Genomic DNA, 72,089 nt, shown 5'->3' with positions numbered 1-72,089 from the left:
ATAGGAGACATCAACATATATATGCACTCAAGCATCCCCTCGATATTTGTATTATTAGCATGCTTAAATTGATGTATACGGGCTGAATATGGCTTCTTCCAGGATTTTTTTATCTCCGTTATGTCCAGACAGGAATTGCTCGTCTAGTCTACCAATAGCGACTCTCATTTTTTCGCGTCTCCAAGGCAGATCTAATCTAGCTGAGGGACAAACAAGAATGGAGATTCGCAAACAACCCCTTCGAGGACTGAGCGTGCATGCTCTTCGCCCCAAACACATAACACAAAGGTTGTGTGTATAATTATGTGTCAAATAATGAGGACATGGATCAACAGACTTCCTAAATGCTTTAGCACCGCCAGACTCCATAACAAAAGAATGAAAGTCGCTTACTGTACACGCTTCAAACAAATGGCTTCTGAAGACAAAGAAGAGGATGATGTATTCCTCAGGCATTCAGCTTGTTCAGTGCTTAGCACTGCCAATATTGCATGCTTCTCCTCAGCATGACGGAGTGGGTATCTTGTCAGACGCAGTGTGAGTTCCCATTCAAAAGGGAATGTCTGGGGTTACAATTGTAACCATGGTTCCCTGAGAAGGGGAACAAGACACCGCATCTCGGGCTACCTGTTACGCCCCTTTATACTCACAGTCGCACCAGTGATTACGTCAAAGGCTGTTGCCGGACAATATGATTGTCTTGATTGTATATTTGCTATAGGCACCGGTCATGGTAAGGCATTCCCCCTAGTGTCTAGTCAGATGCAGTGTGAGCTCCCATTCGAAAGGAAACATAATATTATAACATTTATTGCATTGCAAGTGCACCTTTTATTTATTTTTATTTTTATTTTTCAGCAGAACTGTCAGGAACATGACAAGAATTCTGGATGAATTATCTGATCTGAGAAAGACCAGGTATGGTTGGCCACCTCCCAGACATGGTCTGATCTTGCTGTGGTGGTTTGCTCATGAATGTGTTCAGATTGACTATGATCGTATGATTGCCCGCTGCAACCCTGCAAATGGAGCTTTTGGCTTCCACCGATTCTATAATAGGGAGAGACTTCTTCCTTACTCTAATCTACCATACTATGAGGTGGGCAACCTGAACATCACTTACTCACTGCCACTGTACGTCACTCAGTATTACACAGGACATATAGACAACAGCAACACTGATCGCATCATTGTTTTATTTAACTCAGTGTGGAACAGATTTGACAGCATTTATGTAACACAGCACTCAGATCTTGTGAAGTTTGACCAGAATCACACTTACTGCATTAGCATCAAACTCATGAAGGACATAAAAAATTTGAGCCGTGAGGATTTCCTCAGAGAACCCATCCTTCCAAAACGACCCAATCCTTCTGAACATTGTTCCATAGACATGACTAACAATGTAATGCCCAATGCCCAAGCTAGACCATCAGACACACCTGAGCCAGTGCAGAGTGAAACTAGATGTGTGAGTAAGAAATGCTGCTGTGTGCTGATTTGTGTCTTGATTTTACTGTTTCTCATTGTTGCTGTTAGTGTCGTTTTATGGTTTAAACTGAAATAGTTTTCATCCACTGCTGTTTGTTATTCTATGGTTTGAAGCTACATGTTGAATTTTGTTTCCTTTGGATCAGTTGCTTATTTGAATGAAAGATTTTAAATACATTTACATGTTTATTATTATGTAGAATAAAATAAATTGTTGCAATGATGTCAATAAATATTCAAGATTTAGAAGGACCAAATGTACAACTGTAAGAATCAATATTAACATTGATATTAATCTGAATATTGCGTGACGCGCTCCAATCAATGTCTTCATTGGTTATGTCCTAATTTATAATAATTTTGTTTCATATTTGTTGTACTTATTCTTTGACATAAATACACACAGAGAATGTTGAGAGAAAAATGACTTTGTGTAGTATTAAAATTCCAAAAACCATTGACTTGTGTTTGTGTGATTAATTTTTTTTTTAATTTAACAAAGCAAACTTGTCTATTACTTTGCCACAAGTGCCATCAATAGCATATTCCACCAGACCACCTTCAGTATTCTTCAAAAAGCTTACGCTGTATGCCCTATGCATTCCCTATTCAACATAGGCAATTGACACAACCCCAGTTCCATTTTTTCTGTAATTTGAATACGGAAGGTGGTCTGGTCTAAGTCAGATATTCTACTTCATAACTGGTTAAATATGGATTTTTTTTTTTTACACAAATGCAACGCTTCACTTCAGAAGGCCTTTATTACCCGAACTTTATTACAAGAACTTTATGAGAACGTTTTCACACAACATTATGAGAACATCAGACAAGTAAAAATAACATCATAAAGATCTTACAAGAACGTTTTCTCTCAACATTATGAGGACATCAATCAAGTACAATTAATCTGATTATCTGATTGGCTTGAGAACTTGGTGGGTGGAGTCAACCTATTTGTGGTTTTGCCTGCAGTCTTGATGCTAGAACTGTTTCAGAATCCAAAAATGCATGAGGTTATTCACAAATGTACAGGAAGAGATCCATAAACGCGCAGAAACAGATTCACAAATGTGCAGGTGGTGGTTCAAAAATAAACAGGCTAGACAGAATTGTGCTTGTGACATAAAAACATATTTGTGATCGTTTTTTATTAGCAAATCTCATTTTATTTATTTGTAAATTTAATTCATTTTTGTGAAATTCCTGACATATTTGTGGATCTCATTCTTTTTATTTGTGCCTATGATTATTTTTTGTGAATCTCTTTAAATTTATTTGTGGATCATAATCTATTTATCTGGAATATTGGAACGATTCTACCTCCATATGGCTGAAGCCTCACTTCTCCCATCAATTCCACTTAACTCACATTTGCCTGTTCTTCTGCTCATACAATTATGTGACATGAAGCATCAGTTTCAGTTTCATTTTCTATCTTTGCTCCACCCTCAAAAGCCATTATCAGAGTATGAACACTCCCATCACTTCTGCAGGGTAGGATGATTCATTTTATGTGTTCATATAGCTGATTATTATTGCTTGCATTACAAATCCAGATTAGGAGCGTCTATATAGCGTCTTTGACCTCACACGAGACACTGAAGCTGCTACATTCAGGAACTGCTGGATACAACAATCTTTTTGAAATGCAGAATTATCAGAGACACGGTGAGAGCATTCCCTGTTGAGAGACCTTATTTTTTCATTTATTTATTTAAAAAACGTCAGTGATGAATTAGAATCAACTTAGATCTAATAGCACAGCTGATCAGGACTTCTTTGTTTTTACTTAAAATTCTGTTCAAACTCACTGATTAACCGTTCATTTCACTCAACTCACAACAATATTCTTAAAGGTTCTTTTATATTTCTGTGTAAGTGATTAATTACTGCAGATGTGTTTGGATCATAGTTTAGGACACAAACTTTATTCTGCTGATTTTGAGAGAAAGTCTGCTGAATGGCTTTATATTTGTTAGTCGTGAGCTGAGAGTACTACACTCTTGTTGGTAGCTGAAAACTCCCATCAAAGTAGCCATATTGAATAATTATGCAGAGTTCATGAGGAAATGAGCTGATTTATTTAAAGTTCGGCTGGTTTTAGTTCTCACTATATGTTCCTTCTTGGTTTTGCATTTTTCAGTTTTTCTGTAATTGTGTGTTTGATATTAAAAATATCCTTCTTTGCATTAGCCTACAAGTGCACCATTGTTAGAGTAAAACCAGTCATGATCTTTACTTCTTTTTTTAGCAGAAAGAATGATGAGAACCCTGTATAATTTGTCTGATCTGAGAGAGTCCAGGTTTGGTCAGCCTCCTCCCAGACACGGTCTGATCTTGCTGTGGTGGTTTGATCATGAATGTGTTCAAATTGACTCCAATGTTCATATAATTGCTTGCTGCAGCCCTGCAAATGGAGCTTTTGGCAACCCTTCAAATGGAGCCTTCAGCTGAATCATCCATCCATTTTCCAAACCGCTGGTCCAATGTGGCTACAGCGTAATATCATATTCTACAAGTATAAATTGCTTTATAATTTATTATTAAATAGTTTAATAAGGTTTATACATGCAAGTTTCCATGACTGATTCAAGATAAATATTTTAATTACTACAGGAGCTGCCAATTTGCTAAGTTTCAAATGATATTAAACGACAAGCAAGAAAAAAAAAAGAAGCAAAACTATGCAAAAGCGACAGCCCTTCCAATGCACTCAGTGTCTGAATTCACTCACCCATTTTCATTCACTCACTATATTAAAGAAGTAATGCAGGGGATTGTGAATGAGGTATAAGGAGTGATTATTTTCACAGTTTGTTTTTAATTATGAAGCTGTGTATTGCAACTTGTCTCCAATTGGACAAATGGCTTATTTGGATGCTAAATTATTATAATCTATGATGTTTATATAATTATAAATATATGCTTGTTCTATAAATTTAAGATATGGTGTTGTTGAGCTTTGGATATTTATCACTTGATTCTTTTAATGATTTATTACAATGATGTAGATAAATATTTCAGACAGAAGGTGAAACTTTAATATGAAATCTGAATATGAGTGAGACATTATAGTTGAATCTAAACTAGCTTTAATGTAAATCCCATCATGAACAGTCCCTAATGTGTTTTTGCATAAGTTTTGCTTTCTGCATGATGAGTTTCTGTTCATCAAAACAGCAACACACATACAACCTGTGGGACAACTAATGTTTGTTACTTACTATAGAGTAGTTTATGCAGTGTTGTCATGTCATATAAATGAGGCAGTCAGTGCCAAAGATCTAATAAGGCTACAAGGTAAGGCACATTTTTTTATATTTATTTTTAATATTTTATATACAGTATATATATATATATATATATATATATATATATATATATATATATATATATATATATATATATTTGTGTGTGTGTGTGTGTGTGTGTGTGTGAGTTATTGATTTTGAACTGTGTTTATACTTTTACAGATATGGTGAATCAGTGCACTACAGATTAACCCTTCATCTCACTGCATTCATTTTGTAATTTTGGAGGATCAGTTTTTCTCAGCTCATTGTAAGTTAACAGTATCTGTAAATGTGTTTTAGCCAGTTCCTCTTGATCTGGCATGTGGTTTATGAGGACAAAAATGTGTATAATTACATGGATATTACAAGGTAAAGGTAAACTTCCTGTGTCCTCATAAACCAAATTGTTTGAAAACATACTAAACTGCATTTTTTTTAAATTCTGTTTTCAGAGATGGTTAGGGTTAGGGTTGTAATATACAGTTTGTACAGTATAAAAACCATTACGCCTCTGGATATGGTATGGAGATAAACGTTATGATTATAATTTTTTGGCAGTATTACACCACATCATGTGTGTATATTAGCACCGTTTGTTGTTTTCTTGTGGTATTTCTCCCGGAAGCGCTGCCATGTGACGTCAGACTTAACAACCGAATAGCTTCACATTTGTTAAACAGAGGTGTGAGTACTAAACTCTTATTGGTAGTTGAAAACACCATCACCATCAGCCCAAATATTTAATAAATTAATAGATTCAGAGAATGAACGTAGGCAAAAAAAACATGTATACGCCTCTTTTCCAAAAGTGAAATTTAAAAATCCAAAATGATCTTGAAATTGTGCGCAGCTGAATGGTTTCAGATCTTCGCCTTGTAAACACCCCCTAATGTCATTAACATATAAAAGAGCAAAGGTCAACATTCAAATCCTTTACTTGAGAATGGCGAGCAGCAAGAATTGCTTAGATTTGCTTAGATAGCCTACCTGCAGTACTCCGACACTACCGTGCCACAAGAAAAAGCGTGTACATCTGCTCAGACCCTGATGTGTCGCTTAACACTTTTACAAGATTGACGCATGGATTCTAGCGAATGCACACTCTAAATTCAAATCTGTGCATAGATATGTTTTATGAATGAGGTGCCAGGGGATTTACAGAACTTAATGTTGAATTGAACTGATTAAGATGAAGTCCTGATTGATGGCAAAATGATTTATGCTCCTTCTTGGTTTTACCTTTCGCAGTTTTTTGGCAATTGTGTATTAAATATTAAAAAAACATAATATTATAACATGTATTGCATTACAAGTGCACTATTTTATTTTATTTTTTTCAACAGAATTGTCAGGAACAGGATGAGGACCCTGTATGATTTGTCTGATCTGAAAGAGTCCAGGTTTGGTCAGCCGCCTCCCAGACACGGTCTGATCTTGCTGTGGTGGTTTGCTCATGAATGTGTTCAGATCGACTCCAATGATCGTATGATTGCTCAGTGCGACCCTGAAAATGGAGCTTTTGGCTTCCACCGATTCTATAATAGGGAAAGACTTCTTCCTTACACTGACCTCCCATACTATGAAGTGGGCAACCTGCACATCACTGACTCTCTGCCACTGTATGTCACTCAGTATTACACAGGATATATAGACAACAGCAACACTGATCGCATCATTGTTTTATTTAACTCTATGTGGAACAGATTTGACAGCGTTTATGTGACACAGCACTCAGATCTTGTGAAGTTTGACCAGAATCACACTTACTGCATTAGCATCAAACTCATGAAGGACATTAAAGATTTGAGCCGTGAGGATTTCCTCAGAGAACCCATCCTTCCACAACGACCCAATCCTCCTGAGTATTTGGCCATAGACATAATTAACGGAGGCCATTCGCAAACAAGACCGAACATCACAGTCACATGCACACCTCAGCCAGTGCAAAGCAAAACCTGTCTGAGTGAGAAATGCTACTGTGTGCTGATTTGTGTCTTGATTTTACTGTTGCTCATTATTGCTGCTATCGTCTTTTTATTGTATAAAATGAAATAGTTTTCATCCACTGCTGTTTGTTTGTTGAGCGTTGCATGTTTATCACTGCATTCTTTTTAATAGTTTATTGCAATGATGTAAATATTCAAGATTTAGAAGGACCAAATGTAAAACTGTAAGAATCAATCTTAATATTGATATTAATCTGAATATTGCGTGACACACTCCAATCAGTGTGTTCAGTGGTTACGCCTTGATTTATAGTAATTTCGTTTCATATTTATTGTGCTTACTCTTTGACATATACAAAAAGAGAATGTATTAAAACTCCAAAAACCATTGACTTTAGTTTTTTTATTCAACAATTGTAAACTTGTCTTTTTCTTTGCCATCAATATACATGTATGATTAAATATAAATCTTAAGAAATCATAATACATTTTAATGTGAATAATAGCCCATATATATATTGAATATTTATGAACTCTGAATATGAGTAAGACCAAAGTCCCTTTAAGACAAGTCATTTCACTCGGCGGCCATCTTTGAAACGCCTCTCGGGCATCCTGGGCATCATGCAATCTCTTTGAATGGGGAAACATCAAATTGTCCAAAACTGTTCACCAACCTTACGATTAAATTTCATATTTGAAATCAACAATGAAATCTAACAACAACCGGCTCATAAATTTAGTTTCTAAACGCTCGAATCATGACAAAAAAAATGTATTTTTCAGACTGGATCAAGCTAATGCGCATGCGTAGACCTAAATGCGCGTCTCTTCGGAGGCGCGCGTCTGACTGTTTCTATAGAAACCGGTGATTCTAACGGCCGCTGAAGTGACGCAAAGACTTTACCAGTCGGCGATTTGCTCTTATTTAGAAGGCGGGACTTATTCCGCCATATTGCGCGTTACACATTCTCCCATTCAAAACAATACGAGTGACACGTCTTGTGTTATTCTATAGTCTTTGGTAAGACACACAACTCATGAACTGTCCCACCTGCTCTAGTGTGTTCCTGCATCAGTTTCTCTTTCCACACTGATGAGCTTCTGTTCATCACTATAGCAACAGACAAACACAAACAACCTGTGGGACAACTAGTGTGTGTTACTATAGACCTTATTTACCAGAGAAACAAGCCCGCCGCCATCTTTATAAAATTGTCTTTGAACTTCCGTTTTGCGGTAGCTCTGTACATTTCTATGGCATCGTTGTCAAAGAATAATTAGTTGGTTAAGTGGATTTACTTGTTGTAGAGTTAATGAAAGTTATCATGAGCATTGTTATGTTTAAAGCAGATGTCTTAACAAATGTCAGTAGGTCGGGAAGATTTTAAAACGAGCAGTTCATTCATAAATGTAATATCGCTGTGGAAATACAAACCGGAAGTCAAAAGACAACGAGCGCAACGCTGAAAAGGGGCGGGGCTACATAAGGTCTATAGAGTAGTTCTTTCATTACTGGCTCCTTGTATGTTTTACTATTATTTTAAATTTTTAAATATTTCATAGTTTTTCTCTCTCACACAGTCGTCCATTAAGTTAATTTCAATTCACATTTATTTGTATAGCGTTTTTCACAATATCGATTCAAAGCAGCTTTACAGAAATTGCATGTCAACATAACAATTTAGAGTAATCTGTTATTAGAGGTGACTGTGTCCAAATTATGTAATTTGAATAATGTACACTGTAAATAAAATAGTTGAGCTAACTTAAAAAATAAGGCAACTCATCGCATTTAACTTTTTAAGTTAAAGGTGCTCTAAGTGATCCTGGGTGGAGTAACTTCCTGTTGACGTTCGAAGTGTTGTCAAACAAAACAGAGGCTAGTTAGACCCTCCCTCCTCCTCCTCCTCCCCCTCCTCCCCCCTCCCCTCCGTGCTTCCTGAAACAGTCATGAACGCGCATTTAAAATCATTCTTGTTGGTTATTGGCTGGAGCATGTTTATTATGTTTCGTGGTCCAGGCTGCACCAGTTTGTTTTTATTGCCGTTTTCGGAGCTTGTGGCGACTACAGAGACTGCGTTTTTTTACAGTGTGTTCAGGGGACAGGCAGCTAGGGGATGGTGAGGAGATGTTTGCTGTATGTGACAAAAAATGTTTTGGCCTAAAAACGCGTGACATCACTTAGAGCACCTTTAACTCAACTAATCCACCCCAGTTAGGATCAACTTAAATACTTTTGTTCATCTAATGAGGTAATCTTTTGAACTTAAAGGTCCCGTTTTTCGTGGTTTTTTGAAGCTTTGATTGTGTTTATAGTGTGCAATATAACATGTGTTCATGTTTCGCGTGTAAAAAAACACAGTATTTTTCACATAATTTACTTATCTGTATACCACTGTTTCCACTGTCATAAAAACGGGCTGATGACTTCCTTGTTCTATGAAGTCCCTCCTTCAGAAATACATAACGAGTTCTGATTGTGCCAGCGGTTCCTGTGTTGTGATTCGACAGCAGTTTAGCGCTCCTTGCCCGGAAAGGTTACGCCTCTTACCATAACGTGGAGATGCACGCGCTCAGTGTTATTGTCAGAGGTGGACATTCCAGGGGTCAGAAAGTAAAAGTCCTGCCATATTTTTATTCCACCCACTGAAGCATTAATGAGATAAATAAGTGATTAATTGAGTGATGATTGAGCATTATTGAAGACACCTGATGATAACAAGCAGAATCACCAAAGGAGAAAATCACAATTTTTAAGTTACCATCATCGAGGTCAGGGTTTGTTTTAGTTGAGCTCTTGATCCTTGACTGTTTAATATTAGATTTTGTTTGGGCAATTTTAACTGCATTAAAACCAAACAGACAAGCAAAGTTAAAAGATGGTCAGGTGGTGTTGGTTATGTTTTTACATAAACATTATTTGATCTAAATCACTGAACTCATCTAGAGCCCAATCTCTGAGTTAGATTTACATTATTGATTACAGCAGCACTGTGATTCTACAGCACAAGATCAGCTTTTATAATACAATTTTTTTTTAGAGTTCTGATTTTAAAAAAAAGCAGCGCTCATTTAAACACACAGACATCAAGAATCATCCTGTGAATCTCAACAGTGGTGGCCATCATAAAGCATGTTGCAGTGCATTCTGGGAGCCACCAATCAAAATTCATCCATGGCTCCCATCATGCATTGCTGTATGAATAAATTATGAGCTAAATTGTCTTAGTAATTTCATTTATTCTCACTATTAAAATTTTGCTGTTTTTCTGTGACTTTTTAGTAGCTTGTTTTCTAATGTTCAGAGTTGATCTGTTGATCAGAATATGTTGCTTGTCACCGTTGTTGAGATTCACAGGCTGATACTTGATGTCTGTGTGTGCCTAAAAGATTTTTTTTTTTTTTTTTTTTTTGTGATAAGGACAACTTTTAAAAAAAAAAAATTCTGTATTGTATAAGCTGATTTTCTGCAGAATCACAGTGCTGCTGTAATCAATAATGTAAATGTAACTCAGAGATTGGGCTCTAAATGAGTTCAGTGACTCACATCAAATAATGATTTTGAGAAAACATAACCAACAACACCTGATCATCTCTTAACTTTGCTTGTCTGGTTGGTTTTAATGCAGTTAAAACTGCCCAAACAAAATCTAACACTAAAAAGGCAAGGGTCAAGAGCTCAACTAAAACAAACCCTGACCTCGATGATGGTAACTTAAAAATTGTGATTTTCTCCTTTGGTGATTCTGCTTGTTATCATCAGGTGTCTTCAATAATGCTCAATCATCACTCAATTTATCACTTAATTATCTCATTAATGCTTCAGTGGATGAGATAAAAATATGGCAGGACTTTTACTTTCTGACCCCTGGAATGTCCACCTCTGGTTATTGTAAACATGTCTTTAATTTTACCCCATCAATTTGAGCCGGAATCAGACCCGGTGATTGGACTGCGGGATGAAAATAACAGCGTTTTGACGACATGGCGACAAACAAATTCTACAAACGCAACTCTTGTGTATTCCTGTGGGCGGAGGTTAGTCAAAAAACTGTTTTAGTGACGTCATTAAAGAAGGAAGTAGAGGGATGTAGTCCAAACTGGCCGTTCGATGTAGGCGACTTCTGTTAAATAAAATATCTCGCTTGGCATTTAACTTTGAGCTTTAAAATTGTACAGATTTTATTTATACTCTAACAACAACATTACACACTAACTAAAGTTTGAAACAAGGGATCACGAAGAACGGGACCTTTAATACTTCTAGTCAAGACAACTAAAAAAAACAAGTTGAGCCAACTTGAAAAAAATAAGACAAACTATTAGTTGAGTTAACTTCAAAAGTTGAGTTCACAATTTTTGAAGTTAACTCAACTAATTCACTCGAGTTAAAGTCAGCTTAAAAACTTTTATCAAATCTGTAGAATTGAATGAATAACAGATGTTCTAATTCTGCAGAGTTTACCAATGAGGAAATAAGAGGATTCAACTGGTGGCTGGTGTGTCAAGATGTGTCAAAATGACAATATTTTTCTATGTTTTTAACTGTTAGATACATTTGTGAAACTCAAGACCTCTGGTGTTGAGGTAAAATTACCATTGCTGTATTTTTACAGAGAATGCCCAATAAGCCTGGACATAAAAATAAAATAAGTAATGGCACAGAAAAGAGTAATGATGATTCAGTCTTTGTCCATGTGTGTGTGTCTATGCAGAGTGTGTTTGCTCATATTATCTTAGACACGCCCACTGCTAGCCATGTCTGCTTCAGTTTCTGTTTCCTAGATAGTCAGCTGACCTCTCCCTCGCTTCCTGTTGAACTATGGAAGAACTAATGTGTTTATTATTTATTCAACTCAGACTCATTTTACCCCGAATTACTGATTCTATGCACAAATAAAAATACTTTCAAAAATAAATGTTTGGAGTAGAATAGTGTGACACATATATACATGGTAATTTTAAACACCAATTTATATTTAATATTAGCCTAGTTAAATTGCGTGACACTATATCTTTATGAATATACTAATATCTACGTGTTTTTCTTATCTTACACAGACGCGATACTGTCAGTCTGCTTTAGTTTCACTTTCCCAGTTATTCATCTGTTCTTCCGCGGCTGTAGAAAGAAACCCTCTTTCAATAACAACAAGAACCATCTGTTAATAACACTTTTAACACTGTGAGAAAAGAAAAAAACAAATCCAAGAGTAAAAGCAGAACCGAATACATTAGCAAACGTTTTATTTTCTGTAAAAGTTATAGATTTTAATTTAATATTAATAGGCTAGATATTGTCAAAGACAGACGTTCTTATTTGACTTTATGTTGGCATTCATTAGTCTCTTGTGTAGTTTAGTTCCACAAAAACGTTCGTGTGTTTTCACCGCCCACTAACACAAAGGAAGAAGTGAGCGCGTGAACTGCACAGACGAGGGTCTCACAGCGCGTGAACGAGGTGCAGTATATATATATATATAATATACGATCATTGTAAACTTTATACCAGATGTTGCTGTTTACAAATCCGTTGTTTAAACTACACCAAATAGCTCTGACGTAGTAAACGAAGTTTTTATTTTGATATTCTCTCTATTTTGCAATCTTTATCCCAATGCTGGGCTGTTGAGTGGGTGTGTGTTTAAAGAGAAATGAAACCTACTGTGTCCACTTGTTAGTCCACAAAAATAGACCAGCCGACTGAGATAGATAGATAGATAGATAGATAGATAGATAGATAGATAGATAGATAGACAGATAAGTGCACTATTGTTAAAGTAAAACCTGCTCTGTTCTTTACATTTTATTGTCCAGCAGAATTGTCAGGAACAGGATGAGGACCCTGTATGATTTCTCTGATCTGAGAAAGACCAGGTTTGGTCAGCCGTCTCCTAGACACGGTCTGAACTTGCTGTGGTGGTTTGCTCATGAATGTGTTCAGATCGACTCCAATGGTCGTATGATTGCTCGCTGCAACCCTGAAAATGGAGATTTTGGCTTTTATCTATTCCATAATAGGGAGAGACTTCTTCCTTACTCTAATCTCCCATACTATGAGGTGGGAAACCTGAACACCACTGACTCACTGCCTGAATATGTCACTAAGGATTACACAGGATATTCAGATGAAAGCAACAAAGATCGCATCATTGTTTTATTTAACTCAAGGTGGAACAGATTTGACAGTGTTTATGTGACACAACACTCAGGTCAGACAAACTTTGACTCTAATCACACTTACTGCATTAACATCAAACTCATGAAGGACATTAGAAGGTCACGCCGGAAAGAATTCCTCAGGAAAACTTTGAACAATTCTTATCATATTACTATAGAAGAGCACAGACACTCTCAGTTTCCATCTGCAGCTCAGTCAGTGAAGAGTGAACTCAATCAGAGTCAAAGCTCACATTCATCCACTAAAGATGTCTGTGAGAAATGCTGCACTGTGCTGATGGTGTTATTGTTCATTTTTGGGGGTTTCATCTTGCTTAATACTAAGAAATTTTAAATATTTTTATCCACTGCTTTTTTTCTTTCTTTTTTTTTTTTTTTTTTTGAAGCGTTGTATTGGAGCTTGTCTTCTTTGGACAAATATATTTTAGATATTTTATTTGGATAAAAGTGTCTGCTAAATGAATTATTGTACACATAATCTATGATAAATATGTTTTATCATTCTATAAATCTACGATATGATGTGAAGCACTGAATGTTTTCACTTTATTCTTTTAATGATTTACTGCAGATGTACAAAAATATTTAGACATATAGATTCACCATTAACCTGAATATTAAGGGACATGTTCCCCTCACATTTATTGTAATTAAACTTTTCTATTGTTCTGTGTTTATATTTGTTGTGTTGGTTATTCTTTGACATTTTTCAAACAAAGAATTGTGCACCATAAAGCTCCAAAACAGTTGACTTGTATGAGTTGTGATTCACCTGAACGTGTAACTTAAACTTATATTAGTTTTCTCATTAATGCTAAGGCTATATTTAATGTATCATGAACTATAAATTTTATCCCATAAATTATGAATAATATATATAACATAAAATCTCAGTTTGAGTGAGACAGTGTTTCCACATGATGTAAACATTTTACCTTTACTCTTCACATATGATGAACTTGATTGAATTGAAAAAAGAACTTTAAATTACTTTAATCAATCTGTGTTGTTCGCAGTCGAAGAAGACCGTAGACCTTAATCGTATAATAATAATTTTTATTTTTATGAAATTGATGCACTATATTTCATTTCAATAAAAGTTTTTTATTAAATATTTGTTATTTTGAGGGGAATTTGTGTTACTAAACAATATTTATTTCTAAATTATGAACCTTTTATTTCTAAAATATAAAAAAAAATTATATTAAAAAAAAAACACATTTTAATATTTTTTCAATTAACAGATTATTTAAAAATGGAGCGTGCTTAAAATCCATTGAATGGAAGCAGATTAGTGCCACCTGGTGGGAAAAAAAATAAAATTATTTGCAATACATGGTATAGCCACTAGGTGCCTGTATAGGCGTATATGAATATAATAAAGGGCTATGTATTCCCTAGTAACTGAGAACAGTGTTTTCACTTTTATCAGGTTTTGCATTTGAATATATTTAGAGAAACTCCCACTAGTTTTTGCCAAAGTCTGCATCATGCTTACAGTCAAACCAGAAGAGAGAAACAGGTTTTTGTTACCCATAACCATAATTCGAGCATTAAAATAATATAATAATGTAACAAAAATGAACAGGAATGCTTGATTTTCAGAAATGCTTGACAGTCTCTAACTGTGTGTGTGTCTGTTTTGGATGTTTTAGAGTTTAACCCCTTCACTGCTGTGCTTTTTTCTGCATTATGGGTGAATTATTGCAAACCTTTGCTCTGTCATAGAGTTCATAGGTGTGTGTGTGTGTCTGTGTGCAAGAGTGGGTGTGACTTATTTGTAGATTGTACACAATTTTGTTTGTGTGAACACATAGCAGTTTTGTACCATTCCAATGAAGATACAATTTTTAAAAATGTAAAATACTTTTTTTTCGGTCTAAAATGACCGAACAAAACCAGAGGGTTCAGTAAACTGATCAAGGTGCATTTTTTTGTTTGTTTATGAGCTTCTGTTCATCGCTATATACACAAACCTGTATGAACCGAACTGTAGTGGGTGTTACTATATACAACAGATCCTTTCATTAATTCAGTGACATGCATTGTTGTCATTTAGTTTTATATCAAAGACAGACTCACTACAGATAAACCCTTCATTTCCCTGCAAGAGTCCTGGAGGATCTGTCTTTCCACTGGTGCTGAAATCTTTCTGCTTTTAGTTCTGTGTAAGTGAAATTCTGAAGTTCTTCTCTGGATGTTGTTTAGTTATGAAAATAAAACATAAAAATGGGACTTAACTCAAAATAACTCTGGACTGGACAAATGGGACTGTTCACTCAAAAATAAAAAATGAAAACTCTGTCATCATTTACTCGCCCTTACCAAAGTAAAAATTTCAATGTAATATAACTTTCAATATTACATAATAAGATTACATTGTCTGACACTGTGGATGTTGAATTTATAATTGTCTTTATAAACCCAATAACTGTAGGCCTACTCGTTTTGCAACAACAGACACACACACACAACTGTACCAGAGTAGTTCCTTTAATTAGTTCTGTATAACATCAGCAAATATCCATTTTTATCAATGATGCAGTCGCTAAACACATTTATGTTGCATTTGCAGTCTCTAGAACCTCTGTAATGCATATTTTCATTGCTAATTTAAAAGTCTAGCCTTATTTCTTATTCGATTTTAGGCTGACATTCATGTGTTTGTGTAGTTTAGTTCCACAAAAATGTTTTTCTGATCCTCCCATCCATGAAATTCCAGTGTTAGTTTCTGTACGTGTGTTTTCCCCCGCCCACTAAACACACATGAAGGTGAATAAAAGGAGCGCGTGAGCTGCACAGATGCAGATCTTCTCGCAGCGCGTGAACAAGGTGCAGTATTGTGTTCAATCTATTTGACTGATCTGTATTGCTTTTGTTAATAAGACCAACTTCATTTTAAACTTTACGCCGGATACTGCCGTTTCGCTATAATAAACAACGCCAAACAGCGCTTTTTATTGTGTCGATATCCTAACCGACTTGCGATCTGTATCCCAGATGGGCAGTACTGTACTGTGGGTGTGTTTAAAGAGAAATGAAACCTAGTGTGTGTCCACTTGTTGGTTCAATAAAACAGACTATATTTAAAATAATAGCCTATAATATAAAACAGACCTAGATTTGATTTCTGTCTCCTTTTATTTTATTTAGGCTATATTCCTATATCAGTACAGAGCAATTCACTATGAGCAGTTCAGCTCAGACTCTTGGATGATGTTTAATGCAGTTTAAACATGTTTTTGATTTTCATCTGTACCCTGCACACTTGTTTAAGTGATCAATATTTGTAAAAAAAAAAAAAAAAAAAAAACATTCTGAAGAAACTCACAGAACACATTTTAAATATTAGCTGAAAGCAAATGAAAGAAATAATACATCTAATTTCAGGACACTTTTTTGTCTTTTCTAGACACAGAATGGTTCGACTGAGAACACTGAATGAACTGGCCCATCTGAGAGAGACCGAGTTCGGTCAGCCATATCCCAGACATGGTCTCATTCTGCTGTGGTGGTTTGCTGATGAATGTGTTAAAATTGATTCCAACGGCAACATGATTGCACAACGATGCGACCCAGAACATAAAAGCTTTGGTTTCCATCCATTCCATAACAAGGAAGGCATTCTTCCTGATTCTAACCTACCGTACTATGAAATGGGAAACCTGCACTATCCAGGCCAAATGCCTCATAAAGTCACTAAGAACTACGACCGCGATGTGCGTGAGAGCAACGCAGATCGTATTGTTGTTTCAGTCAATTCAAAAAGGAATGGAAAATATTTTGACACGATTTACGTGACACATCACTTAGGGCAGGGCCTCTTCGATGAGAACAGCACCTTCCGCATCAGCCAAGGCCTCATTAAGCAAATTAAAAGCATGGAATGGTCAGATTTCATTGAGGAAGTTAAGATCTAGTAGCTCCGTAATCGTCACTGTTGTCGTTGAGCTCATGTTATTATGTGTGTATGATCATCTATGCAGTCTGGATCCTACAGACACTCAAAGCTGAAATCAAACATTCCTGTTCATCCTAAATAAATGCCTTAAACAGCAAGTGTCTTCTTGGAATTTTCACAACCAATAACAAATTCATTGATTTGAATTGTGTATATTGATTTGGGTCATATAAATGTGTCATTAGCCTACTTTGTGGTGGAGAAGCTTTATGATTTGTCATGTATAGCTATAATTAATAAGATGCATTGTGTTCTGTCTGTTTACTTACATGTTAATTTGTATAATTAATTGTGTCTAATTTCACTGCATTAAAAGAATTGTTTACCCAAAAAATGATAAATCTGTCATCATCTTTTAATGACTTTCAAACACAAGCCAGCTCTTAAAAATAGTGATTTTCACTGCAGTAAAAAAGTGATTTAAATTTACATAATATTGTTACATAATAAGATTGAATTGTATGACAATGTGGCTTTATAAATAGCTGGGTCACATGCACATGTTCATGTTGAACATCTCATGCTTATAGAGTGCTGCAGGGATGATGTATTTTTGTAGGCCCAAACTCAGAAACATGGTAGCATTATAAAAAAATATAATGCTACCCAGCTAACAGAATTTTGTTATAAGAACATTCTCTATAAATATTCTGGGTTCTGGGAACGTAAAAAATGTCCAGTTTTCTTGACATTTCAGGAACGTTTTTATAAGATATAATGTTCCTCAAACGTTCTTTCAACTTAATTTTGATCTAAAATTCAACATTGTAGGAACATTGATTTGTAACATTCCAAGAACATGAAAATGTTCAGTTTCCTTAATGTTAGTAGAATGTTATTTAAAGGTTAGTATGATGTTCCTGAAACATTCTTTCAATCATTCAAACACCTGCTGTGAACAAACACTGAAAGAAAGAGAAATAAGAACACAAACTACAACTTTCTTCAGCCACAGCCTTAGATGAACTGAAGATAAAAGACATTAAATCTCTGAAGATCTGATTAAATAACTCCACAAACAGCATTACCAGCTTCACTTATTACTAACCAGGGGTGAGTTTCCCGAAAGCATCGTTAGTGAACCATGGTCGTTAGTCCCATTGAACTCTATTGGTAACGACGGAACTTGCGACCATAGTTCGCTTTGGGAAACGCACCCCAGACTGAATTTATTTCTGTCACACGTCTACAGAAGCTCTTACTGAGAATTAACAGAGGTTGTTGATGTCTTATTGAAAATGTTTCGTTTGAGATCACCATAATGGAGATCAGTGTTTGTTTTAGTTGAGCTCTTGACCCTTGACTTTTGTTGAACTGCTTCTTTAGCAGCCCTTGCAAGCGTTTTCAGAATACATTTCTGCACTGATAAAGCAGATCAACATGTCTGTTTTAATAACAGACAAATGACTGCATTAAAGTGGGTAATGACTGACTGAATGGGAACCAGGGTGATGTGAACTTGCAGGTGGGTTTCCCTATAAAAACACATCATCACTGCTGTGCTTTAATCAGTGTGGATATTTCAAGCATACAGAATTCTGAATATGAGTGAGAATGTAACACAGGCCCATCACAAAGTTTAATCTAAAGTAGATTTAATGTAAATCCCTTCATGAACTGTCCCACCTGCTCTAAAGAGTTTCTGCATAAGATTCTTTTTCCACACTGATGAGCTTCTGTTCATCACTACAGTTACAGACACACATGTACAACCTGTAGGACAACTAGTGAGTGTTAACAATTACATAGGATGGTGAAGTGAAAGCAACGTTGTTTCCTTTGACTCAAGTTGTGAGAGGTTTGACAGCATTTATGTGACAAGACACTCCCTGTTTCCACCTGGTATTAAGTTACTGTTGCTACGTCCGACAAGTACGTAGTTTTTGTTTTTCACTTGTTTTTTGCTGTTTAGCAATTCTGAATGAATCAGTATAGTATCTAATTGCAGTCTTTTGGCATCTCCATGTGGTCCTGTTTGGTATCGCACCTTTACTTGTAGTTATTTATATAGGGTACAAAGTGGCTAAAGGCCCACCAGGGTAAAAGGCGCCTTTGATTTTATTTTCCTCTAAACCACTAGATAGCACAAAAACCTGCCATAGCACTTTCCAAAACATCCGCTTTTGAAGATGCATGTGGAAATTTGGCTGATCCTTGACTCGATCTCGGGCAGCAGCGCAAAGTTGATTCTGAGTTAATATTTGATGTTTTTTAAAATGTTGTGGATTTAAGTAGCAAATGAGAATGATTGAATATATTTTGAGACAAAGGTCTTCTTAAAGGTGCCCTAGATTCAAAAATTGAATTTACCTCGGCATAGTTGAATAACAAGAGTTCAGTACATGGAAAAGACATACAGTGAGTCTCAAACTCCATTGTTTCCTCCTTCTTATATAAATCTCATTTGTTTAAAAGACCTCCGAAGAACAGGCGAATCTCAACATAACACTGACTGTTACGTAACAGTCGGGGTGTACGCCCCCAATATTTGCATATGCCAGCCCATGTTCCCAACATTATGAAAGGCATTACACAAGGGCAGAACGTCTGGATGTGCACAGCCGAATCATCAGACTAGGTAAGCAAGCAAAGACAATAGCAAAAAATGGCAGATGGAGCAATAATAACTGACATGATCCATGATAACATGATATTTTTAGTGATATTTGTAAACTGTCTTTCTAAATGTTTCGTTAGCATGTTGCTAATGTACTGTTAAATGTGGTTAAAGTTACCATCGTTTCTTACTGTATTCACGGAGACAAGAGCCGTCGCTATTTTCATTTTTAAACACTTGCAGTCAGTATAATTCATAAACACAACTTCATTTTTTATAAATCTCTCCAACAGTGTAGCATTAGCCGTTAGCCACGGAGCACTATCAAACTCATTCAGAATCAATGTAAACATCAAAATGAACACTGTACTTACGCGATTAGACATGCTGCATGACGAACACTTTGTAAAGATCCATTTTGAGGGTTATATTAGCTGTATGAACGTTTTTTATGTTGTTTAAGGCAAGCGCGAGCTCTTGGGGCATGGAGCACGAGAATTAAAGGGCCACACACCCTGAATCGGCTCATTTCTAATTATGCCCCAAAATAGGCAGTTAAAAAAATGAATAAAAAAAAATCTATGGGGTATTTTGAGCTGAAACTTCACAGACACATTCAGGGGACACCTTAGACTTATATTACATCTTTTTAAAAAAAAGTTCTAGGGCACTTTTAATAATTTTCTGTTTTGTTCAAGGTAATTAAAGCAACATTCAGCAATTGCTTTATATGTAAATATGTAAAAGTATTGTATTTGGCCTTAAAGGCGCCCCTGCTGCTGGGGCGAAAGGCACAATAATTAACATGAATTAACACAATAAATAACATATACAGCTGGCTGACTTTTCCATTTGTTGACATGACCTGGTTAGATTCAGATGTAAAATGTCATATATTAAAGGTCCCGTTCTTCATGATCCCATGTTTCAAACTTTAGTTAGTGTGTAATGTTGTTGTTAGAGTATAAATAAAATTATGTGAAAAATACTGTGTTTTTTTACACGCGAAACATGAACACATGTTATATTGCACACTATAAACACAATCAAAGCTTCAAAAAAACACGAAAAACGCGACCTTTAAGTTGGGTGTCCACTGTTATGGCAAAATAAAAATGACTCTCACCATAAAAGAGACAAACTCAATTGTCTTTATTTCTTGCAAGAAACATCAAACAGTCATACAGAAACACAAGCCACTGCAGAGTGTGAGACAAAGAATGAAAGCTTCCTCTCACTTTTATATCTCTAACTTTCTGAAGGCTGAAACATTTGTCCAATTATCATTGCCTTTACCATATTAGGAATATGTTTACCACATTTTTATACCTCCAGTGTGTTCTACCCCTTGTCATATGACAGTCACACATCCCTTATGTTCTGGCATACAATGATCATACACATATAGGGTCAATGTTATTTGTTCAGACACAGGAAGAGAAACATAAAAAAATCAAAAGAAATCCCCCTGGAAGATTTACGATATCCTGACTCTATGGGCAACACACAGACTGCATACATAGGCACATCTAAATGGAAAAATCATGCAACCATGAGCATATAAGTAAAATCATATGGAAAATTAAATTTTTCTTCCACGCCACCTAAGAGAAAATCACCATATTTATAATGTAACCATCATATTTATTTATATTATTATATTTACATATTTATATTATTAATATCATATTTTTATATGTTAAAATTGCTAAAATTGCTAAAATTGTTGGATGTGGCACAGCCCTACCTACAAAATTTTTCACCAGCCGCTACTGTGTCAATTTTTAAAATCTAATATAACAAAGTTCATTTGCTTGACATTATGTCTATAAATATTCAAATAATATTAACAATGTTTAACTTTTTCTTTCATTGGACACACTTACACTATGTGTCGGGCAGCTTAAGTTTCACTTTCCCAGTTATTCCCCTCTTCTTCTGCAGTTATAGTGAAGGGATGGATTCTGGAATCCCCTGCCGCTTCAATTTAAGTCATTAATCAACATTTATCTTTCTGTTAAATTATTTGAATGACTTCTTCAACGTATGTTAAAGCATTTATTTTCCTTTTCAAACACTAGAAAATAATTTTGAATATTGTCTGTACATCTCACTGAGAGAAAAGAACATGTTATCAGTATGTTTTGGGAAAGTTTCCTGCTCAGAGCAGAGCTCAGATCAACTTCAGCCTTGACAAAGCTGTGAATCATGTGTATCAGTGTATGTGCGCTAAGTGTTTTGTGCAGGTTCTTTGTACTGGTGAACAACTGGCACTCTGCTTGAGACCAGCAGACACCATGTCATGACCCCAAAGGGCATCCAGTACCTAAATCCAGAGTCCCCTTGTCAGCATCGTGACGAATGGAGATATGCTTCTGACTGTCTGTCCATGTGTGCAAGATTATCAAATTTGTCTATTTTCCTTAGCCAATCAGAATCATTCATTTTGAAATAATGACGTAGTTAGTGGACTCTGTTAGAGTATAATTGTTGTGGAAATGTGAATGTACGCAGAGCGGTTTACGAACTCCTTGTGAGACTTGAAGCTGGCTTCTGCTGATGAAACTGCAAACTGTTCTTCAGTAAAATTTCTTCAATATATTATTTTTTTAAACCTTGACTCCGGGTCTTTATTCATCATATCTGGTCTTTTGGGTTTTTAACTGTATAATTCCCCTACAATAGAAAGTAAATATAAAGTAAATAGTATTACCAAAGACTAAGCTGAATCAAAAACCGTATCAACAACCAATGTTTTAATTTCTGATATTATTCTGTTATTTCTTACTCAACTTGAGGTTGACATTCATGAGTCTGTAGTTTAGCTCTCTGACCCTTCCTTAAGAACAATACATAAATGTCCAGTGTTAGTTTCAGGTTTGTGTGTTTTTTTGAAAATAATAAATTAAATTAAAAAGTTTGAAAGTTTTTCATTAATGCATTGTTTTATATATATTTTAAAGTACATACTGCACCGTATTCAGTACATTACGCAAGTGCTCCAAAATAAACAACCCCCACAAAACCGTTAGAGGAAGTCTCAAAAATACACGCCCAGCCTCATTCTCTTTCTTTTTACTCGAAGTGAGCTTCTCTTCATCCTCTCATTCACTAGTGCTGTGGCAGAAAACAGAAGCGCAGAGGAGATTTCTCCAACAAAAACTATGGGTCATAAAAAACAGGTACAGTAGCCTTTGAGCTTTATTCGTTATCTTTTTGTCTACACTTGTAACTAAACTTTTGTCTGAACTTTCTTGCAAGAATTAAAACCTTTGAGAAAGACAACTGGATGTGTTTGTCTTTTATGCAGTGATAGTATTTTATATGCCACCACAAAAGAAATAGCACATGGAAAAAAAACATGTTTTTGTGTGGTAATGCAATAGCTGTTTATTCATTGTACCTGTAACAGGCACAATGAGAGCACAAATAAGAAACTAAATGTGGCATCTGATCTTCATCTCTCCAACAGATGAAAACCATGCCGAAAAGAATCACAACTATAGAGGACCTAAAAGAGTATGGATTCGGTCAGCCTTGGCCCAGACATGGACTCAAGCTCTTGTACTGGTTTGCTAACGATTGTGTCTGGGTTACTGACGATGACGACATGCTCCTGGCATGTGACCCGGCGAAGGGAGTCTTTGGCTTTCACCTCTTTGAGAACAAAGAGAATCTTCTTCCAGATGTGGACTTTCCCTAGTACTTGCTGGGCAATCTGAATTCACCAGGAGCTGACATGCTGCCGGCCTACGTCAAAAAACACAACACCAGCTGGTATGATGAAAGCAACACGGATCGCATTATCATCACTGATCACGGACAAAAGAGCTTTGGGAAAATTTACCTGACCACACACAAAGATCGGTCAAGTTATGATCCGTACGCCACATTTCATATCACCAGAAGCCTCCTGAAGACCATCCAGTCATATCCAAATCTAGAGGACTTTCTGCTGACCCTTGGCTATGAGGATGGCACATCTAATCAGCCAGCTCCGATTATGTTTACTGGAGTGGATCTGCAGTTGATGTTAGAAGAAGTCCCTGTAGATACCGATACACCATCTCGAAACTGTGTCTGTAGTTGTACGATACTCTGAAATCATTTTGTGAGGAAAAGTTGGAAGAAAAGTGTACACCGACTGAACGCATGGGGGAAAACCAGCTAGAAGCAGTTTGCGTTTGATTTAGTAGTCCAGAATAGCTGCACTGAGGTGCCCTAGAATTAAAAATTGAATTTATATTGGCATAGTTAAATAACAAGAGTTCAGTACATGGAAAAGACATACAGTGAGTTTCAAACTCCATTGTTTCCTCCTTCTTATGTAAATCTCATTTGTTTAAAAGACCTCCGAAAAACAGGCGAATCTCAACATAACACTGACTGTTACGTAACCGTCGGGGTGTACGCCCCCAATATTTGCATATGCCAGCCCATGATCGAGGCATTACACAAGGGGAGTTAGTATTACACAAGGGCAGAACGTCTGGATGTGCACTGCTGAATAATCAGACTAGGTAAGCAAGCAAGGAAAACAGTGAAAAATGGCAGATGGAGCAATAATAACTGACATGATCCATGATAACATGATATTTTTAGTGATATTTGTGAATTGTCTTTCTAAATGTTTCGTTAGCATGTTGCTAATGTACTGTTAAATGTGGTTAAAGTTACCATCGTTTCTTACTGTAATCACGGAGACCAGAGCCATGTTGTTATTTTCATTATTAAACACTTGCAGTCTGTATAATTAATAAACACAACTTCATTCTTTATAAATCTCTCCAACAGTGTGTAATGTTTGCTTTAGCCACGCAGCATAGCCTCAAACTCATTCAGAATATGATGGGATAAAATAAATAAATACAATACTCACATAATCCGACGCATGCATTCAGTATGCATGACGAACACTTTGTAAAGATCCATTTTGAGGGTTATATTAGCTGTGTAAACTTTGTTTATGCTGTGATAGAGTTGAGAGCTCGGGAGGGGGCGGGGAGCGCAAGCATTTAAAGGGACCGCAACCTGAAATTGGCTCGTTTCTAATTATGCCCCAAAATAAATTTTAAAAAATCTATGGGGTATTTTGAGCTGAAACTTCACAGACACATTCAGGGGACACCTTAGAATTACATTTCTTTTTTTAAAAAGAAGTTCTAGGGCACCTTTAAAAGATTTACATGCTTAGATATGTGCTCATCTACGGACTGAACTAGTGGTAAGCGTGTACCCTTATTACTTTTACATAAATATGCATGCGATTTTTGGACGTTGAGTCACTTTGTTTCTCTTGGCTTTGAATAAGCAAAAGATAAAACTGTAGTCTTGTTTGGGTATTTGCTGTAAAAGAAGGACACTAGAGATGCTTGTTCAACCACTCTGCCACTAGAGACTGAGTAAATAAGTGAGAAAGATATTGGGTCTCATTCACTAAGCATGCATACGCGCATATTTGGGAAGTGTGCATAAGAAAGATTGTAAGAATAAATCACGATTAACCAAAAATTTCGTAGTACAATTCTAATTTTACAAAAAAATGTAGGAACAACTGAACTAAAAAAATCTTACTCTGTACAGCCTTATAATAGTGTTAAGAAGTTATATTTCATCTTAACATGACTATAATTATATAGTAATAGGTTGCATATTGTATTATATAATAAACTATATATAATGGATTATATTATATAATCCAATTATATAATAAAGGAATAATTCACCCAAATATTACAATTCTGTCATCATTTACTCAGCCTCAAGTTGTTCCAAACCTGTATGAATTTCTTTGTTCTGCTGAACACAAAGGAAGATATTTTGAAGAATGTAACCAACCAAAAAGTTGTGGGACACCATTAACTTCCATCGTGGAGATGAGTGTTTGCTTTAGTTGAGCTCTTGACCCTTGACTTTTTAATATTAGATTTTGTTTGGCAGTTGTAACTGAGTCAAAACAGCCAGATAAACAAAGAAAAAAGATGATCAGGTGGTGTAGGTTATATTTTCACATAATCATTAATTTTGAATCACTGAACTCATTTAGAGCCCAATCTCTGAGTTATATTTATGTTATTTATTACAGCAGAAGATCAGCTTTATCAATATAATCTGAAGGATTTCAGAAAAGTTGGTCTGAAAAAAAAAAAACTTTTTTAGGCACACACAGACATCAAGAATCAGCCTGTGAATCTCAACAGTGGTGACCATCAAAAAGCATGTTGCAGTGCATTCTGGGAGCCACCAATCAAAATTCATCCATGGCTCCCAACATGCATTGCTGCATGAATAAATTATGATCTTAATTGTCTTAGTTATTTCCTTTATTGTTACTATTTTTATTTATTTTTTATGTGACTTTTTAGTAGCTTGTTTTCTAATGTTCAGAGTTGATCTGTTGATCAGAATATGTTGCTTGTCACCGTCGTTGAGATTCACAGACTGATTCTTGATGTTTGTGTGTGCCTAGAAGAAATTTTTTTTTTTTAAATCCATTATCAGAATGGAAAATTCTCTTGTGAAATTCTTTGGATCATGTTGAAAAAGCTGACCTTCTGCTGTAGAAACACAGAATTTATTGTAAAGAAACAAAGGTGGCTGTGTGAGTTGGTTTTTATCACAAAGCAAATTCACTTACTAATTGGACTCCTGACCTAAAATGTGTATATGTTTCAGGTAGGCTATCTTCATCAACAATACTTTCTTTCTACAGATCAGAGACTCAGAATCATTACATTTAAAGTGCAAAAAACCTTTAGACACAGACATCAAGAATCAGCATATGAATCTCAACAATGGTGACATGCTTCATGCCGCAATGCATGCTGGGAGTCGTGAGTTATATAGAGGGTATGCATCGACGTCACTTTCCCGCTGAAAGCGCGCTCCCTCAGCTGGACTGAGTGGCAAAAGAACCTTCTGCATGACTGGATTTAATAGAGGAAACTGCGAAATCATGAGTAAAACTAACGAATTACACTAAAGGTTAGAATTGAAAGTGTTCCTTACAACTTGTCAAATAAAACTAATCCATGGATATTGACATGCAGCCAGGAGTCGTGTTTCCTGACATTTATATGTGCCTGATTTCGATGGCGGGGAAATACATAAAGCAAATCTGCCTATGAATATTTTATATAACTACAACATAGGTAGGTTTAAATCTGCGTAATCACTTATATCAATGTTATATCGTCATATTGTCCAGTCCTAAAACTTGTATATAATTTTAGTCAGTGTTTATTTAAAAATACCCAATTATGCAGAATATAAGATGGTAAATATTTAATTGATGAGTTGTCAAACTAATATATAACAATACAATATAAATGGTATGATTTTACCTCAAATTCCTACAATTTGACACAAAATGATAACTGCAAATCCATGTTTCTTTGCTGGAGTCCAGCTGTTTCTGTGAATTTCAGTGATCCATTTGCTTCTTTTTTCTGTAGCTTTCTGCAGTTTTTAAACATATACCTCAGGTTTTGTGACAAAGCTCTTTCCCGTTTTGGATGTGTTTTGTGTGTTTTTCACAACACTCATGCTGAAAACCAATGCTGCCGCTCAGTCTTTTGCCACTTAGCGGGCATGACTACAGTCGTAACGGTCGACAGTGACGTCACGTGCATACCCTCACGTGCATGCTGTGGCTCCCAGCATGCATTGCGGCATGAAGCATGTCACCATTGTTGAGATTCATATCCTGATTCTTGATGTCTGTGTGTGTCAGAATTCATCTTTTCCCATAATGTGTTTAAAAAAAATTCAGAACATGATCTGTAGCAAGAAAATGTTATTGGTGAATGTAATATTTTAATAACAAAAGAGCACTTTTGTTCAACAAGATGTTAGATGTTTTTTAACAAGATTAACACACTACTCTACTTTTTGCTCTATTTCACTGGATCATTTTCTTTCTTTCTTTTTTTTTTTTTTGCAACAAATTCTGTGCTTTAGTAAACACTGTTACAAAGACCACAAAATCTCACAAAAAGACAAGAGTCAAACTGCCCAACTAAAGGAAACACTGACCACCAAAATGGTGACCAAACATTTTCAATAAAACATCAGCATCTAAACCTGTTAATTCTCAAAAAGAACTTCTGCTGAGATCTTGAGAGATTTAATGTCTTCTTTTATCTTCAGTTGATTTCAGGCTGTGTGGCTTTAAGTCAGTTGTAGTTGTGTTTCATTTTCTGAGAGTGTAAGCATGATGTTGAACCAACATCACATTGTCACCCTGATTCAATGACATTACCATTAATTTTTTGTTGATATTTCAACATTTTTTCAACATTAATTGCGGGTGCAAAAGTGTTTTGATCATTGCTTGCTCTCTGGGAAATATTTTAAAGTGTATTAAAAGACAAAACCATTACTTTAAATTGTAATAATATTTCACAATATTAATGTTTTTCTGTATTTTTGATCAAATAAGTGCAGACTTGATGAGCATATGAAACTTTCATAAACATTACAAATAATAATAAAAAAAAATTTAGGGCTTCCATATAAGTTGTAAGAAGGAAATAAAGCATTATATCATTTGTGATGTGAAAGTAACATAGTATGTGTGTAATGTAGGGATTATTTTTGCCCCAGGGTTACACCCCTTATTTCCTGGGGTTTATTTTAACCCTTTATTCAGTACAGTTTATGGCGACTGTACGAGGGCGTTGGGCAGTATATGATGTGCTGTAGGGACTATTTTACACCAGGGTGACACCCTTTATACAGCACAGCTTATTGCGACTGTACTGGGGCATTAGGACCCACTTAAGTCTCAGGTTGATCAGACCCATCGGCATCTCTAACACCTCTTCCTGCAGCTACCCAGTGTTCCAGGAGGTTTCCCATCCAGATAGAGACTGAAAAAGCTTATTTATTGAAAAAGCTGATTTTATGCTGTAGAATCACAGTGCTGCTGTAATCAATAATGTAAATCTAACTCAGACATTGGGCTCTAACTGAGATCAGATCAAATAATGATTATGTGAAAACATAACCAACACCACCTGATAATCTTTTCTCTTTTCTTGGCTGGCTGTTTTGACTCAGTTAAAACAGCCCAAGTCAAATCAAATATTAAAAAATCAAGGGTCAAGAGCTCAACTAAAGCAAACACTCATCTCCACGATGGTGGCTTAAAAATTGTGATTTTCTCCTTTGGCGATTCTGCTTGTTATCATCAGGTGTCTTCAATAATGGTCAATCATCACTCAATTAATCACTTAATTATCTCATTAACTTTAACACCGCTTCAGTGGGTGGAATAAAAAATATGGCAGGACTTTTACTTTCTGACTCCTGGACTTTACACCTCTTCAATACAGTATGAGACCGTTACGAGATTTCAATGACGGTCTGTTTTATTCTGTTATGAGATTTCATTGACAACCGATTTTTGTTCGGTTACGAGATCTCAATGTCAGTTTTGTTCAATTGTGAGATTTCAATGACAGTCAAGTTTGAAACAATTCAAGCTGTTGGTTTTGTGATGAGATTTCACTGGCGGTCGATTTTGTTCCTTTACAAGATCTTAACAGTGTACCAAAACACATCATTTGTTGTAAAGAAACCAGAAACAAAGGTGATCGTTTGATATAGTTTTCATCATCATAAAGCAAAATAATTTACTAATAAATAATTTACTAATTTTAAAGTGTATTAAAAAAGAAAACCATTACTTTAAATTGTAATAATATTTCATAATATTAATGTTTTTCTGTATTTTTGATCAAATAAGTGCAGACTTGATGAGCATATAAAACTTTCATAAACATTACAAATAATAATGGAAAAAAATTGAGGGCTTCCATGTAAGTTGTAAGAAGGACATAAAACATTATATCATTTGTGACGTGAAAGTAACATAGCATGTGGGTACACCCCTTATTTCCTGGGGTTTATTTTAACCCTTTATTCAGTACAGTTTATGGCGACTGTACGAGGGCGTTGGGCAGTATGTGATGTGCTGTAGGGACTATTTTACACCAGGGTGACACCCTTTATACAGCACAGCTTATTGCGACTGTACTGGGGCATTAGGACCCACTTAAGCCTCAGGTTGATCAGACCCATTGGCATCTCTAACACCTCTTTCTGCAGCTACCCAGTGTCCCAGGAGGTTTCCCATCCAGATAGAGAATGAGCTCAACCCTGCTTAGCTTCAGTGGGTATGCAAATGAAAGCTTCAGGTTGATCGCTGCTGGGCTTCTCAAACACCTTTCCAACCATAGACCCTCATAGAAATATAAATCTCTACAATGGTGACATGCTTGATACCGCAATGCATTCTATAACAGATTATTATTAAGAGAGAGATCTCAATACAGCAGAGGTGTAAAGTCCAGGGGTCAGAAAGTAAAAGTCCTGCCATATTTTTTATTCCACCCACTGAAGCGGCGTTAAAGTTAATGAGATAATTAAGTGATTAATTGAGTGATGATTGACCATTATTGAAGACACCTGATGATAACAAGCAGAATCACCAAAGGAGAAAATCAAAATTTTTAGGTCACCATCGTGGAGATGAGTGTTTGCTTTAGTTGGGCTTTTGACCCTTGACTTCTTAAAATTAGATTTTATTTGGGCTGTTGTCACTGACTTATAATATACAGAGAAGATAATAAAAAAATTATCAGTTATTGCTTATGTTTTCACATAATCATTATTTGACCTGAACTCCTTAGAATCAAATCTCTGAGTTAGATTTACTTTATTGATTACAGCAGCGCTGTGATTCTACAGCAGTAGAGCAGCTTTATCAATATAATCTGAAAAAAAATAATAATTTCTAGGCACACACAAACATCAAGAATCAGCCTGTGAATCTCAACGACGGTGACAAGCAACATATTCTGATAAACAGATCAACTCTGAACATTAGAAAACAAGCTACTAAAAAGTCACAGAAAAAAATAAATAAAAATAGTAACAATAAAGGAAATTACTAAGACAATTAAGCTCATAATTTATGCATGATGCAGCAATGCATGATGGGAGCCATGGATGAATTTTGATTGGCTGCCAGTCCCAGAATGCACTGCAACATGCTTTTTGATGGTCACCACTGTTGAGATTCACAGACTGATTCTTGATGTCTTTATGTGCCTAAAAGAAAGATTATTTATTTGATCAGAACACCTTTTTGTGAAATCCTTCAGATTATTTTGAAAAAGCTGATTTTCTGCTGTAGAATCACAGTGCTGCTGTAATCAATAATGTAAATCTAACTCAGAGATTGGGCTCTAAATGAGTTCAGATCAAATAATGATTATGTGAAAACATAACCAACATCACCTGATGATCTTTTTTCTTTTCTTACCTGGCTGTTTTGACTCAGTTACAACAGCCCAAGTCAAACCTAATATTAAAAAGTCAAGGGTCAAGAGCTCAACTAAAGCAAACACTCATCTCCACGATGGCGGCTTAAAAAAATTTCTCCTTTGGCGATTCTGCTTGTTATCATCAGGTGTCTTCAATAATGGTCAATCATCACTAAATTAGTCACTTAATTATCTCATTAACTTTAACACCGCTTCAGTGGGTGGAATAAAAAATATGGCAGGACTTTTACTTTCTGACTCCTGGACTTTACACCTCTTCAATACAGTATGAGACCGTTACGAGATTTCAATGACGGTCTGTTTTATTCTGTTATGAGATTTCATTGACAACCGATTTTTGTTCGGTTACGAGATCTCAATGTCAGTTTTGTTCAATTGTGAGATTTCAATGACAGTCAAGTTTGAAACAATTCAAGCTGTTGGTTTTGTGATGAGATTTCACTGGCGGTCGATTTTGTTCCTTTACAAGTTCTTAACAGTGTACCAAAACACATCATTTGTTGTAAAGAAACCAGAAACAAAGGTGATCGTTTGATATAGTTTTCATCATCATAAAGCAAAATAATTTACTAATAAATCATTTACTAATTTTAAAGTGTATTAAAAAAGAAAACCATTACTTTAAATTGTAATAATATTTCATAATATTAATGTTTTTCTGTATTTTTGATCAAATAAGTGCAGACTTGATGAGCATATGAAACTTTCATAAACATTACAAATAATAATGGAAAAAAATTGAGGGCTTCCATCATGTAAGTTGTAAGAAGTACATAAAGCATTATATCATTTGTGACGTGAAAGTAACATAGCATGTGGGTACACCCCTTATTTCCTGGGGTTTATTTTAACCCTTTATTCAATACAGTTTATGGCAACTGTACAAGGGCGTTGGGCAGTATATGATGTGCTGTAGGGACTATTTTACACCAGGGTGACACCCTTTATACAGCACAGCTTATTGCGACTGTACTGGGGCATTAGGACCCACTTAAGCCTCAGGTTGATCAGACCCATTAGCATCTCTAACACCTCTTCCTGCAGCCACCCAGTGTCCCAGGAGGTTTCCCATCCAGATAGAGACTGAGCTCAACCCTGCTTAGCTTCAGTGGGTATGCAAATGAAAGCTTCAGGTTGATCGCTGCTGGGCTTCTCAAACACCTTTCCAACCATAGACCCTCATAGAAATATAAATCTCTACAATGGTGACATGCTTGATACCGCAATGCATTCTATAACAGATTATTATTAAGAGAGAGATCTCAATACAGCAGAGGTGTAAAGTCCAGGGGTCAGAAAGTAAAAGTCCTGCCATATTTTTTATTCCACCCACTGAAGCGGTGTTAAAGTTAATGAGATAATTAAGTGATTGATTACTAAAACAATTAAGCTCATAATTTATGCATGATGCAGCAATGCATGATGGGAGCCATGGATGAATTTTGATTGGCTGCCAGTCCCAGAATGCACTGCAACATGCTTTTTGATGGTCACCACTGTTGAGATTCACAGACTGATTCTTGATGTCTTTATGTGCCTAAAAGAAAGATTATTTATTTGATCAGAACACCTTTTTGTGAAATCCTTCAGATTATTTTGAAAAAGCTGATTTTCTGCTGTAGAATCACAGTGCTGCTGTAATCAATAATGTAAATCTAACTCAGAGATTGGGCTCTAAATGAGTTCAGATCAAATAATGATTATGTGAAAACATAACCAACATCACCTGATGATCTTTTTTCTTTTCTTACCTGGCTGTTTTGACTCAGTTTCAACAGCCCAAGTCAAACCTAATATTAAAAAGTCAAGGGTCAAGAGCTCAACTAAAGCAAACACTCATCTCCACGATGGTGGCTTAAAAAATTTCTCCTTTGGCGATTCTGCTTGTTATCATCAGGTGTCTTCAATAATGGTCAATCATCACTAAATTAGTCACTTAATTATCTCATAAACTTTAACACCGCTTCAGTGGGTGGAATAAAAAATATGGCAGGACTTTTACTTTCTGACTCCTGGACTTTACACCTCTTCAATACAGTATGAGACCGTTACGAGATTTCAATGACGGTCTGTTTTATTCTGTTATGAGATTTCATTGACAACCGATTTTTGTTCGGTTACGAGATCTCAATGTCAGTTTTGTTCAATTGTGAGATTTCAATGACAGTCAAGTTTGAAACAATTCAAGCTGTTGGTTTTGTGATGAGATTTCACTGGCGGTCGATTTTGTTCCTTTACAAGATCTTAACAGTGTACCAAAACACATCATTTGTTGTAAAGAAACCAGAAACAAAGGTGATCGTTTGATATAGTTTTCATCATCATAAAGCAAAATAATTTACTAATAAATAATTTACTAATTTTAAAGTGTATTAAAAAAGAAAACCATTTCTTTAAATTGTAATAATATTTCATAATATTAATGTTTTTCTGTATTTTTGATCAAATAAGTGCAGACTTGATGAGCATATGAAACTTTCATAAACATTACAAATAATAATGGAAAAAAATTGAGGGCTTCCATGTAAGTTGTAAGAAGGACATAAAGCATTATATCATTTGTGACGTGAAAGTAACATAGCATGTGGGTACACCCCTTATTTCCTGGGTTTATTTTAACCCTTTATTCAGTACAGTTTATGGCGACTGTACGAGGGCATTGGGCAGTATGTGATGTGCTGTAGGGATTATTTTACACCAGGGTGACACCCTTTATACAGCACAGCTTATTGCAACTGTACTGGGGCATTAGGACCCACTTAAGCCTCAGGTTGATCAGACCCATTGGCATCTCTAACACCTCTTTCTGCAGCTACCCAGTGTCCCAGGAGGTTTCCCATCCAGATAGAGACTGAGCTCAACCCTGCTTAGCTTCAGTGGGTGTGCAAATGAAAGCTTCAGGTTGATCGCTGCTGGGCTTCTCAAACACCTTTCCAACCATAGACCCTCATAGAAATATAAATCTCTACAATGGTGACATGCTTGATACCGCAATGCATTCTATAACAGATTATTATTAAGAGAGAGATCTCAATACAGCAGAGGTGTAAAGTCCAGGGGTCAGAAAGTAAAAGTCCTGCCATATTTTTTATTCCACCCACTGAAGCGGTGTTAAAGTTAATGAGATAATTAAGTGATTAATTGAGTGATGATTGACCATTATTGAAGACACCTGATGATAACAAGCAGAATCACCAAAGGAGAAAATCAAAATTTTTAGGCCACCATCGTGGAGATGAGTGTTTGCTTTAGTTGGGCTTTTGACCCTTGACTTCTTAAAATTAGATTTTGTTTGGGTTGTTGTCACTGAGTTATAATATAGAATCACAGCAGCGCTGTGATTCTACAGCAGTAGAGCAGCTTTATCAATATAATCTGAAAAAAAAAAAATAATTTCTAGGCACACACAAACATCAAGAATCAGCCTGTGAATCTCAACGACGGTGACAAGCAACATATTCTGATAAACAGATCAACTCTGAACATTAGAAAACAAGCTACTAAAAAGTCACAGAAAAAAATAAATAAAAATAGTAACAATAAAGGAAATTACTAAGACAATTAAGCTCATAATTTATGCATGATGCAGCAATGCATGATGGGAGCCATGGATGAATTTTGATTGGCTCCCAGAATGCACTGCAACATGCTTTTTGATGGTCACCACTGTTGAGATTCACAGACTGATTCTTGATGTCTTTGTGTGCCTAAAAGAAAGATTTATTTGATCAGAACACCTTTTTGTGAAATCCTTCAGATTAATTTGAAAAAGCTGATTATTTGCTGAAGAATCACAGTGCTGCTGTAATCAATAATGTAAATCTAACTCAGATATTGGGCTCTAAATGAGTTCAGATCGAATAATGATTATGTGAAAACATAACCAACATCACCTGGTAATCTTTTTTTCTTTTCTTGTCTAGCAGCTACAACAGCCCAAGTCAAATCTAATATTAAAAAGTCAAGGGTCAAGAGCTCAACTAAAGCAAACACTCATCTCCACGATGGTGGCTTAAAAAATTTTCTCCTTTGGCGATTCTGCTTGTTAACATCAGGTGTCTTCAATAATGGTCAATCATCACTAAATTAGTCACTTAATTATCTCATTAACTTTAACACCGCTTCAGTGGGTGGAATAAAAAATATGGCAGGACTTTTACTTTCTGACTCCTGGACTTTACACCTCTTCAATACAGTATGAGACCGTTACGAGATTTCAATGACGGTCTGTTTTATTCTGTTATGAGATTTCATTGACAACCGATTTTTGTTCGGTTACGAGATCTCAATGTCAGTTTTGTTCAATTGTGAGATTTCAATGACAGTCAAGTTTGAAACAATTCAAGCTGTTGGTTTTGTGATGAGATTTCACTGGCGGTCGATTTTGTTCCTTTACAAGATCTTAACAGTGTACCAAAACACATCATTTGTTGTAAAGAAACCAGAAACAAAGGTAATCGTGTGATATAGTTCTCATCATCATAAAGCAAAATAATTTACTAATAAATCATTTACTAATTTTAAAGTGTATTAAAAAAGAAAACCATTACTTTAAATTGTAATAATATTTCATAATATTAATGTTTTTCTGTATTTTTGATCAAATAAGTGCAGACTTGATGAGCATATGAAACTTTCATAAACATTACAAATAATAATGGAAAAAAATTGAGGGCTTCCATCATGTAAGTTGTAAGAAGGACATAAAGCATTATATCATTTGTGACGTGAAAGTAACATAGCATGTGGGTACACCCCTTATTTCCTGGGGTTTATTTTAACCCTTTATTTAGTACAGTTTATGGCGACTATACGAGGGCGTTGGGCAGTATATGATGTGCTGTAGGGACTATTTTACACCAGGGTGACACCCTTTATACAGCACAGCTTATTGCAACTGTACTGGGGCATTAGGACCCACTTAAGCCTCAGGTTGATCAGACCCATTGGCATCTCTAACACCTCTTCCTGCAGCCACCCAGTGTCCCAGGAGGTTTCCCATCCAGATAGAGACTGAGCTCAACCCTGCTTAGCTTCAGTGGGTGTGCAAATGAAAGCTTCAAGTTGATCGCTGCTGGGCTTCTCAAACACCTTTCCAACCATAGACCCTCATAGAAATATAAATCTCTACAATGGTGACATGCTTGATACCGCAATGCATTCTATAACAGATTATTATTAAGAGAGAGATCTCAATACAGCAGAGGTGTAATGTCCAGGGGTCAGAAAGTAAAAGTCCTGTCATATTTTTTATTCCACCCACTGAAACAGTGTTAAAGTTAATGAGTTAATTAAGTGATTAATTGAGTGATGATTGACCATTATTGAAGACACCTGATGATAACAAGCAGAATCACCAAAGGAGAAAATCACAATTTTTAAGCCACCATCATGGAGATGAGTGTTTGCTTTAGTTGGGCTCTTGACCCTTGATTTTTTAATATTAGATTTTGTTTGTGCTGTTGACACTGAGTTATAACATTCAAACAAGTAAATAAAAAAATTACCAGGTGGTGTTGGTTATGTTTTCACATAATTGTTATTTGACCTGAATCACTGAACTCATTTAGAGCCCAATCTGTGAGTTAGATTTACATTATTGATTACAGCAGCTCTGTGAATCTACAGCAGAAGATCAGCTTTTTCAATATAATTTGAAGAATTTCTCAAAAGATGTTCTGAAGGGGAAAAAAAACTTTTTTTTAGGTACACACAGACATCAAGAATCACCCTGTGAATCTCAACAATGGTGACAAGCAACATATTCTGATAAACAGATCAACTCTGAACTTTAGAAAACAAGCTACTAAAAAGTCACATAAAAAATATAAAATAAAAATAGTGACAATAAAGGAAATTACTAAGACAATTAAGCGCATAATTTATTCATGCAACAATGCATGATGGGAGCCATGGATGAATTTTGATTGCTGGCTCCCAGAATACAACATGCTTTTTGATGGTCACCACTGTTGAGATTTATATGCTGATTCTTGATGTCTGTGTGTGCCTAGAATAAAGATATTTTTTTTGTTTTTATCAGAACAACTTTTGTGAATTCCTTTGGATCATATTGAAAAAGCTGATCTTCTGCTGTAGAATCACAGTGCTGCTGTAATCAATAAAGTAAATCTAACTCAGAGATTGGGCTCTAAATGAATTCAGTGATTCAAGTCGAAAAACTATTAAGTGAAAACATAATCAACACCACCTGATCATCTTTTCTCTTTGCTTGACAGGCTGTTTTGACTTAGTTACAACAGCCCAAACATAATCTAATATTAAAAAATCAAGGGTCAAGAGCCCAACTAAAGCAAACACTCATCTCCATGATGGTGACATTAAAATTGTGATTTTCTCCTTTGGTGATTCTGCTTGTTATCATCAGGTGTCTTCAATAATGGTCAATCATCACTAAATTAGTCACTTAATTATCTCATTAACTTTAACACCGCTTCAGTGGGTGGAATAAATATATGGCAGGACTTTTACTTTCTGACTCCTGGACTTTACACCTCTGCAATACAGTATGAGACTGTTATGAGATTTCAATGTCAGTCTGTTTTATTCTGTTATGAGATTTCATTGACAACCGATTTTTGTTCGGTTACGAGATCTCAATGTCAGTTTTGTTCAATTGTGAGATTTCAATGACAGTCAAGTTTGAAACAATTCAAGCTGTTGGTTTTGTGATGAGATTTCACTGGCGGTCGATTTTGTTCCTTTACAACAGGGATGGACAACTCCGGTCCTGGAGGGCCGGTGTCCAGCAGAGTTTAGCTCCAACCCTAATCAAACACACCTGAACCAGCTAATCAAGGTCTTTAGGATTAGTACACAGCAAAAACTGCAGTGTTAAATTAACTCTCCTGGGAGTACATGTGAGACCATACGCAAGAGTGTTAAAGTGTTAAAATAAGAGTGTTAAAAGAACACTGAAAAGTGTTAAAGTTAATAAGATAATTAAGTGATTAATTGAGTAATGATTGACCATTATTGAAGACATCTGATGATAACAAGAAGAATCACCAAAGGAGAAAATCACAATTTTTAAGCCACCATCGTGGAGATGAGGGTTTGCTTTAGTTGGGCTCTTGTCCCTTGACTTTTTAAAATAATATTTAGTTTGGGCTGTTTTAACTGAGTTATGACATCCAGACAAACAAATGGCAAAAATGATCCGGTGGTGTTGGTTATGTTTTCACATAATCATTATTTGGTCTGAATATCTGAACTCATTTAGAGCCCAATCTCTGAGTTAGATTGACATTATTGATTACAGCAGAACTGTGATTCTACAGCAGATCAGCTTTATCAATATAATCTGAAGGATTTCATAAACAGTTCTGAGCAAAAAAAAAAAAGAATCTTTCTCTTAGGCACACACAGACATCAAGAATCAACCTGTGAATCTCAATGACGGTGACAAGCAACATATTCTGATCAACAGATCAACTCTGAACATTAGAAAAAAAGCTACTAAAAAGTCGCATAAACGGAACAAAATAAAATATGAGAATAAAGGAAATTACTAAAACAATTCAGCTCATAATTTATTCAGCTCATAATTTATTCATTCAGCAATGCATGATGGGAGCCATGGATGAATTTTGATTGGTGGCACCCAGAATACACTGCAACATGCTTTATTATTCTCACCACTGTTGAGATTCACAGGCTGATACTTGATGTCTGTGTGTGCCTAAGAGAAAAATTTTTTTTTGCTCAGAACTGTTTGTGAAATCCTTCAGATTATATTGATAAATCTGATCTGCTGTAGAATCACAGTGCTGCTGTAATCAATAATGTCAATCTAACTCAGAGATTGGGCTCTAAATGAGTTCAGTGATTTAGGTCAAATAATGATTATGTGAAAACATAACCAACACCACCTGATCATTTTTGCCATTTGTTTGTCTGGATGTCATAACTCCGTTAAAACAGCCCAAACTAAATATTATTTTAAAAAGTCAAGGGACAAGAGCCCAACTAAAGCAAACCCTCATCTCCACGATGGTGGCTTAAAAATTGTGATTTTCTCCTTTGGTGATTCTGCTTGTTATCATCAGGTGTCTTCAATAATGGTCAATCATTACTCAATTAATCACTTAATTATCTTATTAACTTTAACACTTTTCAGTGTTCTTTTAACACTCTTATTTTAACACTTTAACACTCTTGAGTATGGTCTCACATGTACTCCCAGGAGAGTTAATTTAACACTGCAGTTTTTGCTGTGTACTAATCCTAAAGACCTTGATTAGCTGGTTCAGGTGTGTTTGATTAGGGTTGGAGCTAAACTCTGCTGGACACCGGCCCTCCAGGACCGGAGTTGTCCATCCCTGCTTTACAAGATCTTAACAGTGTACCAAAACACATCATTTGTTGTAAAGAAACCAGAAACAAAGGTGATCATGTGATATAGTTTTCATCATCATAAAGCAAAATAATTTACTAATAAATCATTTACTAATTTTAAAGTGTATTAAAAAAGAAAACCATTACTTTAAATTGTAATAATATTTCATAATATTAATGTGTTTCTGTATTTTTGATCAAATAAGTGCAGACTTGATGAGCATATGAAACTTTCATAAACATTACAAATAATAATGGAAAAAAATTGAGGGCTTCCATGTAAGTTGTAAGAAGGACATAAGGCATTATATCATTTGTGATGTGAAAGTAACATAACATGTGGGTACACCCCTTATTTCCTGGGGTTTATTTTAACCCTTTATTCAGTACAGTTTATGGCGACTGTACGAGGGCATTGGGCAGTATGTGATGTGCTGTAGGGACTATTTTACACCAGGGTGACACCCTTTATACAGCACAGCTTATTGCAACTGTACTGGGGCATTAGGACCCACTTAAGCCTCAGGTTGATCAGACCCATTGGCATCTCTAACACCTCTTCCTGCAGCCACCCAGTGTCTCAGGAGGTTTCCCATCCAGATAGAGACTGAGCTCAACCCTGCTTAGCTTCAGTGGGTATGCAAATGAGAGCTTCAGGTTGATCGCTGCTGGGCTTCTCAAACACCTTTCCAACCATAGACCCTCATAGAAATATAAATCTCTACAATGGTGACATGCTTGATACCGCAATGCATTCTATAACAGATTATTATTAAGAGAGAGATCTCAATACAGCAGAGGTGTAAAGTCCAGGGGTCAGAAAGTAAAAGTCCAGCCATATTTTTTATTCCACCCACTAAAGCGGTGTTAAAGTTAATGAGATAATTAAGTGATTGATTGAGTGATGATTGACCATTATTGAAGACACCTGATGATAACAAGCAGAATCACCAAAGGAGAAAATGACAATTTTTAAGCCACCATCGTGGAGATGAGTGTTTGCTTTAATTGGGCTCTTGACCCTTAACTTTTTCATATTAGATTTTGTTTGAGCACCTTTAACTGAGTCGTAACAGCCAAACAAACCAATCAAGCAAAGAAAAAAAGATGATCAGGTGTTGTTGGTTATGTTTTCACGTAATCATTGTTTGATCTGAATCACTGAACTCATTTAGAGCCCAATCTCTGAGTTAGATTTACGTTATTGATTACAGCAGCACTGTGATTCTACAGCAGAAGATCAGCTTTTTCAATATTATCTGAAGGATTTCTCAATAGTTGTTCTGAATTAAACAAAAAAAAAAAAAAAGTTAAGGCACACACAGACATCAAGAATCAGCATGTGAATCTCAACAGTGGTGACCATCAAAAAGCATGTTGCAGTGCATTCTGGGAGCCACCAATCAAAATTCATCCATGGCTCCCATCATGCATTGCTGCATGAATAAATTATGAGCTTAATTGTCTTAGTTATTTCCTTTATTGTCACTATTTTTTATTTTTTTCTGTTTTTATGTGACTTTTTAGTAGCTTGTTTTCTAATATTCAGAGTTGATCTGTTTATCAGAATATGTTGTTTGTCACCGTCGTTGAGATTCACAGGCTGATTCTTGATGTTTGTGTGTGCCTAAAATAAAGGTCTTTTTTTTTGTTGTTTAAATCAGAACAACTTTAGAGAAATCATTCAGATTATATTGATAAAGCTGATCTTCTGCTGTAGAATCACAGTGCTGCTGTAATCAATATTGTAAATCTAACTCAGAGATTGGGCTCTAAATGAGTTCAGTGATTCAGATCAATTAATGATTATGTGAAAACATAACCAACACCACCTGATCATCTTTTTTCTTTGCTTGTTTGGTTGTTTTCTCCTTTGGTGATTCTGCTTGTTATCATCAGGTGTCTTCAATAATGGTCAATCATCACTCAATTAATCACTTAATTATCTTATTAACTTTAACACCGCTTCAGTGGGTGGAATAAATATGGCAGGACTTTTACTTTCTGACCCCTGGAATTTACACCTCTGTTCACATATTACTAACCAGATTGATTTTACTTAATAAAATAAATAAATAAAGAGAAAACAAACAAACAAACAAAAACAAAAAACAATGCCACCATCATAGAGATCAGTGATTGCTTAAGTTGGGCTCTTGACCCTTGACCTTTTATGTTAGATTTTTTTTTGTACCAATGCATATGTTGTTGTAAAGCAGTGAGATCGCTGCTTTACAGTGAGCAGATATTAGCTGTTTTCTATGATGATATACTCATAGTGAGATTACCTGGTAGCATCCAAAACAACTGATCGTATGTTTTATTGTTTATATATTTTAGTTTTGCTTTACAACCCTGTGAAACTACAGCATGAAAAGAAAATATTCCAGCAAACAGATATATTTAATAATTTAAAACCATGCAGTACATAAAAAAAAAAAAAAAAAAAAAAAAACGATCTACTGCATCACTTAGAAACACACAGACATCAAGTAGCAGCATATGAGTCTCAACAATGGTGATAAAAGTAATGCTTCACAATGCAATGCATGCTGGGTATCACCATAGGACAAAACTCCCATCATGCACTGCCATATGAATAATTATTGTTACCACTGTTGAGGATTGTATGTTATGTTTTCATGTATAAGCCTGAGTGGTAATAGCTGCGGTAGTACAATGGCAGACCCTGACCCTTTGATAGCAGACCCTCAGTCAAGAAACCAAAGAGAAAAAGATCTCTTTTGAAATAGCTTTTAAGAAGAAAATTCAAGCTGATCTGCTCCTTCAGATTTCTGATTCAGCAATGTACAAGTTTTAGCTGTGAAACGCTATTACAATTGTTCAAAAACTAATTAAAGCAGTAAAAGGGTCAAGAGCCCAACCAAAACAAACCCTGACCACTATGATGGTGGCATACATTTTTGACCAATAAAACACCAACATCTAAACGTCTGTTTATTCTCAATAAGAAATTCTTTATATGTGTGACAGAAATAAAGTCAATCTGGTTAGTAATAAGTTAATCAGATCTTTTAATCAGATCTTGAGATATTTAATGTCTTTTATTTTGAGTTGAATTCATCTCAGGCTGTGGCTGAAGTCAGCTGTAGTTCTCTGTCCTTCAGTGATTCTGCTTGTTATCACCTAATTATCTCATCAACTCCAACACTGATTTAGTGTAACATTTAACAGCCTGTAGTGTTCACACTTAGTAGTGTTCAATTTATCTGGGCTGACCCATGTGGGGCTTACATGGGTGTGCTGGCTGGGAGCCATCCGGCCAGTGGGACCATGACAGTTAAGGGGTTTAAGGGGAACTCTTATTCAAAATTCACTTTTGTATGGTGTTTGGCTAAAAATGTGTGTTGTCAGTGTGTGTACACAACCACCCTATAATGATAAAAATCCCCATAAATCATAAGCAGTGTCTCAGAACAAGCTGTCTCCAGATCCCTGGCAGTGTGACATCACATTAGCCACAGGCCCCGCCCACAAATGTTGACAGACACTGACGTTTGAATATAGACCCGCCCAGAGCGCATTCACAGCGAGTTGTACACAGTCCGCCATTGCTGCACTGACGAGAATGTCTCCCAAGCGTTTTAGGTGTTCTGTAGCTTGATGGATTAATCCACAAAGAAGAGGTGGGTTAATTTTGTTTTCAAAGAAAATGCTCCCTCAGTTCTGCCGAAATTTATGTCTGCGCAAATCATTTCACACCAGACTTTTTTGTGAACGAATGTCAATACAATAGGACAATACAAAACAGAGGTTGTGCTAAAAATATGTTACTCAAGGATAGATCTGTACACTGTTCGTGATCCAGCTTAACAGCCTCCAGAGTGATACTGGATATGGCAGTAATGAAGGTGAGAGCACTTTATTACAGTTCATCTATGGATATAAAGTTTACCAATTTATTAAGCACCACCCGAAAAGGCATAAGGTCTTTATGTGTTTGTTTACTGTTAGCTGTAAAGAGTGTTTTTGTGTAATTCACTGTGTATGTTGGTTATAATGCAAGGGAGAGAGAGAGAGAGTTTATGGATAATATTGTAATGCACACCTGCAGTGTTTTATTAAGTTCTTACAGTGATTTTCTAGAGAGAAAACGGACGCTTCAACTTTTGTGTGAAGTACAATAAACATCATAAAACTCATCTGTAAATGTTTTGGGGTCCGGTACAACAGGCTTGTACTAATATAGTGGAAGAAGACAATATAAGTTATAACCGTAATTTAACTAAACTATACCTGTTCTATCTCCATGCAGCATATATTCTAAATTTCTGACATTATAGTGCGTCCTGACTGAATCCTGACACCAGAGAATCAGCTCTTGAAGCTCCGCCCTCTTAGCCCATCGCAGCAGCTCATTTGCATTTAAAGGGCACAAACTGAAAATGCTCAACCCCAAAAAGTAGCAATTTTAACATGCTATAAAAAATTATCTGTGGGGTATTTTGAGCTAAAACTTCACATACACAATCTGGGGACATCAGAGACTTATTTTACATCTTGTAAAATGGGGCATGATAGGTCCCCTTTAAGAAAGAGATCTCAATACGGTATGAGACTGTAACAAGATTTCAGTGACGGTCGGTTTTATTCAGTTACAAGATTTCAATGACGTCTGTTTTATTTGGTTATGAGATTTCAGTGACAGTTGATTTTGTTCCTTTATAAGATTTTAATACCACTCTCTTTTGTTCCCTAATGAGATTTTAATGACGGTCAGCTTTGTTTCTTAACACGATTTTAATGATCGTTGGTTTTGTTCTGTTGAGAGATTTCTATGATGGTCAGTTTTGCTCAATTGTGAGATTTCAACACTCTTAAAACAGATGTGTTAAAAACAACACAACCTGTGTGTCTAGTTAAGGACAACACATTTTGTGTTACTTTTAACTCAACCAGTGTGTTATTTTTACAGGCATAAAATATTTAACACACTAATGTGTGTGTGAGAGAGAAAAACAACACTGTGTCCAACACAACATGTGTTAACTATCATCCAATCATTGCTGCTATGTCACTCCGCAAGCCGTTAAGCAAGTTTGTGGCTCTTTCTTCATCGGTGGATGACTTAACACACAAGTGTGTTAAGATATAACACAGGTTGTGTTAAAAACACTTAACACATCCGTGTGTCTAGTTAAGGATAACACATTTTGTGATACTTTTTTTAACTCAACCAGTGTGTTATTAAGCCACCATCATGGAGATCAGGGTTTGCTTTAGTTGGGTTCTTGACCCTTGACTTTTTAATATTAGATTTTGTTTGGGCTGTTGTAACTGTTTGTATAAACAGCCTTTTCAATCAAGAGTCAAACTGCACAACTAAAGCAAACACTGATCACAATGATGGTGACTTCAAACTAAACATTTTCAATAGAACATCATCATCTAAACCTCTGTTAATTCTCAGTAAGTACTTCTGTAGATGAATTACAGAAATAAAGTCAATCTGGTTAGTAATAAGTGAAGCTGTAATGCTGTTTGTGGATTTGTTTAATCATCCTCTGCTGAGATCTGGAGAGATTTAATGTCTTTTCTTCAGTTGATTTCATCTAAGGCTGTGGCTGAAGGAAGCTGTAGTTCTTGTGTTTCTGCTCGTCTCTTTTTTCTGTTCTCTTCTTTCCTTCAGTGATTCTGCTTGTTAACAGGCTTATTAAGGCTCAGATGACTCTATAAATAATATATAAAGATTTTGTGGCTCCAGTTCTGGTTTATTTCTTTGCTCTTGGCCGATATGTAGCATTGCTATGGCCTGCTTATGACTCAGATCTGGTAAACAGGAGCAATCTGACCAAGTGCCATCATTCCACGCCACATGTGACCCAGATCATCATACCACGCCTGGCGGATTTGGGCCTGTGCTATCAGGGTAATAATTATTAATATGATCAATTTGAGCAAATAACTTTTTTAATCACTTAATCAATAGACTGGCACATGGTTAATCTGGATAGACCATGGTGTTGAATGTGAATGTTTGTGTGTATGAGTAAATAATCAAAACCTCAGTGAATGATTCTGACATTGCTTTCTATTTGCCAACCAAATATTTCCTCATGGAGTCTCTCCGCCCCCTGACACTGAAATGAAACAACATCAGTTTCTGTTCATATAAAGACGTGTCAGAGTGCGAACACTACCATCGTTTCGGCAAGGTGAGGTGGATTCATTTTATGAGTTTATACAGCATATTTTTATTTATAACTTGACTGTTAAACTTCAATTATCAACATTATAGCAGCATTGCACACCTCATTGTGAACATTTTTGAGTACATAACTACCAGACTTTGTTTTTACTTTTACAAAATCTTGTCACAGCAGAATACATTAACCCTTTGTCTCATCTCAGTGTAAAAGAGTCTTGGAGGATCTTGGAGGTCTTTCTATCACTACAGAGATCTTTCTGCTTGTTGTTCTCTGTAAGTGATCAGCAGATGTCTTTTACCAAAACTTAAAAAAAAAAAACTTTTAAAATTATTTTATGGTTTGCTTTGTTTTTACATTGTGTGTTGTTTTTATATAATTGTGTATTTCATTTCAATCTTTACAAACCTTTGAACTACAAGTGCACTATTGTTGAAGAGTAAAACCTGTTCTATTTTTTACACTCAGGAAAAAAGGTACAAAAGCTGTCACTGCGGCAGTACCCTTTTAAACGATGAACATTCAGCAACTAATATGTGCCCTTTAGGGGCAAAATGGCTGCAGAGGTGTAAAAAGTACTCAAAAATGTTACTCAAGTGAAAGTACAAGTACTGAGTGAAAATTTTACTCAATTAAAAGTAAAAGTATCTGGCCAGAATCATACTTGAGTAAAAGTAAAAAAGTACTACATTAAAATTGTACTTGAGTATTAAAAAAGTAAAAGTAACAACAAGAATGAAAACTAGAGATTCTTGTTTAAGCTTTTAATCTCTAAAAACATGAAGTGAAAGAACCACATACAAAGTTTTATCCTCCTTAGAACTGTTTGTGTTTAATTGTATTTAATTATCAAACTATAAGACTACTACCTAATGCCAGTATGCAACATGCTACTCAAAGTTGCAAAACCTCGGATTTAACTTAAGCAGAAGCTGATTTTCAAAATTGTGAGTGTCAAGCCTAGCTCTTTTGGGGCTAAATCAATCCTGCAGTGCCTGAAACACTGGTGTCTGAAACACAGGCCAGATATCCAACTCTTTGCTGGCTTCATGTGTTGTCTGTTTCAAAGAAGCGAAAAAATCTTCATCATCAGATGAACTGTTGGCCATGGGTGCTCTTGATTCTGTGGCTGATTTTTGACTTCCTCCATTTTCTTCCACTGACTGTTATACAGTGGGTACGGAAAGTATTCAGACCCCCTTAAATTTTTCACTCTTTGTTATATTGCAGCCATTTGCTAAAATTAAGTTCATTTTTTTCCTCATTAATGTACACACAGCACCTCATATTGACAGAAAAACACAGAATTGTTGACATTTGTGCAGATTTATTAAAAAAGAAAAACTGAAATATCACATGGTCCTAAGTATTCAGACCCTTTGCTCAGTATTTAGTAGAAGCAGCATTTTGATCTAATACAGCCATGCGTCTTTTTGGGAAAGATGCCACAAGTTTTTCACACCTGGATTTGAGGATCCTCTGCCATTCCTCCTTGCAGATCCTCTCCAGTTCTGTCAGGTTGGATGGTAAACGTTGGTGGACAGCCATTTTTAGGTCTCTCCAGAGATGCTCAATTGGGTTTAAGTCAGGGCTCTGGATGGGCCATTCAAGAACAGTCACAGAGTTGTTGTGAAGCCACTCCTTCATTATTTTAGCTGTGTGCTTAGGGTCATTGTCTTGTTGGAAGGTAAACCTTCGGCCCAGTCTGAGGACCTGAGCACTCTGGAGAAGGTTTTCGTCCAGGATATCCTTGTACTTGGCCGCATTCATCTTTCCCTCGATTGCAACCAGTCGTCCTGTCCCTGCAGCTGAAAAACACCCCCACAGCATGATGCTGCCACCACCATGCTTCACTGTTGGGACTGTATTGGACAGGTGATGAGCAGTGCCTGGTTTTCTCCACACATACCGCTTAGAATTAAGGCCAAAAAGTTCTATCTTGGTCTCATCAGAACAGACAATCTTATTTCTCACCATCTTGGCAAACTCCATGTGGGCTTTCATGTGTCTTGCACTGAGGAGAGGCTTTCGTCGGGCCACTCTGCCATAAAGCCCCGACTGGTGGAGGGCTGCAGTGATGGTTGACTTTCTACAACTTTCTCCCATCTCCTGATTGCATCTCTGGAGCTCAGCCACAGTGATCTTTGGGTTCTTCTTTACCTCTCTCACCAAGGCTCTTCTCCCCTGATAGTTCAGTTTGGCCGGATGGCCAGTTCTAGGAAGGATTCTGGTCGTCCCAAACGTCTTCCATTTAAGGATTATGGAGGCCACTGTGCTCTTAGGAACCTTAAGTGCAGCAGAAATTTTTTTGTAACCTTAGCCAGATCTGTGCCTTGCCACAATTCTGTCTCTGAGCTCTTCAGGCACTTCCTTTGACCTCATGATTCTCATTTGCTCTGACATGCACTGTGAGCTGCAAGGTCTTATATAGACAGGTGTGTGGCTTTCCTAATCAAGTCCAATCAGTATAATCAAACACAGCTGGACTCAAATGGTGTAGGTGTAGAAGGTGTAGAACCATCTCAAGGATGATCAGAAGAAATGGACAGCACCTGAGTTAAATATATGAGTATCACAGCAAAGGGTCTGAATACTCAGGACCATGTGATATTTCAGTTTTTCTTTTTTAATAAATCTGCAAAAATGTCAACAATTCTGTGTTTTTCTGTCAATATGGGGTGTTGTGTGTACATTAATGAGGAAAAAAATGAACTTAAATAATTTTAGCAAATGGCTGCAATATAACAAAGAGTGAAAAATTTAAGGGGGTCTGAATCCTTTCCGTACCCACTGTAATTTCCAGGTCAACAAAGAGTATAGAACCCAAGAGGCGACACTCTGATACTTTTTAGGCAACAGTCACTAGATGGCTTTCCGGTAGCGCGGCCACCATTATGGGGTGAAAATACTAACTGGACCATTGAATCCTTCACATCTTACGCACCCAAAATCGGTGAATTTCACTGCCAAATCAGAAGCACAGTAGAACAGTTTTTTAAATTAAGTCACCAGTAAATTGTATGGCTCCTACAGTAAATGTTGTATTGTCTTATACGTTTTATTTTACCAGTTGTGGAATCCAACCATTCATCCATCTGAGGTAATGTAGTTAGCCTACTTTATTGAGCATTTCCATTTTATGAAACTTTACACATTTATTAATAGTAAATTAATAATTAATTAATTTAAGATCATCATGTTTGCAGCGAACAATATATTTCAGACCTATTGGAGTAATAATAATAATAATAATATCTAGATCTGAACTGAAATAAGCTATATTGTACGTTTTAATGGATCACGCAAAAAACATAATGATCTTATGATCTGCTGTGTCCATTATCGCATAATTCCCACTTTTGGACACTTTTGCTTCAATGGACATTAGACAACACTGCAAAATCAAGCTGTTATATTCATATATTTATTGTCCAACATTCCCAATTTTTCTGATGCATGTCATAATTTAATTTCATATGTTGGTATTAATTCAGTGTTTATAAGTCTAATACTAATACTAGATCTTTTAAAAAGTTTTAACCCAAACTGACTGAGAGCAAAATGTTTTTGTGAAAAAGGTTTTTTTTTTTTTTTTTTTTTTTTTAACAAAGCAGCTGATATTGCCATAGAAACTACTGGACTGCCAAGTCGCCTTCACCCCAAAATGGCTGAAATGCAAGGCCGCTGCTGGGCGCCGGTATTGCAATGGAACATTCTGTTGAGTGTCGCTTCTTGTTAGTGTATATTCTTTGAGGTCAAGGTGCTGTGCATTGTGGTAATTGACGTGACACGAAGTCACTTCCAAAGGACCAATGAACATGTCTGACCAATTTCATGGAATGTGAAAATGAATCTCATTGAATAAATAACCTTTAAATTAAACTGGTCATCAGTGCAATTCAATTGGTTTGGTAATAGCAAAAGAAAATAGAATGAAGTGAAGTGATCTCCAAAAAATAAGTACTTTTTGACTGTAAATAAAATTGTAAGGAGTAAAAAGTACTCTTTTTTCTCAAAAAATTTAATCAAGTAAAAGTAAAAGTATTGATTTTTAAATGTACTCAAGTAAAGTAAAAATCCCCAAAAATAATACTCAAGTACAGTAATCAAGTAAAATTACTCAAGTACTTTACACCTCTGAATGGCTGTAATTTAAGTGTATGTTTTGACAGGGTACTGCCCCAGTGACAGCTTTTGTACCTTTTTTCCAAGACTGAACATTTTTTTTTTTTTTCAGCATTATTGTCAGGAACAGGATGAGGACCCTGCATGATTTGTCTGATCTGAGAGAGTCCAGGTTTGGTCAGCCGCCTCCCAGACATGGTCTGAACTTGTTGTGGTGGTTTGCTTATGATTGTGTTCAGATTGACTTCAATCAAAGTATGATTGCTCGCTGCAACCCTGAAAATGGAGCTTTTGGTTTCCACCGGTTCTATAATGCTGGTGGACTTCTCCCTTACTCTAATCTCCCATACTATGAGGTGGGAAACCTGAACACCACTGGCTCACTGCCACATTATGTCACTGAGAAATACACAGGATGGTCAGATGAAAGCAACACTGATCGCATTATTGTCTCCTTTGACTCAAGGTGGAACAGGTTTAACAGCATTTTTGTGACACGACACTCAGATCTTGTGAGATTTGACCAGAATCACACTTACTGCATTAGCATTCATCTTCTGAAAGAAGTTAAAGGGTTAAACCATGCAGAATTCCTCAGAAAAACTACGAATGCTCAAAGTCCTTATCAGATGTATTTCCATCAAAATTCCAACATATACTCACAGTTTAGACCTTCACATCAGTCACTGCAGGGTCAAAGTTCACACCAATCTACATTGGGTGACTGTGAATGGAGCGCTATTTTGCTTTTTGTGCTGTTCATTTTTGCCTGTTTGTTTGTATTTTTAATGAAAAAATAGTTTGTCTAGCTAATTTGAAAACAAATTTGATGAATACACATCAAATTGTCTTTACATAGATTTACAATATGATGTTGAGCATTCCATGTTTCTTTTGAAAGATTGTTACAGTAATTAAAACGTAGAGTGACCAAATGTATACCTTTAAGATTTGATATTAATATTCATATTAATCTGAATATTTACTATAACTATGCATCCTCTCAAAATGCATGGTTTATTGTAATTAAGCTTCTCTAGTTCTGTGACATATTTCATATATTCTGTGTAGTATCAAATCTCCAAAAACCACTTGATTGTATGTTTGTGTGATGAAATATAAATCTTAATGCGTATATGTAATGCGAAATATTAATGTGTGAATATAAATATGACATTATACCGTTTAATCTAAGGTAGATTTAATGTAAATCCCCTCATGAACTGTCCCACCTGCTCTAGTGTGTTCCTGCATCAGTTTCTCTTTCCACACTGATGAGCTTCTGTTCATCACTATAGCAACAGACAAACACAAACAACCTGTGGGACAACTAGTGTGTGTTACTATAGAGTAGTTCGTTCATTAGTTCAGTGACTTCAGCAAATATGCATTGTTATCAATGATGCATTCAGAAGACCTTTTAATGTTTTGCTAAGTAAGATGTCTTAATAATTAAAGATGCAACAACAAATTGGATATCAATTTATTAGACTTTTTAAAATAACGTTATTGAATATCCAACATATCTTAAAATATGTCAGTGTCATTGTTTTGTCTCAAGATCCACACTCGTAATGTTGTTTTTCTAAGGTATATTTATAAACTACTTAAAGGCCTAATCCTGGCTTAGTCTAAGCTCTGTCTGTAAAACTGGGCCTTTAACTGTTAGATACATTTGTCAAGATTAAGACCTCTGATGCTGAGCAAAAATTGCAGTATTTTATTTTTTACAGGGAATGAGCAAAATATCTGGAAATAAAAAGATTACTGCAATGGCATAGTAAAGAGTAATGAAATCAAAATATGATTCGAACTATGTCCAGAGTGTGTGTGTGTCTATGCAGAGTGTGTTTCCTCATGTTATTTTGAACACACTCACACTGCTGTCTGTCTGCTTCAGTTTCTGTTTCCTAGATAGTCAGCTGACCTCTCTCTCCCTCCCTCCCTGTTGAACTACAGAAAAACTAAGGTGCTTTTATTTATTCACTTCTGACTCACATTTGCATTTATTATTTAACCTCTGCTCACTGTGAATTGGCACACAAAACCTCCTCTTTACTCTTGGGGCATGCTGTCACAAAAAGCCAATATGTGTTAAATTAATTCAACTGTTTTGTTGTCCCAAAAGGACCATATTAAATTAGTTTCACTTTCTTCCTGGACAATAACCTGTTCAATAATTGCAGTCATAGCTTAAACATTTACATTTAACACTGGGAAAAGCGGAATAAAAAACAGCTGGAACTTTTTAAATGTCTGTAGCCTATTTCATTCTGTTTATTTCTTCATTTAAAAGATACTTAAGATTAAAAGAGGCCAGTTATTTCTTTTTCGACTTTTTTTTTTTTTTTTTTTTTGAAATTCACGAGTCTAAAGTTTAGTTTCACAGAAATGTTTCTCTTATAGTGCCATGATAATGCATGAAGGTCCAAGTTTGTGTTTTTCACCGCCCACTAACACACACATGAAGAATAAAGTGAGCGCGTGAGCTGCACAGACGCAGATCTTCTTACAGCGCGTGAACAAGGTACAGTATGCTGTGTTCTGTTTGTCTGATTTGTATCGCTTTTTGTTGATAAGACCAACTTTAATTACATTATAGGATCATTTTACACAACTGTTGCCGTTTAAACACGCTTTATTAAACAACGCCAAACAGCTGTGCCGTCCAAAACTTCTGCGCCGAAAACCTCTCCGACTTGCAGTCTGTAGCCTGTCTCAGATGGGCTGTAGCTACTGTGGGTGTGTGTTTAAAGAGAAATGAAACCTATGTGTCCACTTGTTGGTCCGACAAAACAGACTAGATTGAAACTGGCTGTAAATAATAATATAAATAATTAAATTTGGTCTTACTGGTTCTCGTTTTTGACTCATTTTATTTTGTTTTATTTGTTTATTTATAATATCAGTATACAGAACAATTCAGAGCTTATAAGGTCAGACTGATCGGTGTTTGGTGCACTTTAACTTTGTTTTACATTTTCATCTGTACCAGTTATTTTCAGTACACCACCATACTTGTATAAATAGGCTATAGATAGTGGTGTATATTCCAGATAAAGTAGGCAAATGTCATTTTTACACTGTAGTCCAGTCTATTACTTTTTTCTGTCACTATTTTCTAGACACAGAATGGTTCGACTGAGAACACTGAATGAACTGGCCCATCTGAGAGAGACCCGGTTCGGTCAGCCGTATCCCAGACATGGTCTCATTCTGCTGTGGTGGTTTGCTGATGAATGTGTTGAAATTGATGAAGACGGCAATATGATTGCACAATGCGACCCTGAAGATAGAGATTTTGGCTTCCATCCATTCCATAATTCAGAAGAACTTCTTCCTGATTCTGGCCTTCCTTACTATGAAATGGGCAACCTGCACCATCCAGGCGCAATGCCTCATTATGTTACTAAGAATTATGACCATGATGTACGTGAGAGCAATGCAGATCGTATTGTTGTCTCAGTCAATTCAGACTGGAATGACAAATGGTTTGACAGGATTTACGTGACACATCACTTAGGGCAGGGCCGCTTCGATGAGAACAGCACCTTCCGCATCAGCCAAGGCCTCATTGAGATCATTCAGGGCATGGAATGGTCAGATTTCATTGGGGAAGTTAAGATCAGGCAGCGCCGTAATCGGCGTCGTCGTTGAGCTCATGTTATTATGTGTGTATGATCATCTATGCAGTCTGGATCCTACAGACACTCAAAGTTGAAATCAAACATTCCTGTTCATCCTAAATAAATGCCTTAAACAGCAAGTGTCTTCTTGGAATTTTCACAGTCAATAACAAATTCATTGATTTGAATTGTGTATATTGATTTGGGTCATATAAATGGCTCATTTGTGTCATTAGCATAGGCTACTTTGTGGTGGATGAGAAGCTTTATGATTTGTCATGTATATAATTAATAAGATGCATTGTGTTCTGTCTGTTAACTTACATGTTTATTGTTTAATTAATTGTGTCTAATTTCACTGCATTAAAAGAAGTTGTTAACTCTTAATTTACTGACTTTCAAAAACAAGCAAATCAGAAAATGTTCAATGCTATGAATAAGCAGTAAATTAGAGTTTATTGAGGGAAAAGTCGTAGTTAACAGTGAATACATGTTCCCTACTAAAGTGTTAACAGCTCAGTATATTTTAATGTTTAATCCTATATACAACATACATCAGTAATACGCCTCTTGTGATTTTGTTAAAGCTTTTACTTGTCTTGATAAAGGCGGTTGATAACAAGTGTCTAAATGGGACTACAGAAGTTGTTGGGACATTAAACATTATCACATTGAACAGGTAAACTCATCTACTCACTAGTCCACTTTCACAGCTTCATTGTGTTTGCACTCAAGCAAACTTTTCTAGCTCAAACTTTGAGGGAAAATATTTGTAAGTAAATACTCAAAGAGTTGTCAGAAGCTTAATGGTGGTCGAAGTCATTCGACCGTGATGTCATTCGTTTATAGACGTTTTTTTTTTTTTTACTTCTGATAGTTGTATTTAGGCTTCAAAATTCATAAAAGTTGTGAAGATTATAATGATGAACAAAATGTGTTAGAATCATAAACTTGTGTTGGTCACAGAGCTTAGCGACATCATGTGTTCAACATGTGAACTTGACGCATGAGTGACTGGAATTCAGTGAGATGAGGTCTGAAGTGGGACATTTAATTTGGGATATTCCCACGCCCAACCTCGTCTGGACCGCAGGCAGCATTGGTACTTATTTAAAAGTATATCTATTCAGAGAGTTTGCGGTTTCGAACGCAGCCTTTGAATTGGAACAGTAGCGAATGATGACGTTTCACAATTCCACAAGAACAAGAACGCATAGAAACGGAACAGGTGTCCATCAAAGTGAAAGTAAAATCATTTTATGAAAACATTAAAAATGATTTAGATTTCCTTGATGGAACATCAATATGATCAGCATGACCTGATACACTTCCCCACAGGTCAGTATTATTACAGATACAGTGACGTAATAGCTTAAGTAATAGCTTAAATGTTTCTACCTGGAACTATGTCCCGCTCCATGGCCATTGTGTTTTGCCAATTACATTATTCTATATTCATTTTTAATATAATTCTAAAGACATTTTTATGGTTTAAAGTATCCTAATGCATTTGCATTCAAAACGACAATGCTTTCGTGTTTAACGATGTTATATATGACAGTCTTCCCTTTCAAAATAATTATTGGCCTAGATTTTTGAATTCGAATATTTATGACATCATATATACAGGAGTTTCAAAGAGTTGGCTTTCTCTTATAGATTTATTAGCAGAATAAATTTTAGATTTATTTTATTTATTTTTTTTTTCCCCCTATACAAAGTATAGGAATACTGGCTGTAAATAATTTGGTGAAATGCGATTTGATTAGGCCATTGTTTTTTGTTTTTTTTTTGGGTTGTTTTGGTTGCGTTAAATGTTTCCCCAACCTGCTAGGTCGTTTTTATTTAACCCAGCTATTGTTGGGTTAAATACAGCCTCAGTGGACGTGCTGCTGACGAACCTCATTGCAGGGAATCTGCTTCCCTCTGCTCTCATCTGGATCACCTCCAGACCCACAGAAGCTGACCTCATCCCATCTGAGTGTGTCCATCGAGTGACAGAGGTATGAGGCTTTAGTGAGCCACAGAAGGAGGAATACTTCAGGAAGAGAATCGGTGGTCAGAGTCTGGCTGATCAAATCATCACACACCTGAAGTCTTCAAGGAGCCTCTTCATCATGTGTCACATCCCAGTGTTCTGCTGGATCTCAGCCACTGTCCTAGAGAAGATGTTGTGTGAAGCAGAGAGTGGAGAGATTCCCAAGACTCTCACTCAAATGTACACACACTTCCTGATCATTCAGTCCAATATCAAACATGAGAAGGACTATGAGAAAAAAGTGAAGGATGAAGACTTGATTCTCAAACTGGGTAAACTGGCGTTCCAGCAGCTTGTGAAAAGAAACCTGATCTTCTATGAGGAAGACCTGAGAGAGTGTGGCATTGATGAGACAGAAGCATCAGTGTACTCAGGATTGTGCACTCAGATCTTCAGAGAGGAGTTGGGCTTGTATCAGGGGAAAGTCTTCTGCTTTGTTCATCTGAGCATTCAGGAGCATCTGGCAGCTCTTTATGTGCTGCTTTCATTTCTGCTGGACCAGAGGGATGTGCTCAATGAAAACCTCTGCTCTGAACATTCACATGAGTTCACGTGTCACACAATATCTGACCTGCATCAGAGAGCCATAGACAAGGCTCTGCAGAGTAAGAATGGACATCTGGACCTTTTCCTGCAGTTTCTTCTGGGTCTCTCCCTGGAGTCCAATCAGACGCTCCTGAAAGGCCTTCTGGCACATGCTAGAAACATCTTGTACAGTAAAAAAAAATCCTTGTCTTTCACCAGAGAAATCCATCAATCTGTTCCACTCTTTAAATGAACTGGGTGATCAGTCTCTCGTAAATGAAAGAGTGTCTCAGATCTGGAGGTCTTTCAAGCACCAGATTGTCCTCATCACAGTGGTCAGCTGTTGTTTTTGTTTTATTAACCTCCGAGTGTTTGGATGAGTTTAAGTTAAAGAAATGCATAAGCAAAACCCAAGGCCAAAAGCACATGTCACCAGATGAAGTACTTCAGAAGCTCTTGCCTGTAGTTGAAGCCTCCAGATCAGCTCAGTAAGTCTGAGATTAATTATCAGATGTGTGATGTAGTGCTTTGCTTCTCTGTTCTATGTTGTCAATGCTAATATTAATTTGATCTGATTTTTTAAACAAAAGATACACTTGGAGCAGTATACAAAAGATCTACAAAAGGGATTATTATCCGTATATTTTTGTAACTTACATACACAATAAACAGGAAGTCAACAAAAAGTAATAAAAACATTAAACTCACAGATTTAATATTTAATATCCCAGTCTCTCTGTGATTGTGTAGTTCCTGCTGAACTGAGAGATTGTGTCATTGTTCTGCAGGTTGATTCAGTGTAATATCACAGCTGAAGGTTGTGCTGCTCTGACTTCAGCTCTGAGATCAAACTCACACCTCAGAGAACTGGATCTGTCTGATAATAAAACAGGAGGTCGAGGTCTGACGCTGCTCTCTGAAGGATCCTCACTGTAAACTGGAAAAACTGACGTAAGATCATATACAGGTGCTGGTCATATAATTAGAATATTGTGAAAAAGTTAATTTTTATATTGTAAATTATTTAAAAAATGAAACTTTCATTTATACTAGATTCTCTGAAACTACTTTGAAACCACACTAATGGGGAAGACTGCTGACTTGGCAATGGTCCCGGAGACAATCATTGACACCCTCCACAAAGAGAGCAAGTTACAGATGGTCATTACTGAATGTGGTGGCTGTTTACAGAGTGATGTATCAAAGCATATTAAATGCAAAGTTGACTAGAAGGAAGAAATTGGGTAGGCAAAGGTGTACAAGCAACAGGGATGACCACAAGCTTGAGAATACTGTCAAGTAAAGCCGATTCAGACACTTGGGAGAGCTTCACAATGAGTCAAATGAAGCCGGAGTCAGCGCATCAAGAGTCACCACACTCGGACATCTTCAGGAAAAGGACTACCAAGCCACTTCTGAAACAGAAACAACGTCAGAAGCATCTTACCTGGGCTAAGGAGAAAAAGAACTGGACAGTGAACAGTGGTCGAAAGTCCACTTTTCAGATAAAAGTAAATTTTGCATTTCATGTTGAAATCATGGTCCCAGAGTCTGAAGGAAGACTGGAGAGGCACAGAATCCAAGCTGCTTGAAGTCTAGTGGGAAGTTTCTGAAGTTAGTAATGATTTGGGTGGCCGTGACATCTGCTGGTGTTGGTCCATTGTGTTTTATCAAGTGCAAAGTCAATGCAGCCATCTTCCAGGAGATTTTGGAGCACTTTATGCTTCCATCTGCTGACAAGCTTTATGGAGATGCTGATTATTTCCTTTTCCAGCAGGACTTTAGCACCTGCCCACAGTGCAAAAACCACTTCCAAGTGGTTTGCTGACCATGATATTACTGTGCTTTATTGGCCAGCCAACATGCCTGACCCCTGAATCTATGGGATATTTTCAAGAGAAAGATAAGAAACAGTCGATCCAACAATATACAGATGATCTGAAAGCTCAATAGTGCCTCAGCAGTGCCACAGGCTGATCACTTCCATGCCACACTTCACTGATGCTGTAATATGTGCTGCTGACCAAGTATTGAGTGCACAAATGAACATACTTTAAAGAACTTGAACTTTTCTGTTTTGCAAATCCATTTTTTGATTGATCTTAGGAAATATTCTAATATTTTGAGATACTGGATTTTGGACTTTCATGAGCTGTACACTCTAATCATCAAAATTAAAAAAAAAAAAAAAAAAAAAAAAAAAAAACTTTTGAAATGTTTTACTTTACATGTAGGGAATCTAGAATATATGAAAGTTTCATTTTTAAAAATAACTTACAACAAAAAAAATTAACTTTTTCATGATATTCTAATTATATGACCAGCACCTGTATTAATCTGAAGTAAACATAAGATTGTTAGTAATATTTTAAGATGATCATTTTCTGGACTGAAGCAACTTAGGTTTACTCAATTATCTTTTCATCTTTTTTTCTTTTTTGAAAAATCTTGTTCAAATATATTAAATATTATCCATCAAGCTTTTGATGAATGTCTGTTCACCTTTTAATCATCATTGTATTGTATTTTATTGCATTTTCAAGTAACTAGTAAAGTAACACATTACTTTTTCATTTTACAAAATATCCAAGTTACTTTTTCAAATAAGTAACGCAAATTACATTTTCACATTTATTGACTGACAGCTCTCCTGTCCCCATGTTGAGAGAAATAAAGTGCAGAGGTGTTGTGTGCGCTGTGTGAACATGATGGTGTGATGGTATTTTTTAATTAATCATAACTAACATTGCTTTTTCCTTGCATGAATAACATTTATATTCTTTTAAAAACCTAAATGTCCTCAAACCTTGCATGGGCCTAAGTCAGTGTGTGTCTGAATCATGTCAAAAATAAGAAAAGTGGAAATGACACTTAGGGATAGCTAGACATCCATCTAAATATAATAGCCCCATTATATTGAGTAACCAACAAACTAATAAACATGATTTGGGCATATCTTACTTTACCTAGTAACATGAGGGTTTGACATATGAAGAACCATCATATTGTAGAATGCTTTACCATGCCCCTATCCTATATAAACTGTTGCATTCTTCTTGCTGGTAGGATTCTCTTTGATTGATACGAGGTCCTCCGTCTGTGAATAAAGCATATTCTAAGGCATAATCTGTAGTCTTTTTTTTAGGCTGCACTGCAGACTAGACACTAGTCTTGATCTTGATCTTCTACTCAAGTAAGTGTTTAGTGGAGGAGCACTAAAGAGCTTATTACCAGGTGATAGTGCCCAAACAGGCTGAGACGTCGGCCGACTCGAACAGGTATTGAAGAACGCTTAGTTGAGTATAAATTCAGAGGTGTCTGGGACAGCCGGTTTAACTTAAGTCAGGTGCGTAGGAGAAAAACTACCACAATGGTTATTGTAGTTCTAGACTAAATATGAACATGCATTTACTCATCTTGCACAAAAACATTCAGTATTCCTCAAAATTAATAAAAACAGTGAAATTACAATCTCTGAATTTTACGGAAACTTGTATTAATTAACTATATTAAATTACACAAATATACTTTATGCATTTAATCTCACTTTATTAACCAATGTCTTTGCTGCGGACCTTCAACGATCTAATTCAACCATACTAATAAGCAAAACTTCCTTTTCCAGCATATTTTAGTGTGAAAGGGCCTTTTCATTTGCCAAATATAGAACTTTTTCTCTTGTTCTTAAAAAATAAGCAAGCCCAGCCCAGGTGAGAAAAAGTAATGCAACGAATTACTTTTCATAAAAAGTAACTAACACAATTAGTTACTTTTTAAGGGAGTAACGCAATATTCTAATGCATTACTTTTAAAAGTAACTTTGCCCAACACTGGTGTGAAAGGCAAATGGTTATGATTAAGGTGCAAATTTGTCATCACATCACCACAAGTTAGCCTATACTCTTCAGAAACAGCGCTACCATAAGTATACATTGAATCAGTTATTCCTTTCAGCACAAGCACCTAAGTAAATTAGGCTAATTAGATCATACCTGAGGGTACGTTTACACAACAATGTACTAAAAATGTATTTCTTTGTACAGATGACAACATTATCGAAACTATCCCCATTCACACGGATCTGTGAAACCCAGTGCACTGGCTGATGAGACCCAAACACCACAACCAAAATGTGTATAATAGAAAGTTTTAATTTCATGTTTTAACACAGGCATCAAGTCAAGATACTTAAAAATGAAGAATACCTTTGTTTAAACCTTCATTTAAACTCACAGACACACTTGCACAGTCACTCTTTTGCAGACATACCTCAAGCTGCAGTGTATAAGAAAAATTAAGATATTAATGTACAGCAAATTTCTCCTCAAATCTAAGTGTTATAAATAAGGTCTGATGTTGTCATGATTGAGCCATTTCACAGGGAAATGTCACCACACAATGAGGTCCCTGTCCTGGCTCCTGACCCTAACAAAAGCTAAAATACATATACCTGATCGCCTTTATTGACAAACCTATGGACAACAGTTGTATTACCATTAAACATTATTCTTAGCTATTGTGACTCTTATAACAAGAAAGGAAAAGTGACCCGGCCTCACCCGCCAACACATAATCACACATAAAACTGCTCATTCACAAATACACTAACAGTCCGTCTCTCAACGACTGCCACGTCTGAAGTCACTTCTACCTGGACAGAGATGTGATCCTGGAAAAACAACAAAAAAAGACAAGTTAATCTAAATGAAAAGATCCAAATGACCTGATCTCTTTGTCTTTCTCTCATCTGATCACTTCTATCTTGCACTGAACACAAAAACCAAACATTTTAAAACAGCATGTCTTCAAGGAACACTTAATATTTAATATATATATATATATATAAAAAAAAAAAAAAAAAAGGTCATTTAGATTAAAAGTACATGCATGTATGTATTTTTCTAAGAGATGGATGGATAACTAAAATGATTCTTGATAGCTAGATAGACAGAGACACTTTTTAACTAATATACGGAGAATAATTGGAATCACAAATATAAACAGGCCATATATCTCAAATATATATGAGTCAGCCGTAATGTCTTCTTCATTTAGATCCATTTTAAAACTTGAGCTTGTGTGTGTTTCTGTCAAACTCACTGTAGCTTCTCCTGCAAGAGCTCAAGTCTCTGCCGGTCCACGTATCGAGAGAACAGCGACACTAGATTTGGAGGAGTGAACAGCGGTGACGAGAGCGCAGAGGACGGGACCTTCAAAAGCTCCCGGGTCACAGAGAACACCAACTCAGTCCTGGAAATGGAAAGAAATATAAAATTTCGGGTACAGGGCTCTACGCTTTTATTTCTTTTTAGGAGCACTTGTGACCTCACAAACTAATGATGATGAAATACTGTGACACTTAACACTTTATTTGAAGAAAGCTTTTGAAATGACTAGCATCTATATACATTTAACTGGTTTAACAGGCAGATGCTCACCAGCGGTTGTCATCCATGAGCTGACAGTTGGGATCCGAGCTCTGCATCCTCTCTCCTTCACTCAGAATCAGATACAGCAGCGTCACGCCAAACTGACAAACACAACATCACTGGTTTAGTCAGTCAAAAATGATGCACCATGCCATTATAAACAAATGAATTTGCCAGCGACACCTTGTTTTGCAGCACGAGGGGAAGCTGTCCTTCCCTGCCCTGTAGCTCCTGAAGGAGATCGGTGAGGGAGGTACTCGACATGGACTGGATAACCGCTGTGACTGGCTCCACCAACCAACACAGAACCTAAGAGAGAAAACATGCAGGTGAGGAAATGTAAGCTTAAAGCACACTCCTTTTTCTCAGTGCTAATCTTGACCTAAAAGACTTAGTGTTGCGTTCACAGCATTTGAAGGGTTTCTACATCTTTTTTCGTCTGTCACAACTAAGATGCGTCGTCTATGATTATACCTGGTCTTGTTTGTCTTTCTTGGCCAGGGCTGGAAGGTTCCTAGCTATTCCCATGACAACAGCAGCCGCCTGTGGCTGTGGCAGGAAGGGGAGGAGTCTGGAGATGAGGCGTTTCCCCTTACGCACAGACATGATCATCAAGCACTGCTCATCGCTCACTCTGCAGAAGGATGGAGAGTAGGTCTGTTACGATCGCAAACCTTCAGTAGTGATTTCACACAATTCTTGACTGAAGCAAAAACTACGCTGTTTAACACACTTGATTATTTAAAAATATTATTATATTCTTTAATTTCAACAATGTGTTTTTTTTTCTCAATTAGGTAGACATTGTTTCACTTTTTGCTCTTTCAGAAATTGCCAAAACAGTCCTTAAGTCAAAAGATCCTGGACTGGGCTTTGATTTGTTGAATCAAGCGAGCGTGCGAAGGCTCTTCTGTGGCACTCACCGGTCGTCCCACTCTTTTTCTCGGAGGGAGTTGTAGAGCTGCAGCGTGTGGGTTTTATGCTGTTCTAGCAGGGCATCTCTTTGGTGCTCAGGGGTTTGCAAGAATTTCTTCTCAAAGTCTTGCACTTCTAGCAGTAGACTGTACATCTGCATAACAAAATACACAGATGTTTAATAAACATACCAAGGCTACAAAAAAAGGCTTTATTTCTTTATTTACACGCCTACCTTCTCCACAGTGTAAAGGATTTGTCGTCTTTTATTCCACACTTGCTTCTCTCTTTTTTCCTGTAAAATGACAAAAAATTACCAAGAAGAAAGAAACTGTGCCATTACCCAACATATACCTTTTAAATAACCCCTTTATTCATGAAGAAACAGTGGACCTGTTACCAAAAATTCTAATTTATTGTTTTAATTAAACCCTTAAAGTTGCAAACATTTTTTTTTTTTCCTTTTTTTTTCTTTTCTTTTAAGAACAAACTTACATACATCCTGTGTGTAACATACATCATACATGTCTGTTTTTACATTTTTTTTGCAGGACCACCTAATCACCAACCATAAACATAAAACATATTTAACAAACATTATACAACAAAAATCTTCACTGGAAATACATAAAAGGAAAAAAAAAAAAAAAAAACCCACAGCAACAAAACACCAAAATAGAAAACCATTAACAAAACTATATAACTAAATTAATACTTGAATCCAACCAAGGAGGGTGGGACTTTTTATTTATTCATTTTAATTAATTATAGGTATTACTATTGCTAGGTATATATTACTAGATTTGCCATGCCTGGAAAGCCATCAGTCCCAGTCCAAAGCCATTCCTTCTAACCAGGCTGCAAACATTATTTTGCTGAGTCCTGCTGACATATTATGATTATTGCATCAACTTAATATTGTGTGGTAATTTAAACTCAAATTTCTGCATTAATTGTGTTTGTTTTTTTAAATGACGGGTCATTGTCTTGATAACTGGAAATTAGCCAGTGGATTTCTAGTTCTCAGCATGCTTCACATAGGACTGGATAAGGAGAATAAATGTTGAAAACAAGTGTGTGTGTGTTGGGGGGGGGGTGTTGTTGTTTAGATTTTTTTGTGAAAGAAAAGACCTGTTAAGCCGCTCACACACTTAAGGCCGATTATGAATGTAAATTGATACTTATGACTGATCGCGCTCAAACGCGTCCAGTCAGAGCCAGTTGCGTTCAGTCTGTGATTACAGTCGGTGTTCAAATTCCATGTGTGAGAATGTAAATCGGTTCCACACGAAGGAAACAATCGGTATGTGTGTTCAGTTCAGTCTTAGAATGTTTCAGCGAATCGTTAGGTGTGTCCCCGGCTTTAGTGTCTAATGCTTTAATGCTAAAGAGTTTTTTGTGGTTACCATTGTGCTGGAGAGTAGATACATGAAGGTAAACACTACTGACTCTATAAGCAATGACTGTGCTAATGCCAGTGTCAAGTAATATCTTGACACTGTTCATTAAAAATACATGCCAAATAAGTTACATTAAGCATGTGCTATGATAGCTGTAGATTTGAACTGAAATGGTTAAGATTAATAGGTTCCAGGGTTACAACAACTCAGGAAGTTGGAGCAACTTAATTTCTTTGAGTAATCAATTTAAAAATGTATTTATGCTACAAAATATATATATGTATGTTCCTATATGTAATTTCTTTGTTGTTGAGCCAACACATTATTTTTGGAATGTGTGGGTCCACTTAAAGGTGCCCTAGATTATGTTTTTAAAAGATGTAATATAAGTCTAAGGTGTCCCCTGAATGTGTCTGTGAAGTTTCAGCTCAAAATACCCCATAGATTTTTTTTTATTAATTTTTTTAACTGCCTATTTTGGGGCATCATTATAAACACGCCGATTTTATGCTGCGGCCCCTTTAAATCCCGTGCTCTCCGCCCACAGAGCTCGCGCTTGCCTTAAACAGTGCCGTAACAAAGTTTACACAGCTAATATAACCCTCAAAATGGATCTTTACAAAGTGTTCGTCATGCATGCGGCATGCATGCGTCGGATTATGTGAGTATTGTATACTGTTATATTGTTTACTTCTGATTTTGAATGAGTTTGATAGTGATCCGTGGCTAACGGCTAATGCTACACTGTTGGAGAGATTTATAAAGAATGAAGTTGTGTTTATGAATTATACAGCCTGCAAGTGTTTAAAAATGAAAATAGCGACGGCTCTCTTGTCTCCGTGAATACAGTAATAACCGATGGTAACTTTAACCACATTTAACAGTACATTAGCAACATGCTAACGAAACATTTAGAAAGACAGTTTAGAAATATCACTAAAAATATCATGTTATCATGGATCATGTCAGTTATTATTGCTCCATCTGCCATTTTTCGCTGTTGTTCTTGCTTGCTTACCTAGTCTGATGATTTGGTTGTGCACATCCAGACGTTAATACTGGCTGCCCTTGTCTAATGCCTTTTATAATGTTGGAAACGTGGGCTGGCATATGCAAATATTGGGAGCGTACACCCCGACTGTTACGTAACAATTGGGGTTATGTTGAGATTCGCCTGTTCTTCGGAGGTCTTTTAAACAAATGAGATTTATATAAGAAGGAGGAAACAATGGAGTTTGAGACTCACTGTATGTCATTTCCATGTACTGAACTCTTGTTATTTAACTATGCCGAGATAAATTCAATTTTTCATTCGAGGGCACCTTTAAAAATCATATCAAGAGAACAGCCTCTTTTTATAAAGAGTCTGTGTAAAAGAGGCGGGTGTTTAGAGTTCTGACCTCATCATCACTGCGGGTGGTTACCACAGCATCAATCATTTTCCTTGGATTGTTGACACTGGAGACAGTGAGTTTTCCTAATGAGCCGGCAAACTGCACTGTGAACCAAACACAATCACACAGAGTATTAGACCATCTGAACTAATCATGTCCTGATATAAATGCACAATTAAATTGCCAATAATGAAATATTAATTGTGGACCCTGGGTAAACTTGTGAAACTGTTAAGACTAAACTGTTTTTTTAATAAAGGCAACGGAGAAGCGCATTGTTTTTACCTGGACGATAAGTGTGCTCCAGTTTGGCCACCTGAGGAGTGATGAGTTTGGTGGTATGTTCCTTCCTGTTGTCTCTGTCCCGCTCCTGGCGCTTCTCCATTTTCTCATAATAATTCTGCAAAATAAGAGTCATTAAGCATCATACAATGTTGCTGCTCAAAAAAAAAAAAAAAAAAAAAAAAAAAAAAAAACAGAAAAAAAGAACTAGTTACAGCAGTATTCGAAAATAATTTGATTGTAAAGTTTGTAGACAAACTTTGATGTTGGCTTGAGAAAGCCTAGTCTGAAAGTTTAAAATAGTTTAACAAGCTGTGAGTTTTAAGAAGTTAAGACTGAAATAGTTTTAAAAGCTTGAAGTCTGAAGGGTAGATAAGATGCTAGGTGATTGCTAGAGAGTTGCTAGCATGTTTCAGGTAGATACATGTTAGTTGCATATCCCATGCTACTTGCAAAATTACAAAGGGTTTCATTTGAAATGACATGTCAGTGTTTGTGCATATGGGTAAAAGAATGATTACCTGGTAATAGTAGTCATCCAAATATGGATCGGTGCTTTGAAGCTGCATCATTTGGATTCTTGCTACCCATTCCTTCTCTCTTTGAGTCATTAGATTGCTGTAAGGATCTCTGTTTTTCCTGTCTCCAACACCTCTCATGTGATCACTGAGCACATGAGAGACAGAAACATTTACATGGGGAATTTCAAATCGGTGCTTGATCCAGCGAAACAGCTGATGGTACCCACCCTGAGCCTCTGTTCTGCATCCTCTGGTTGAGCATCCTGCGGTGCTGTGGGTGCAGGTGGGTGGTGTTGTGCCTGATGGGTGCGTGGCCGAGAGGAGGCCCATGGGGACCCATTCTAGGACCAGACTGCCCAAAGAACGGCCTGAAACCCCCAACACCCCCCTGTAATAATGGAGGAGCTGGACCACGCTGGAACTGACCAACCTGAAGAGCATAGCACATAAAAAGAGATTCTGTCAGGTTTCTAAGGTACATATACTTCAAACGATACATACTATCACTGTCAACTATAATGTATTAAGGTCTTATCTTACAGCACTTTATATCAAGTCTAGAAATTCTCTTATTTATTATACATTCTAGAATAAAACTTGTTAAATGAAATTCTTGGTAACTGGATTGAAGATTCACTCACCTGAGAGTTGAGCAGTTGGGCTCTCTGTATCTGAGACAAAACAGGACCAACACCAGCAGGGAATGGAGGATGAGACAACGGCGAGTTCTGAAAGAGCAGGAGAAACACTGTCATTTCAACACTGTTCAAAACCATTCAAAACATATATGAAACCATATTTTTTAACTTGCAAAACCAAGTCAGACATTAGATGTCCCCTCTACTCCAGGTTGAGCAAATAGGCATAAAACTGCAAAACTGTTCACTTGTTTTCACTGTATTATAGCACCACCATCAGGTGGTTTGAGTTGACGTTGTGAACTGATCTGGGACTCACAGCGATGCTGAGCAGGTTGTTGGGGGACAGACGCTCAGGGAAGGGAGGAGGGTAGCGCAGTGGCACAGAGGCTCTCACGTGAACGGCTGAAGGGTGATTATTCTAAAAACAAAAACAAACACCTTCAATTTGAAATCTTTTGCATCACTAATAAATATTAAATGCATAAACATCAACATTCCTTGGGTTAATTGATTAAAATAAAAATTTAGTGAATAATCTGACATTTTCAATCATGTTTACTTTATGCATTAAATCATTTTAATCTAATGCAACTGTCGCTTCATCAAAATGATGGCCCTCGGACTGGAAAAAAACAACAACAAAAAACACTACTGTTCATAAGTTTGGTGTCTAAGATTTTTTGTAGTGTTTTTTTAAAGTCTCTTCTGATCACCAAGACTTCATTTATTTGATCAAAAATACAGTAAAAACAGTAATATTGTCAAATATCACATTTTTAAATTAACCGTTTTATACTTGAATATATTTTACAATGCAATTTATTCCTGTGATCAAAGCTGAATTTTCAGCATCATCACTCCAGTCTTCAGTGTCACATGATCCTTCAGAAATCATTCTAATATGATGATTTGATGCTCACGAAACATTTCTGATCATTATCAATGTTGAATTTTTTTTGTGCAAACCATGATACTTTTTTCATTTTTCTTTGATGAATAGAAAGCTCAAAAGAACAGCATTTATTTAATATAGAATTTTTTATAACAATGTAAAAATATTTAGTCAGTTTTGATCACTTTAATGCATCTAGTTGCTGAGAAATATTAATTTCTTTAAAAAAAAAAAAAAAAAAAATCGTGAACAGTAATAAAATATATATAATACAATACATGCTTGGACAGGATGTTAGGATGTTACCTGCTGGTTGAGGACTTGACTCATGGGCTGTTTCGGAGGCGTTCCAATAGGTACAGCTCTTACAGGTGGACTTCCAATCACAGGTGAGGAGGAGCGAGGCGGCGGAACCCTTTCGGACAAATCTCGCCCTTCTTCTCTGCTGAGTGTGGGAGGCCGATTTGGAAGCCCGACCTCTTTGATAATGGACATAAGTGTTTTGTCCTGAGTAGTGAATCAAGAAGATTAGAAGAGCAGAACTGAAAGACTTTATAGTAAACTTGAAAAAGTCTTTTTATAAACAAGTGCTTTACCTCTTTTTGATTGACTAGTCCAGAGTTAACAGGACCGAAGCCCATACTGTTCTCCCAAATACTGTGAGAGTTTATCTATGAGAGAAAAATATTAAAACAAAGAAATATTACTATAAAAAAATCTAGTAATAAAGGAAAAATGAAAAAAAAAAATAAAAAAAAATAGCAAAACTGTAAAAAAATAAATAAAATAAAATCGCTCTGAGACATTGAAAACACACAAACGAACAGTTCACTTTGAAACATGCAGTGATTTATATTTAATTAAATCAAAGTCTTAGCTATTTGATAATCACAAATAACCTGCTACATTCCACACCTTGATGCCATTTTCATGTATGTGATTTACAAACACATTTACACATTTTCACAAACCTGTGAAAGAGGAGCCGGCCCTCTGTGCAGGAGATGCTGGTGATGTTGGTAGCTCCTCATCAGAGACTGTCCAGCTAATGCCGAGGGATGAGGAGCCTGACCGGACAGCTTCGGAGGAAAGTGAGATCTGTCCGAGCTGGCAGTGCCCACTCCAGCAATAGCAGGATCCGAGCCCAAGATGAGACGAGTCAATGACTCCGCCAGGTCACCGCCAGCCCGCTCATCTATGTCAGGGTAAAGCCGGGAGGAAGAGGAAGGTGGCGGGAGAGCCGAAGGGTTGGCATTGCTGCCAGCAGGAGGGAGGTCACCGGAGGAGGCATCGGTCGCTCCCGGCGGCACATCTCGAACGAGCTCGTCAAGCTCTGCCAGGCGGGCGTGCTCCTCCTGCCAATCATCATCTAGAGATAAAAATATATTTTAATGAGGTGATGTTACCATCTGATATGCCAATGTCATTTAGATGGAGTTGAAACCTGTAATGCCTGACATTTGAAATAATCTATATATATATATAAAAAAAAAATCTCATTTAGTTTTTTTTTATATAGAACAGAGTATTAGACCTTTAGTCAAGATATAAAAGAAAATCTGTTTAAAAAAAAAAAAAAAAAAAAAAATTGCATATTGTTTGTTAAGTGTTATATTTTACACAACCAGCTTTTATGGCTCATATACTATGATACAGGAAAATATGAAGCTGATACTCCTCAAAACACCACAATATTATTCATAAGCCCAAACTGAGTAGAAACATGCAATTCAGTGCCGCTCCTGATATTTGCCTATAATTTAATTTGCTGTAAGCTTCTAATTTAAATCAATGAGATCGTTATAACAGTACAGCAGATTATTTACAATACAGTTCAAAAGTTTGGGGATCAGTAAGCTTTTTCTTTTTCTTTTTAGAAATTAACTGAAACATCTAAAAACGCTTAAATCCCTTTACTGCGCATGTGTAAAACATACTAAAAGCTCACGAGATGATGCAGGGAGAGCAGATATAATAAAAGTTCACATGCTTTTCTTCTGGCATGATCATTTTTTGATCACAACTCTCACTGTTACCTATGGGTACAATATGCATTACATGACTAAACATGTGTCATTGTTTTCAAATACCTTTTACAGTTTTACAGTTTTACAGTTTTCCTACAGTTTTCCTTGACAAAAAAGCTGTCTCATTGTGGACGGAAGGCCAAAACGGAGAGAAAAAGATGTGTTTTCAAACGAAAACAGTGTGGACAAAAATGACAGTAAAGACATTTATAATGTTACAATGATTCCGATTTCAAATAAATGCTGTTATTTTGAACTATGTTTATCAAAGAATCCTAAAAATAATGCGTCACAGTTTCCCCAAAAATCTGAAGCAGCACAACTGTTTTCAACTTAAGATGAAATGTTTCTAATCATCATATTAGAATGATTTCTGAAGAATCATGTGACACTGAAGACTGGAGTAATGATGCTGAAAATTCAGCTTTGATCACAGAAATAAATTACATTTTACAGTATATTTAAGTAGAAAACAGTTATTTTAAATTGTAATAATATTTCACAATTTTGCTGTTTTTATACAAGAAAGAGACTTCTTTCAAAAACATTATACATCTTACCAACCTCAAACTTTTGAACAGTAGTGCATAAAATGCATATAAATATCAGTTGTCACTCTATATCTCCAAACAATATGTCTTAAAAAGATGCTTATTTTTAATGCTTATTTTTATAATCAATTCTCTGTAGTTGTAATTGTGGGGGTAAAACATAAGATGCAACGCAATACAAAGATGATTGAGAGATGAACAAATAAACACTCCTCAAAAGCCTGAAGGATCATATTTGATACGTTATAACATTATTTTTTTTCTACAAAATGATCCTAAATTAACCCAAGTTGCTTCCGTCCAATAAACTCTTGAAGTTACTAACAAAAAAAAAAAGATGTTCTTCTGCTAATTTATTAAAATCATTAAAGAATTCACAGCAAAAAGACCACGACCTGAAAGTGGACATACTTATAATGATACTAAAATGCCTTTTACTTGCTAAAAAATATAAACTAACAATAAGATGGCAGCAGGTCTTTAGTAGATCTTGTAAGCCAAGCAAGGCTTTGATTATGTTGGTAATTTAGAGGCCTTAGAAAGTCATTTATCAAATCCGATACATTAGGCTTTAAAAGGTAAATTCATAATTCCAGGTGTAAGATTTGCAGACAAATTTACCGATTGCCCCTGCTCCGAAAGTGTCATCATTGAACTGGTCAATTTCATCTTCTTCCTCTACCAACCCTTCCTCCTCCTCCAGGGTGCAGTCATCGTCAAAAGACTAGAAAAAACAGAAATATAGGGTAAATTTGCAACAAGTCATAGAAAAGTATTGGGATCTATGGAGGTGGAAAACACAGTGGTCTCAGGGAAAGATGCTGCTGTATCCACATGCACAGTTATAATACTGTACTTGTGCTCACCTCAAACCAACACGTTCATTGTTAGAGTATATTTATTTCATAAAAAGATGCATCGCATATTAGAAATGCGTAAACTTATACACGGGTTATGTAAATAGGTTAGCGCAGTTAACACCTGAAGTCTCAGAACACTGCAGATAATCAGAAATTTTGCAGAAACTCTTTTGCCCTGATAAAATCATGCTCACAGTCGTCAAATAAATTCAAAATGCTCGGAAAATGAAAGCTACCCCAGTGCGTTTCCATTGCTCCTGTTAGTTGACGTACTAGCGCGGCCTCGCTAACATGCTAACAAGGCCAAAGGTTTAATATCACACATCTGGGCGACACTGAACGCAAAACGGCGGGTATATGCTAAAGACAGTTGGCTATTATAGATTCCATGAAGCCTTTACATGTTATTCAATATCATCACCAGAGAAATTTAACGGTTGGATCTCACAAACAATTTTAGCACGCTAACTGTAGTGTCGAAAAACAAAGCAGCAATTTCCCATCAAAATCTGAGTATAAATATTCTAAACAGCACTTTTCACATTGCTTTTCTTTTAACAGAGGCATTTCGACGAACACTACATAAAGAAAGGACAGAATTACCTGAAAACGGAACATGTATCTGTGTTTTAAAAAATGATCTCGTTTAATTCTGCTGCGCGAGACGCCGCGCGCGCTTGACACGGCACAAGATTCCTCACGCGCGAGCTTAAAGAGATGGCACGCGGCATGAGTGAAGTAAAATCACAATATTATTCTGTTTTAGTAGACATAATATTGTTATTCATTTTCTATGAAAAAAAATCCAGTTTGTGTTGCGTTGGAATCGTTTAAAAACCTAATTATGATATTGAAAATTGATTTCAAATTAGACATTCCATAAGGAAAGGAATCCTGTTCACATTCCATGGGTTTTTACTGGGTATTTGAAATATGCCATGATATGAATTATGGATTAAGAATGAGAAAGTTAATAAAATATTTATAATAATGGTATTCTTCAAAACATTTTTGTAATTTTTGTAATAGCTGTAAAACAAGTGACCACACTGACATGAAATTATCTCAACAAATGCTAAAAGTGACTTCAAGTAATCTTTTTTTTTTTTAATTGTTATTTGCAATAACAGTGTAAATATTTAGTACAATGCAATGTTTGAGACAGAAATTACATTTTTTCCCCCATTTTTTTTTGTATAAATGGACAGTCTCAAATGATATGATTTGTTTGTAAAGATGGATTTTTTTTTTTTTTGCAACAAGATTTACAAGAAATACACCATTGACCACACTGACAAAAGAATGAAATTATCTTAACAAATGCTAAAAGTGACTTCAATTAATCTTTTTTTTGTTTTTTAATTATTATTGGCAATAACGGTGTAAATATTCAATGTGTAGCCAATGCTTAAGACCGAAATTACAGAAAGGTCTCTATATTAGAATGGAATTGGGCAAGAAATGGTAAAAGACACTCCTTCTCTTTTGATGTAATAAAGTTAGAAAAACCAAACAGAAAAAAAAAAAAAAAAAAAAAAAAAACGTTCATAAAC

The 72,089-nt window shown here is 36.2% G+C and overlaps 3 protein-coding genes and 2 long non-coding RNA genes across 8 annotated transcripts; 4 read left to right on the top strand and 1 right to left on the bottom strand.

Annotated features, from left to right (window-relative positions):
• The first annotated feature begins 2,975 nt into the window (after positions 1-2,975).
• LOC125271846 lies at positions 2,976-7,240 on the top strand. Of its 3 annotated transcripts, XR_007185727.1 has the most exons (4): positions 2,976-3,162; positions 3,746-4,794; positions 4,968-5,055; positions 6,131-7,240. XR_007185727.1 is itself a non-coding variant. In XM_048196118.1 (2 exons), exon 2 carries the CDS (start codon positions 6,147-6,149, stop codon positions 6,840-6,842), a length of 696 nt encoding a protein of 231 aa, XP_048052075.1. In that variant the 5' UTR covers positions 4,890-5,055; positions 6,131-6,146; the 3' UTR covers positions 6,843-7,232. The 3 variants fall into 3 exon arrangements, 1 of the variants encoding a protein (XP_048052075.1); XR_007185726.1 differs by having other exon boundaries at positions 2,976-4,794; positions 6,131-7,234; XM_048196118.1 differs by lacking the exons at positions 2,976-3,162; positions 3,746-4,794 and having other exon boundaries at positions 4,890-5,055; positions 6,131-7,232.
• A 15,262-nt stretch (positions 7,241-22,502) lies between these two features.
• Positions 22,503-23,315, top strand: wu:fc75a09. Its single transcript, XM_048196117.1, has 2 exons — positions 22,503-22,616; positions 22,907-23,315. Exons 1-2 carry the CDS (start codon positions 22,599-22,601, stop codon positions 23,135-23,137), a joined length of 249 nt encoding a protein of 82 aa, XP_048052074.1. The 5' UTR covers positions 22,503-22,598; the 3' UTR covers positions 23,138-23,315.
• Positions 23,316-44,721: 21,406 nt separating this feature from the next.
• LOC125271844 lies at positions 44,722-53,201 on the top strand. 2 transcript variants are annotated; one of them, XR_007185725.1, is made up of 7 exons: positions 44,744-45,033; positions 45,227-45,319; positions 45,516-45,585; positions 49,548-49,607; positions 51,336-51,404; positions 51,842-51,962; positions 52,561-53,201. It is a non-coding gene; the product is annotated as an uncharacterized LOC125271844 (long non-coding RNA). The 2 variants fall into 2 exon arrangements; XR_007185724.1 differs by having other exon boundaries at positions 44,722-45,033; positions 49,548-51,404.
• Positions 53,202-59,755: 6,554 nt separating this feature from the next.
• On the bottom strand, positions 59,756-71,295 carry patl1 (PAT1 homolog 1, processing body mRNA decay factor). The gene is made up of 18 exons (XM_048196116.1): positions 71,140-71,295; positions 70,298-70,400; positions 68,070-68,467; positions 67,695-67,769; positions 67,405-67,605; positions 66,523-66,624; positions 66,207-66,293; positions 65,793-65,995; positions 65,566-65,710; positions 65,048-65,162; positions 64,769-64,866; positions 62,204-62,263; positions 61,977-62,122; positions 61,528-61,687; positions 61,237-61,362; positions 61,063-61,154; positions 60,725-60,874; positions 59,756-60,293 (listed from the first exon to the last, which is right to left on the bottom strand). The coding sequence occupies exons 1-18, from the start codon at positions 71,152-71,154 to the stop codon at positions 60,272-60,274; spliced, it is 2,298 nt and encodes a 765-aa protein (XP_048052073.1). The 5' UTR covers positions 71,155-71,295; the 3' UTR covers positions 59,756-60,271.
• LOC125271843 lies at positions 61,567-62,060 on the top strand. Its single transcript, XR_007185723.1, has 2 exons — positions 61,567-61,708; positions 61,882-62,060. It is a non-coding gene; the product is annotated as an uncharacterized LOC125271843 (long non-coding RNA).
• Positions 71,296-72,089: the final 794 nt, after the last annotated feature.

The sequence above is a fragment of the Megalobrama amblycephala genome, linkage group LG7 (assembly GCF_018812025.1).
Source record: "Megalobrama amblycephala isolate DHTTF-2021 linkage group LG7, ASM1881202v1, whole genome shotgun sequence".
Lineage (NCBI taxonomy): Eukaryota > Metazoa > Chordata > Actinopteri > Cypriniformes > Xenocyprididae > Megalobrama > Megalobrama amblycephala.
Note: the sequence above shows the minus strand (reverse complement) of the source record. Positions and strands in the feature narration are given on the sequence as shown.

Coding starts and splice junctions, on each gene's coding strand:
- patl1 (XM_048196116.1), bottom strand. Junction 66,625..67,404: donor GTCAAGTCCTCAACCAGCAG/GTAACATCCTAA, acceptor TTTTGTTTTTAG/AATAATCACCCTTCAGCCGT. Junction 60,294..60,724: donor CTCTTGCAGGAGAAGCTACA/GTGAGTTTGACA, acceptor TTGTTTTTCCAG/GATCACATCTCTGTCCAGGT.
- LOC125271846 (XM_048196118.1), top strand. CDS start 6,147: ATGAGGACCCTGTATGATTTGTCTGATCTGAAAGAGTCCAGGTTTGGT.